This window comes from Mustelus asterias, chromosome 8 (genome assembly GCF_964213995.1).
Source record: "Mustelus asterias chromosome 8, sMusAst1.hap1.1, whole genome shotgun sequence".
Taxonomy (NCBI): Eukaryota; Metazoa; Chordata; class Chondrichthyes; order Carcharhiniformes; family Triakidae; genus Mustelus; species Mustelus asterias.
This window is the reverse complement of record NC_135808.1, coordinates 33463355-33535443: the sequence shown is the minus strand read 5'-3', so window position 1 is coordinate 33535443 and position 72089 is coordinate 33463355. Positions and strand designations below refer to the sequence as shown.

Below are 72089 nucleotides of genomic sequence, written 5' to 3'. Positions count from 1 at the left end.
TACAAGTTAGCAAGGAATGAGCTGAAAAAGGGGCTTAGGAAAGCTAGGAGGGGACACGAGAAGTCCTTGGCGGGTCGGATCAAGGAAAACCCCAAGGGTTTTTACTCTTATGTGAGGAATAAAAGAATGACCAGGGTGAGGTTAGGGCCGGTCAAGGACAGTAGTGGGAACTTGTGTATGGAGTCAGTAGAGAGAGGCGAGGTGATGAATACTTTTCTTCAGTGTTCACCAAGGAGAGGGCCATGTTTTTGAGGAAGAGAAGCTGTTACAGGCTAATAGGCTGGAGGAAATAGATGTTCGGAGGGAGGATGTCCTGGCAGTTTTGAATGAACTGAAGGTCGATAAGTCCACTGGGCCAGATGAAATATATCCTAGATTCTTTGGGAGGCAAGGGATGAGATTGCAGAGCCTTTGGCTTTGATCTTTGGGTCCTCGCTGTCCACGGGGATGGTGCCAGAAGACTGGAAAATGGCGAATGTTGTTCCTCTGTTTAAGAAAGGGAATAGAAATGACCCTGGTAATTATAGACCGGTTAGTCTTACTTCGGTGGTTGGTAAATTGATGCTAAAGGTCCTTAGAGATGGGATTTACGACCATTTAGAAAGATGCGGATTAATCCGGGATAGTCAGCACGGATTCGTGAAGGGCAAGTCGTGCCTCACAAATTTGATAGAATTTTTTGAGGAGGTAACTAAGTGTGTTGATGAAGGTAGGGCAGTTGATGTCATATACATGGATTTTAGTAAGGCGTTTGATAAGGTCCCCCATGGTTGGCTTATGATGAAAGTGAGGAGGTGTGGGATAGAGGGAAAGTTGGCCGATTGGATAGGTAACTGGCTGTCTGATCGAAGACAGAGGGTGGTGGTAGATGGAAAGTTTTCAGACTGGAGGCAGGTTGCTGGCGGAGTGCCACAGGGATCAGTGCTTGGTCCTCTGCTCTTTGTGATTTTTATTAATGACTTAGAGGAGGGGGCTGAAGGGTGGATCAGTAAATTTGCTGATGACACCAAGATTGGTGGAGTAGTGGATGAGGTGGAGGGCTGTTGTAGGCTGCAAAGAGACATAGATAGGATGCAGAGCTGGGCTGAAAAATGGCAAATGGAGTTTAACCCTGATAAATGTGAGGTGATTCATTTTGGTAGGACTAATTTAAATGTGGATTACAGGGTCAAAGGTAGGGTTCTGAAGACTGTGGAGGAACAGAGAGATCTTGGGGTCCATATCCACAGATCTCTAAAGGTTGCCACTCAAGTGGATAGAGCTGTGAAGAAGGCCTATAGTGTGTTAGCTTTTATTAACAGGGGGTTGGAGTTTAAGACCCGTGGGGTTATGCTGCAACTATACAGGACCTTGGAATATTGTGTGCAGTTCTGGTCACCTCACTATTAGAAGGATGTGGAAGCGCTGGAAAGAGTTCAGAGGAGATGTACCAGGATGCTGCCTGGTTTGGAGGGTAGGTCTTATGAGGAAAGGTTGAGGGAGCTAGGGCTGTTCTCTCTGGAGCGGAGGAGGCTGAGGGGAGACTTAATAGAGGTTTATAAAATGATGAAGGGGATAGAGTGAACGTTCAAAGATTATTTCCTCGGGTGGATGGAGCTATTACAAGGGGGCATAACTATAGGGTTCGTGGTGGGAGATACAGGAAGGATATCAGAGGTAGGTTCTTTATGCAGAGAGTGGTTGGGGTGTGGAATGGACTGCCTGCAGTGATAGTGGAGTCAGACACTTTAGGAACATTTAAGTGGTTATTGGATAGGCACATGGAGCACACCAGGATGATGGGGAGTGGGATAGCTTGATCTTGGTTTCAGATAAAGCTCGGCACAACATCGTGGGCCGAAGGGCCTGTTCTGTGCTGTACTGTTCTATGTTCTAGATTTAACCTTTTGCACCAGCCTGCCATGAGGGACCTTGTCAAACGCTTTACTAAAATCCATATAGACGACATCCACGGCCCTTCCCTCGTCAATCGTTTTTGTCACCTCCTCAAAAAACTCAACCAAATTTGTGAGGCATGACCTCCCTCGTACAAAACCATGCTGTCTATCGCTAATGAGATTATTCAGTTCTAAATGCGCATATATCCTAAGAATCTTCTCCAACAACTTCCCTACCACGGACGTCAAGCTCACTGGCCTCTTACCCGGGTTATCCTTGCTACCCTTCTTAAATAACGGGACCACATTTGTGATCCTCCAATCCTCTGGGACCTCACCTGTGTCCAGTGAAGAGACGAAGATTTCTGTTAGAGGCCCAGCAATTGCATCCCTCGCCTCCCTGAGGAGTCTAGGATAGATGCCATCCGGCCCTGGGGATTTGTCTGTCTTAATGTTTCCTAAAAAACCTTACACTTCCTCCCTTGTAATTGAGATTTTTTCTAACGGGTCAACACATCTCTCTAAGACACTACCAGTCAACATGTCCCTCTCCTTTGTGAATACTGATGCAAAGTATTCGTTTAGGATCTCACCTACTTCCTTTGGTTCTAAGCATAATTTCCCTCCTTTGTCCCTGAGAGGTCTGATTTTTTTCCCTAACAACCCTCTTGTTCCTAACGTATGTATAAAATGCCTTAGGAGTCTCCTTAATCCTGTCTGCCAAGGACATTTCGTGACCCCTTTTTGCCCTTCGAAGTCCCTGTTTGAGTTCTTTTCTACTTTCTCTGTATTCCTCCAGTGCTCCATCTGTTTTTAACTGCCTGGACCTCATGTATGGTACACTACCAGCCACAGCTATCTCTCCCGCTCTCTCGCACCTGCAGGCTGGTAGTGTACCAGTGATGGTGCCAGGAAGGATCGGCCGCAGACAGGCAGCGGAACCCCCCCCCCGACCAGAGGATGAGACGTCACACCCCCTCTCCTCCCTCCCCCCGCCCAGGGGATGATCGGTCACACCCACTACCCTCCCAACCACCCCCGCCCCCCCCAGGGGATGAGACATCATGCCCCCTCTCCTCCCCCCCCGGCCCCCCACCCCAGGGGATGAGACGTCACACCCCTCCTCCTCCCACCCCGACCAGAGGATGACCTGGGTCAGAGAGCCGTTGCAGTCTCTGACCCTGCTCTTCGGAGGCTGCAGCGGTGACTTCAGACTTTTATTTTGCAGGTCGGGTACAACGCGGACGTGGATCGGGCCAGAAGACGGTAAAATGGGATTTGACGGTAGAGTTGGGCGCGCGGTTCATTAAGTCAGCCGCCCAATTCGGGCACGCGCCAGACCTGCGCCCGAATCGGGTGTCGATAACGCCGCGATCTGTTCGGAATTGGGTGCAGATCGCGGTATAGGCCCGATGCCCAACTTTACCGCGATTTCGCGCCCTTTGAAGTTTTGGTAAAATCAGGCCCGACTGTGCGGCTTATTCTCACAGATGGTTTCACATGACTCCTTACACCATTTCAGAGCAAAAATATACACCCACCATGAACTAGTGTCTCACATTGAGACGTTCTTGCAGATATCAGCGTGGTTCGTGACACTGTCTCAGATGATTGTCTAGCTTCTCCTTAAATACTATTCACTTCAATCACTCTCTGTAATAGCAAGTTCCACATTCTCTCCACTCTGTGGGCAAAGCAGTTTCTTTGGATTTCCATATTGGATTCCTGGATGACTACCTTACACGGAAGGTCTCCAGTTACACTTGGCCCCACACATCAAAACATTCTCTCCGCCTTCACTCTGTCATAACCTTTCATAATTTAAGAACTCTAAGGCCACTCCTTGGCCTCCTTTTGTTAACCAAAAAGAGACCCAGCCTGTTCTTTCCTGATATTACCCTTGCATTTCTGATATAATCACAGTAAACCTTCTTTGCTCTTCAACAGTGCCTCAATCTCCTTTTTATCACATGGCAACAAGAACTGCACAGTATGGTTTATCCAACATTCAATGCAGGTTTGGCATAACTTCCCTACTTTTCAACTGTATCCTTCTAGACATAGCTTTTGCCTTTTATATGGCCATGCAAACCTGTGGCACAATTGTTACTGATTGATGTGTCGTATTTTGTGATCCATTTGTTTCATTGTCCCACCCTGATTTTCAACAAGTAGTAATGAGCCTCCCTGTACTTCCTATGCAACATACTATCTCACATTGATCTGCACTGAACCTCATTTGCTAATTATTTGCCAATCCTGCAAGTTTATTAATATTTGCTTGTGATTTGTTGTGGTCCTCCTCAGTACTGACATTCCCCTGCAATTTGGGCCATCCACAGATTTAGAAATTGTATTTTTCATTCCAACATCCAAATGATGAATATGAATTCCTTGGCATTTTTGCTTTGATCATTGGTTATTTTCAGAGAGCCTGGCAATATCAGTTGAATAGTCGTGGTCCCAGCCCTGATCCTTGAACATCACTTTCCACATCTGCCACTTCAAAGAACTTACTCTTTACCCTCATAATTTGCTTTCTATCTGCAAGCCAGCTAATACTGCCACTTAGACCCTGACTCTGCATTTTCTGACCTTATTCCGTTATATGTTATGGGGAACCATTAATACGTTGTGCGACTTAGAGACCCTGCACACAAACCTTGATGCAAGACCTGAGCATATCACAGAGCTTCACATTATTGCATCCAACTCCACCTTGTACTGAGTGGGAATGGATTATTGAAAGAAAGCAAGTTTCTTGTGTGGATTGCTGGAGGTGAGTGGATCAGTGAAATATCTCAATAGCACAAAGCAACAGGCTCAAGTGACCCTTCAGGACCGAACAACAACCAGGTTTGAGGAGCTGACAATGAGCTACTTAGGGAGGCAGAATGTAATCCACCCGGGGTTCGGGAGATCGCAGAGTACAGGGCTCAGGCTTTCTTTGTGTTTAATCTAGAAGTTTCTTCAACAGAGACTCTGCAGAATATTCAGGGTAACCTGGAGGGAACGATTTTTAAAAATCCTGATTGCAGTGAGGGTCAGTCCTCCCTAAAAATGATGGGAAAAAAATCCAATGCTCGGCAATTGAGCTGCAACTTTTACAGGGATTTCTCCCTGGAAAACAATCCCACAACATTCCAAGATGCCATCAAAATATACAGAACCACCCGAAGGTTAAAAGCAAAGGGTCATCTGGACTCGAACGTCAGCTCTTTTCTCTCCTTACAGATGCTGCCAGACCTGCTGAGATTTTCCAGCATTTTCTCTTTTACCCTCCGAAGGTTACTAGGACCGGATGGAGAGCACGCTGTGCCTGTGAGAGTCTGGCGCTACCCACTCAACAAACTGGACTGCAAAGCTGCTCAGCTGGTACGAGGCATAAGTATCGGACTGGTCAATCGCTCCCAGTCTGGGCTGGAGCAGCTCAATGAGGCAGTGATGAAATATAATGATATGATGAGAGACAGTGTCGCTGTTCAATTTCCAGAGATCGGGAATAGGGTAATGAAATTTCGAGGTGTGTCTGGAATACAGACTTGTTTTCCAGACTTTATCAAGGGTTTTACCATCTATCTGTGGAGGTGGGGAGGAAGGGTTACTGGTGGATATTCTAAAGAACAAGGACCAGTCACCATTCAAACACCAGTCACTGATCAAATGGCTGGATGACAAGGAGCAGGAAATGAATGTGGTGAGATCTTAACTCTTGATATCGAAAGACATACATGTTGTGAAACCAAGGAGTGAGTTGGATAGAGAAATGTTGGACCCAGAGACAGAGTATGCGGTCTGTTTCACATTCACATCACTGAAACAACTGGAGAGATCTGTGATTAGTGAAACAAGACAGTGTGACACTCCAATTACTCCCACCGAGACACGGTGCTGGTGAGATTATTGGGTAAGGGTGGAGTACCGAGCTACACAACAAGAGAAATGAACAACTGTGAATACATTTGATAACATTGATTTCTTCACAACATCCAGGTTACAACCACACCAAGAGTATCAATTCCAATACAGAGCAGTGACCAAGTTTCAGCATGGTCAGTGAGAGTTACATTGTCACCACAAGTCCTTCTGGTAAAACTTTACCGTCACAGATAAACTCTTTTCTTCATAAAGTACCTGGTACAGACTGACTGAGATTGGAGCTGGTGTGGATATAGTTCAATACATAAGAACATAAGAAATAGGAGCAGGAGTAGGCCATCTGGCCCTTCGAGCCTGCCCCGCCATTCAACAAGATCATGGCTGATCTGAAGCGAATCAGTTCCACTTACCCGCCTGCTCCCCATATCCCCTAATTCCCTTATCGATCAGAAAATTATCTACCCGTGATTTAAACATATTCAACGAGGAAGCCTCCACCACTTCAATGGGCAGAGAATTCCAGAGATTCACTACCCTCTGAGAGAAGAAGTTCCCCCTCAACTCTGTTCTGAACCGGCCCCCCCTTATTTTGAGGCTGTGCCCTCTAGTTCTGGTTTCCCTTCTAAGTGGAAAGAATCTCTCCACCTCTACCCTATCCAGCCCCTTCATTATCTTATATGTCTCTATAAGATCACCCCTCATCCTTCTAAACTCCAACGAGTACAGACCCAATCTGTTTAATCTCTCCTCATAAGCTACACCCCTCATCTCCGGTATCAACCTGGTGAACCTTCTCTGCACTCCCTCCAAGGCCAATATATCCTTCCGCAAATAAGGGGACCAACACTGCACACAGTACTCCAGTTGCGGCCTCACCAGTGCCTTGTACAGTTGCAGCAAGACCTCCCTGCTTTTATATTCTATCCCCTTCGCGATAAAGGCCAACATTCCATTCGCCTTCTTGATCACCTGCTGCACCTGCAGACTGAGTTTTTGCGATTCGTGCACAAGGACCCCCAGGTCCCTCTGCACAGTCGCACGATGTAATTTTTCTCCATTTAAATAATATTCCAATTTACTATTATTTCTTCCAAAGTGGATAACCTCACATTTGCTAACGTTATATTCCATCTGCCAGATCCTCGCCCACTCGCTCAGCCTATCCAAATCTCTCTGCAGACTTTCCGCGTCCTCCACGCAATTCGCTTTCCCACTCACCTTCGTGTCATCAGCAAACTTGAATACCCTAGATTCAGTCCCCTCCTCCAGATCATCTATGTAAATGGTAAACAATTGAGGCCCCAGCACCGATCCCTGCGGCACGCCACTGGTCACCAACTGCCAACCAGAAAAGCACCCATTTATCCCAACTCTCTGCTTCATGTTAGATAGCCAATCCCCAATCCACGCCAACACCTTACCCCTAACTCCGTGTACCCCAATCTTCTGCAGCAACCTTTTGTGAGGCACCTTATCGAACGCCTTTTGGAAATCTAAAAACACCACATCCACCGGTTCCCCTCTGTCAACCGCACTAGTGACATCTTCATAAAAGTCCAGTAGATTCGTCAAACACGACTTTTCCTTCATGAATCCATGCTGCGTCTGCTTGATCGAACCATTCTTATTCAGGTGCTCTGTTATTTCCTCTTTAATAATGGACTCTAGCATCTTCCCAACTACGGACGTTAAGCTAACCGGCCTGTAGTTACCCGCCTTTTGTCTACTTCCTTTTTTAAACAGCGGCGTAACAGTAGCTGTTTTCCAGTCAGCCGGCACTACCCCAGAGTCCAGCGAATTTTGATAAATTACTACTAACGTATCTGCTATTACCTCAGCCATTTCTTTCAGTACCCTGGGATGCATTCCATCCGGGCCCGGGGACTTGTCTACCTTCAGTCCTATTAGTCTACCAAGCACCACCTCCTTAGTAACAGTAATTGTATTAAGGACTTCCCCTCCTACCAACTCTCGATCTCTAATATTCGGCAAACTATTTGTGTCTTCCACCGTGAAGACCGACACAAAGAACTTATTTAAAGTCTCAGCCATTTCCTCGTTTTCCACTATTAAATCCCCCCTCTCATCTTCCAAGAGTCCACCATTCACTCTAGCCACTCTATTCCTTTTTATATACTTGTAAAAACTTTTACTATCATTTTTTATATTTTGAGCTAGTTTAGTTTCATAATCTATCTTTCCTTTCTTAATCGCTTTCTTAGTCGTTCTTTGTTTTTCTTTAAAGCTTTCCCAATCCACTAATTCTCCACTATTTTTGGCCACTCTATAGGCATCTGATTTTATTTTAATATTCTCCTTTATTTCCTTCGTTATCCACGTCCGGTTATCCTTTTTCTTACAGTCCTTCTTTATCACCGGAATATATTTTTGCTGAGTACTTAAAAAAATCTCCTTAAAAATCCTCCACTGTTCCTCAGCTGTCCAACCTACCAGTCTGCTCGCCCAGTCTACATTAGCCAATTCCACCCTCATCCTATCGTACTCCCCTCTGTTCAAGCAGAGGACACTGGTTTGGGACCCTACTTTCTCACCCTCCATCTGTATCAGAAATTCCACCATATTATGATCACTCATCCCAAGAGGATCCTTCACAAGAAGATCCTTAATCCTACCTGTCTCATTGCACAGAACCAGATCCAAGATAGCTCGCTCTCTCGTAGGTTCTGTAACATACTGTTCAATGAAACAATCCCGACAGCATTCCAAGAACTCTTCCTCAAGCCCTCCACGTCCAATTTGAGTCGACCAATCAATATGTAGGTTAAAATCCCCCATGATTATTGCCGTTCCACTTTTGCACGCATCCATTATTTGCTTGTTTATAGCCCTCCCCACCTCTAAGTTATTATTTGGGGGCCTATAGACCACGCCTACCAGTGTCTTTCTCCCCCCACTATTCCTTATCTCCACCCACAACAATTCCACGTTTTGCTCCTTAGAGCCTATGTCGTCTCTCACTACCGTCCTGATATTATCCTTTATTAACAAAGCTACCCCACCTCCTTTTTCTACCTGTCTATCCTTCCTAAATGCCTGATAACCCTGTATATTCAGTTCCCAGTCCCGGTCACCCTGCAACCACGTTTCTGTGACGGACACTAGATCATATTCATTTGTATGGATTTGTGCCATCAACTCATTTACTTTGTTTCGAATGCTTCGTGCATTCAGGCAAAGTGTCTTTATGCCAGCCTTTATCTGGACCCGGTTTGTTGAAGCGCTACTAACATCTCCCAAGCCCTCTCCTCCTTTAGCTAGTTGTTTATTCGCTATACTTCTGGCATTAGAGTAGACACCTCTCAATCCTATAGTCTGACCTCTCCCCTTCTCTGTTCCCAGTCCACCTGCCCTCTTGCACTGCCTATAACCCTTCTCTGTTTGCGAGCTACCTTCCTCACTCTCAGTCACGTCGCTTTGATCCCCTCCCCCCAACCTATCTAGTTCAAACTCTCCCCAGTAGCCTTAGCCAACCTTCCTGCCAGGATATTGGTCCCCCTGGGATTCAAGTGCCACCCGTTTTTAGTATACAGGTCACACCTGCCCCTAAAGAGCTCCCAATGGTCCAGGAACCTGAATCCCTGCCCCCTGCACCATTCCCTCAGCCACACATTCATCCTCCACCTCACTCCATTCCTTTCCTCACCTTCCCGTGGCACAGGCAGCAATCCCGAGATTACTACCTTTGCTTTCCTCCTTCTCAGCTGTCTCCCTAATTCCCTATACTCTTTTTTCATGTTCCCTTCCCCCTTCTTACCCACATCAGCGGTACCAATATGTACCACTACCTCCGGCTCCTCTCCCTCCCACCTCAGGATTTCTGGGACTCGCCCAGCGACATCCTGGATCCCAGCCCCAGGGAGGCAGACCACCATGCGAGACTCCCGCCTGCCTCCGCAAAATCGCCTGTCCGTCCCCCTGTCGAGTCCCCGATTAATACCGCCTTCCTCCTCCTTTCCTTAGCCCTCTGAGTTACAGGGCCGGACTCCACCCCGGAGACACGACCACTGCTGCTTCCCTCAGATGGGCTGTCCCCCCCAACAGTACTCAGACAGGAGTACTTGTTATGTAGGGGCACTTCCACCGGGGTGCTCTCAATCACCCGTGTTTTATCCTTCCTGGCTGTCACCCACTTGGCCTCCTCCCGTGGCCCTGGTGTGACCACCTGATGATAGCTCTTGTCGATCACCTCCTCATTCTCCCTCACCTGCCTAAGATCGTCAAGCTGCAGTTCCAGCTCCCTAACACGGGCCCTCAGGAACCGCAGCTCGACACATCCCTCACAGATGTGGATGTCCGGGAGGCCAGGTGCCTCCAGGACCTCCCACATACTGCACTGCGAGCACCACACTGGCTTTACACTCATATTTCACCCTTTCTTCCAAAGTACACAGAGAAAAGTAAATTATAAATTAAAAAAAAAGAAACTCACCCCTGCTCGCCCTTTCTGCCTAAGCCCGATGAGCCAAAGCCCCTCAGTTCTCACTCAGCTCCCTCTCACTCCGCTGCCCGCTCCCAACGCTGCCCGTTAGATAGTGGGGCCTGCCTTTTAAACCTCCCGTGCACTAAAAAAAACTCAAAAGACCCTTCCCAGTAAACCCCGCGGCCACTGCCGGTTTCGCGCCAAAATTTAAAAATAATTAAATAAATAAATAACACCCGCGAAAAAGTACTTTAAATTAAATCTTACCCCAAAACTCCTGTCACCAGACACACCTCTGCCTTTCTCCAAAGCAACAATATAGGATAGAATATAGAGAAGGAAAGGCCTTCAGCACAACGAATGGATTATTGGAGGAAATAAAGACAACAGAAAGTGAATGTCGTTATACTTTAGAGAGATTGAAACCCCAGACATTCTACAGAGAGCGAGTGTCTGCTGACTGTGGAGAAGGAGGTTCTAGTGAACCAAGTGATGAGGTTTTAATAAAAACAAAATAAACGAAGAGACTGGCTGAGAAACTTCATAGAGAAAGTACATTAACAGCCAATGGGAACCCTTCCATTTACACACTCCCCTTAGAGAAGAAGATACTTGACAGGGATGGACACCGTGTAAAATTCTCCTTCGGAAAACCCACCACAAAACAGTCACCAAATTCTTGCTGCCGTTTACACCGGCGGGCTCTAATGGTCCCGCAGATGGCACACGCCCACCGTAGGTTTTCCGGTGGCAATGGGTGTGTTCATTTGGAAACCCCATTAACAATGGCGTAACCATAAGATCCCACCGCCACTAAGTGGTGCATTGCCTCTTGCTGCTGCGAAATGGGAGGAAAATCCCGCCCAGAGTCAGGACAATTCTCGGAGCAAGAAAAACAACTCTCATCAATGGAATGATCAACTACATTCGGAGTGTGGAATGGGAAGACAATTTCAGATATAAATTAATTGATGAAGGAACAGGAAGATCTCAGGCAGAAAGTCATCTTCAATCACTGCCTATGAACTCCACCATTGAGGATTCCAGATTGATTACTCTCTCTCTATCATTGACACTCCAGAATTTGGAGATATCAGGGGATAATCTGAGATAAAACTGATCACTGATCAGATCATCGAGTGTTGATCCGATCGATGCTATGTGTTTTGTTGTTCCTTTTCACCAGCCAGTGAAAACAACTTCCCTGCTTCTATCTTATCTATTTCCTTCATAATCTTATGTTTCCATAAGATCTCCCCTCATTCTTCTTAATTCCAATGAGTTATAGCCCCAGTCTACTCAGTCTCTTCTCATAAGTCAACCCTCTCAACTCCAGAATCAACCAAGTGAATCTCCTCTGTACCCTCTCCAGTGCCAGCATATCCTTTCTCAAGTAAGGAGACAAAAACTGTACACAGTACTCCAGGTGTGAATTTATCATCTGAGTAGTCGCCTCACAGGTTCTTACCAGGTTGCACACCTGCCGCCATTTACACTTCTGCTGGTAATTCTGTACTATCATCCGTAAGACAGACAGACCTCTGCATCTCTGAAGTCAATACCACCAGAGAAGTGAATTATACAGTACTGATTTTCAGCACACCAACCTCCATGAAGGAGTACCTCATGGAATGCGCTGCCAGAGGAGGTGGCAGAAGCAGATACAACAGCAACGTTCAAGAGGCATCTTGACAGATAAATGAATAGGCAGGGAATAGAGGCATACAGACCACATGGAGGTGAAAGGTCTTTAGGTGTTATGTGTCAGCACAGGCTTGGTGGGCTGAAGAGCCTGTTCCCGTGCTGTACTTTTCTTTGTTCTTTGATTCTGGACTCTCGAACCCACTTGAACCAATGTTTATTTCTCTCTGGTTTTTGAACAGTAAATTTTTCTTTTCTCTATCCCTCTCTTTACTGCATTGATATGGACGGGTAGGCAACCCTTCTCATGCATTGAGTGTGTTCAAATAAACTAACCCTTTGTGTTCATGCTTTCTCGAGTTTGCTGTATGATTAATTATTTGGATCGCACCAAAACTGAGGGGCTGGGCAACATGGCACTGCTTTTAAAGAGGGAAACATATAAAAAACCTTTCCATTTATGGATGGCTGGTGAGAAGAAAATGTAATGCCCTTTAAATTAAGGTCCCTCCTGTCTGTAACGTTGCTAATAAAGATTTTGACTATGAAGCTGAAGTCACATTTTCAGAAAAGGAAGATAGCAGTGGAAGTGGTTATTACATAGCATGTTGTGATGAGGATATTGTGATTCTGCAACAGGATACAGATATTGTCATTTTTGACAAGAACCTGGGACCGATTGGCTTCATCCTAGTGTCTTAAAACAAGTGGCCAGTGAGATATTAATGCATTGGTTTTCATTTTCCAGAACTCCCTAGATTTGGGGATGGTCCCATTAGATTGGAAAATAGCTAGGATGAAGCCAATCAGGTCCCAGGTTCTTGTTAGTCTGCAGCTTCAACAATTTACTCAGCAGCACTTCTCTGCTGTAATTTTCCTGAGCTCCTCCTTTCCATTTCCTGGTTTATAGCCGATTCTGGATGTTACTTCTATCCTCTGTAGAACACAAGAACTAGAAGGTGTAGACCACCAGGCCCTTCAAGCCTGCCCTGCCATTCAATACGATCATGGCTGATCTATGCTGGCCTCAATTTCCTTTCTGTGCCATTTCCCCATAGCCCTCTTTTCCTCAATCAAGTATTTACCCACCTCCACCTTAAACACTTCTAATGATCCAGCCTCCACTGTCCTTTGGGGAAGAGAATTCTAGAGATTCACCACCCTCTGCGAAAAGAAATTTCTACCCACCTCACTTTTAAATGACCGGCCCTTTATCTTGTAACTATGTCCTCTTGTTCAAAACTCTCCCACTAATGAAAGCATCTTACCATCCACCCTGTCAAGCCCCCTCAGGATCTTATATGTTTCAATAAGGTCACCCCTCACTCTTCTAAACTCCATGGAACATAGAACCAGACTATTTAGTCTTTCTTGATAGAACAACTCTCTCACCTCAGGAATTAGCCTGGTGAGTTTCCTTTGGACTGTCTCCAACGTTACTTTTTTAGATAAGGGAACCAAAACTGCAGTATTCAAAATGAGGCCTCACCAACACATTGTACAATTGCAACAAAACCTCCCCATTTTTGAACTCCATCCCCTTTGAAATAAAGGCCAAAATGCCATTTGCCTTCTTAACTACTTGTTGAACTTTGCTAGCTTTTTGTGAATCATGCACTAGAACACCTAATCCGTTTTCTTCACTCACCTGCAGTCTCTATTTAGATAATAATCTGCCTTTTGATTCCTGCTGTCAAAGTGCATGACCTCACACTTCCCAACATTAAACTCCATTATCAGGTTTTTGCCCAGTCACCCAATCTATCTGTATCCTGTTGCAGAATCACAATATCCTCATCACAACATACCCTTCCACTAGTTACATCTTTCCACTCTGAAAAGGACCCATTTATTCCAATTCTCTGTTTTCTATGTGACAGCCAGTTTCCATGCTAACACACTTCCTCCAATTCCATGGACATTTACTTTATGCACCAGCCACTTCTGCGGCATTTTGTCAAATGCCTTTTGGAAATCTAAATCACAACATCTACTGTGTTACATCCTCAAAGAATTCGAACAATTTGTCAAACATGATCTACCTTTCATGAAACCATGTTGACAAGGTTTGATTATATTCAGCTTCCCTAAATGATTAGCTATTTCCTCTTTAATTATTGACTCCAGTGTCTTGCCAATAATAGATGTTAAACTGGCCTATAGTTCCCTGTCTTCTGCCTTTCTTCCTTTTTGAACAAGGACATTACATTGACTGTTTTCTAATTTTTTGGTACCCTCATGGAATTTAGCAAATTATGAAGGTGTTCGTTATCTCTGTTAAGACCGATGTAAACTGTGTAACTGTTAAGGGTGGCACGGTAGCACAGTGGTTAGCACTGCTGCCTCACAGCGCCAGGGACCCAGGTTCGATTCCCGGCATGGGTCACTGATTGTATGGAGCTTGCACATTTTTCCCGTGTCTGCATGGGTTTGCTCCGGTTTCCTCCCACAGTCCAGAGATGTGCAGGTTAGGTTTATTGGCCGTGCTAAATTGAGCCTAGAGTAAGGAGATTAGCAGGGTAAATATGTGGGGTTATGGGGATAGGACCTGGGTGGGATTGTTGTCAGTGCAGACTCAATGGACCGAATGGCCTCCTTCTGTACTGTAGGGATTCTATTCTATTCTAACTCATCTGCCATCTCCTTATTTGCCATTATCAATTCTCCAGGCTCATTTTCTATAGGAGTAACGCTTACTTTAACTCATTACTTTGTTAAACTTTCACTGTTTTTATATTTCTGGTTAGTTTTCTCTCATGCTCTATTTTTTCTTATTAATCATCATCCTTTGCTGTTCCTTATATTCCATCCAATTTTCTGACCTTCCACCTATCTTTGCACAACTCTATGCTTTGTCTTTAAGTTTTATACTATCCTCAACCTTTCTAGTTAACCATGGATGATCTGTTTGCCCATTGGAACTTTTCTTACTGATTAGAATTTATCAATTCCGTTCATTTTGAAATATCCCCTCAAATGTTTGGCAATACACCTCTATTGACCTATCCCTGACCATGCTGAATCTTCTCAATTACGTTAAGTTGTTCGAAGTGTCCAGCTCTAACTTCCTTAATGATCAATTCTAACACCTTCCTCAAGACAGACGTCAAGCTAACTGACCTATAATCCACTGTTTTCTGCCTCCCTCCCTTTTTAATAGAGCGTTCTTTTTTGTTACTTTCCAGTCTGAGAGAATCTTTTCAGAATCTAGTGAAGTCAGAAAATTAAGACAAACACTACATCTATTAGTCACTTCTTTTAAGGCCCTTGGATGAAGTCCATCATGTGCTGGAGACTTTTCAGCCCGCAGTTTCAACCGTTTGTTCAGTACAGCTTCCTTAGTGATTGCAATTTCACCAAGTCCCTCTCTTCCTTGCACCTCCTGACTTATAGTTATTACTGCAATGTTTTTTTGAATTGTCCAAAGTGAAGGTAAAAAGGAAAATATTTGTTCATTTCATCTGCCCTTTCCTTATTATCTGCTATTAAAAGCCCACTGTCACCCTCAAGAGAACCAATACTCACTTTACTTATTCTCTTCTTTTCTAAATACTTGTAGAAATTATTGCTATCTGTTCGTAGCCATCTTCCTCTCATACTCTAATTTCTTTCTCCTGATTAACCTTTTAATCATTCTCTACCATGTTTTTGTATTCTGACCAAGCATTTGACTTGAAACTCATCTTTGCATGTTTTTCCTTAAGATTGATGCTTACTCTACATTCATTTGTTAACCATGGATGGTGGGTCCTTCTCTTCAGAATTTTTCGTTATAATAGGAATATACTTATTCTGAGTATCCTGAAATACCCATTAAATATCTATCACTCATCCTCAATTAATTTACCCTCTGGCCTGGTATCCCAGTTCACTTGAGATAGCTCAGTTTTCAGAGTGTGATGTTTCGCTTCTTAATCATGACAATATTAAGAGAAACTCCGCAACCCAAATTTTTGATTTGATTTATTATTGTCACATGTATTAACATACAGTGAAAAGTATTGTTTCTTGCGCGCTATACAGACAAAACATACTGTTCATAGAGAAGGAAATGAGACAGTGCAGAATGTAGTGTTACAGTCAAAGCTAGGGTGTAGAGAGAAAATCAACTTAATTGAAGTAGGTCCTTTCAAAAGTCTGACAGCAGCAGGGAAGAAGCTGCTCGAGTCGGTTGGTACGTGACCTCAGACTTTTGTATCTTTTTCCCGACAGAAGAAGATAGAAGAGAGGATGTCCGGGGTGCATGGGGTCCTTAACTATGCTGGATGCTTTGCCGAGACAGCGGGAAGTGTAGATAGAGTCAATGGATGGGAGGCTGGATGGATTGGGCTATATACGCGACCTTTTGTAGTTCCTTGCGGTCTAGGGCAGAACAGGAGCCAGACCAAGCTGTGATATTACCAGAAAGAATGCTTTCTATGGTGCTTTTGTAAAAGTTGGTGACATGCCAAATTTCCTTAGTTTTCTGAGGAAACAGAGGAGTTGGTGGGCTTTCTTAACTATAGTGTCAGCATGCGGGCATACCAGGACCAAGGTTGTTGGTGATCTGGACACCTAAAAACTTGAAGCTCTCGACCTTTTCTACTTCATCCCCGTTGATATAGACAGGGGCATGTTCTCCTTTATGCTTCCTGAAGTCGATGACAATCTCCTTCATTTTGTTGACATTGAGGGAGAGATTATTGTTGCTGCATCAGTTCACCAGATTCTCTATCTCATTCCTGTACTCTGTCTCGTCATTGTTTGAGATCCGACCCAGGGTTACCTAGGTGTTCCAGGGTTGAGTGCAGGGCCAGGGAGATGGTGTCTGCTGTGGACCTGTTGCGGCAGTAGGCAAACTAGTAGATCCAGGTAGTCCTGGAGGCTGGAATTGATTCGTGGCATGACTAGCCTTTCGGAGCACTTCATAATGATGGATGTCAGAGCCACCGGCTGATAGTCATTAAGGCACGCTGCTTGGTTTTTCTTAGGTACCGGGATGATGGTCATCTTCTTGAAGCAGATAGGGACCTCACATTGTTGTAAAGAGAGGTTGAAGATGTCTGTGAACACCCCCGCCAGCTGATCCGTGCGGGATCTGAGTGCTTGTCCGGGTACCCCGTCCGGGCCTGTCGCTTTCTGTGGGTTGACCTCCAAGAAAGCCGCTCTAACATTTGCAATGGTGACCCCAGATACAGGTTCATCCAGGGTGGAGGGCATGCTCTCACTGACCTCTTACTCAAAAATGGGCGTAGAATGCATTGAGCTCATCAGGGAGGGGTGTGTTGGAGCCAGCAATTTTACATGCCTTCATCTTGTAGCCTGTTATGTCTTGCAGACCTTGCCATAGTGAGCGGGGTTTGGTGTGGCTAGCCTGGGATTCTAGCTTGGTCTGGTACTGTCTTTTGGCATCTTTGATAGATCTCCTTAGATCGTATCTGGCTTTCTTGTATAGGTCAGTGTTGCCTGACTCGAACGCCTCAGACCTGGACTTCAGCAAGCAGTGGATATCCCTGTTCATCCATGGTTTCCGGTTGGGAAATACACAGATTTGCTTCTTTGGCACACAGTCTTCTACACACTTACTAATAAAGTCAGTAACAGTCAGTCAATGAAGTCAATCTTCTACACACTTACTAATGAATCCTCAGTAACAGCTCTACTCTATCCCCCAGTTCCTGTGGTAGAATCAATGGGTGAGTCACCAATGAGGGGAGAGTAATAAACAATCAAACAGATGAAAAACAACAAAGCGCGTGGCCTCGATGGTATTCCAGCTGAGGATTTCAAAGCTGCTGAACTTCCACTCACATCAAGACCGCTTGAAAAAGAACTCTTCCTGACTTCAGGAATGTGACAAGTCTACAAGAAGGGAGATAAATCATGCTGTAGAAACTGAGGTACTTCCCTCTTGTCCAGAGCAGGGAAAACCTTGAAACACATTCTCCTGAATCACCTACTTCCTGTGGCTGAGGAAATCTGTCCAGAGACATACCCTCCTAATATCTTCTTCTATACCTTGAGTGTCATTTTTTTCTGTGATTTTCTCTGATTATATTTGTACAAAACACCTTGAGACATTTTACTGTATTAAAGGCAATGTATAAATGCTAGTTGTTGTGGTTGAAGGGTTGATGCCTCATTCCCACCTCAGTCCCTGCAATGCACAAGGTACTGACCTGGAGTACAGATGTGGACATTAATTGGCCTCTAGTGTTCTGTTCCAGTGTAGACCCAGACAGTGAATGTTGTGAGACAATGGAGACTGTCAAAGCCAAGATAAATTCTGGGTAGCATGGTGGCACAGTGGTTAGGACTGCTGCCTCACAGCGCCAGGGACCCAGATTCGATTCCTGGCTTGGGTGACTGTCTGCACATTTTCTGTGCCTGCGTGGGTTTCCTCAGGGTGCTCCAGTTTCCTCCCAAAAGATATGCTTGTTAGGTGCATTGGACATGCTAAATTCTCCCTCACTGTACCCAAACAGGCGCCAGAGTGTGGCGACTAAGGGATTTTCACAGTAACTTCATTGCAGTGTTAATGTAAGCCTACTTGTGACATGAATAAATTAACTTTAAAATCCTGCTGTGGCCCAATGGCCCACCTAAGATGGCGATTTGCAAGAGCATGCTAGGATAATTGGACAAGTACAGAAACAGACAGGTTGCAGCCTCAAAAGAAATTGGACGGAGATGAACAGGCTGCAGCTGTAGATGTTGGAATACACAGGATATTGACCACTTCAAGGACAAAGGACGTATTCTGGTCAAACGGGGTTGTTTACCAGTCGCAGGGGCCTTAACCCCTCATTTGGGAGGGAGGTATGTGACCTACGTGCCTCCAGCACCTACAGGCATGGTTGTTGGGTACACATGATGTGGAGATGCCGGCGTTGGACTGGGGTAAACACAGTAAGAGTTTTAACAACACTCTGCATCTTTAAGACCTGGTTGGTTGTAGAGATTCACATTCTAATCAGTATTCTGTAACTTGATTTTGTGTCTCTGTATGCCCTGTTTGAGAGCAGATATCCACTCATCTGACGAAGGAGCAGCGAGCGCTCCGAAAGCTAATGGCATTTGCTACCAAATAAACCTGTTGGACTTTAACCTGGTGTTGTTAAAACTCTTACTGTGTTGGGTACACACCCAGAGATCAGTGTGGCAGCACCCGATTGGACTTCATCGATCAGGGTGATCAAGTCCTGATTAGTTATTGCCAATCAAAAAGGGCGCAAAACCAATGAGGTATAAAAAGGTGCCGCATAACAGAAGAATCTCTCTCTCCCCCTAACGAACAAACAACAACAACGGTGACCATCGCCAGCAATGGCCAACACGAGGAGAGCCACCACACCAAAGGAAGGAAGGAAGACCACAGCCAGAGTATCAGACCAGACTACACAGAGAGCAACACGCAGATAAAGGCCAATATCTGCCTGGGTACTTGCCAGTCATGTGAACTTTAGTATTCTGTAAGATAACTTAGTATTGATTGGGTGGATGACTAATAATTGTGTGTGAATAAATATTACTGTACTAACAAGAAGTCTACTTGCAATTCTTTGTCCACCATATAAGGGTGGACTGTGCAGGCTGTGCGGCAGGCACACACTGCCCTCCCCCTGACTTCCCATCTGGGCTCACTGATGAGGAACGGGATTTCTGGCTGTACGTTAACAGTTAATGCTATTGAAGTCCCTCCATTACTACCTCAGGAATGGTCTCCTCCCTGGGTGCTTGTGCTGGTAGATCAGAAGCTAAAAACCATTCTGTCCACTGAGTATCTGATTGCCTTCTTGGTCAGAGTGACAGTCAGTGACTTGTACCTGATGCTGCACTGAAAGAATGCTGAGATTTTTTAGGAGCATGTTTGGTGATCTGGTCAAAGATTAAATTGGCCTTGAAGTGATTGGACTGATGGTGGGAAAGGTTGGAGACAGACACTGCTTTGGAAGGACAGCTCCCCTGTGTGAGCACTGGAGGGTAAACAACACAGACAACTCTCAGTGTAAGGGAAACAGGTGAACCAGCTCCAAGTCCATGTGGAGATGTCGGTGTTTGGCGAGAGGAGGAGCAGGATGATAAGGTGAAACAATCCTGACATGTAACACTGGAAGGGTTTGTCTCCTGTGTGGGCTCACTGATGTTCCAGGAGGTCCAACAACTGTGCGAAGGCTTTTTCTCCCCTATGTGAGGTGTGTTGATGGACCAGGAGATACATTGACTGTGTGAAAGCCTTGTCACATAATTCACACCTGAATGGTTTCTCAGCATTGTGGATCTACTAGTACTTCAGGAGATCTGAGAAGTGCATGGAAACCTTGTTACCAACATCAAACCTGAAGAGTTTCTCCCTGCATGAATCTTCTGGAATTCAAAGAAGGTCAAAGGTATTACAAAAGCTTCAGTGCAAATCTCACACTTGAGGCGTTACTCCTGGGTGGATACTTTGATGGAACAAACGTTTTGATGACCTTGAGAAGGATTTATTGCATTCCTCACACGTGAACGGTTTCTCGTCTGTGTGAATGCGTTGATGTTTACGGAGGTTTGATGAGTCCGAGAATGATTTGTCACACACCTCACATGTGAATGGTTTCTCCCCTGTGTGAATGCGTCGGTGTACAGCAAGGGTCGATGACCGTGAGAACAATTTATCACACACATCACACATGAATGGGTTCTCCCCAGTATGAATGCGTTGGTGTTCAAGGAGGGTTGATGATCGCAAGAATGATTTGTCGCACACCCCACACATGAATGGCTTCTCCCCAGTGTGAATGCGTTGGTGTTGGAGGAGTGCCGAAGACCGTGTGAATGATTTGTTGCACACTTCACACATGAATGGCTTCTCCCCAGTGTGAATGCGCTGGTGTACAAGGAGAGTCCATGACTGTGAAAATGATTTTTTGCACACCTCACATTTGAATGGCTTCTCCCCGGTATGAATGTGTTGGTGAGTCACGAGTGTTGCTAACATCGCGAAGGCTTGGTCACACACTTCACACTTGAATGGTTTCTTCCCAGTGTGAAGGTGTTGGTGTTTGCGGAGATTTGATGGGTATGCGAATGATGCATTACAGACCTCACATATGTATGGTTTCTTCCCAGTATGAATGCGTTGGTGTGCATGGAGATTTGATGACTGAGAGAATGATTTGCTGCACACATTGCAAATGAATGGTTTCTCCCCTGTATGAATGCGTTGGTGTACACGGAGGGTCGATAACTGTGCAAATGATTTCTTACACACCTGGCACAGGAAGGATTTCTCCCCTGTGTGAATCTTCTGATGTGACAGGAGATGGGCGGATTGGGTGAAAAAAATTTCACAAATTTCACACCTGAAGGGTTTTTCTCCTGTGTGAATCCGCTGATGTATCAGGAGCCTTGTGGATGTCATAAAGGTTTTATTGCAAACCTCACAGTTGAATGGTTTCACTTCCATTTGGTTGCCCGTGTGAAAGGTTCTCCAACAGACGCATTGCGCATGTTAGGGATGTCACATACCTCACATGCAAACAACCTTCCACCTGCAGCATAGGTTCATGCCTTCATGAGACTCGATGAATGATTAAGCCTTTCACTACACTTGGTAGTCCACATTTTTCACAACCTCACTTGACCAATCGCCACAGCCGAACCTCCAGAAAGGTTGGTTCTGTTGGAAGGTTCCACACCACTGACCAGTTTCAGATCTGATGATGTGTCAAAGCTCCCCTGACCTGGCCAATTTCCAGGTGGTTTCACTGCCCAACCTTCTCTGTGTTGAGCAATGCTGAGAAGGGACTGGATGTTTTTCCACAGTTGTGCAGTTGTTCTCTGGGTGATGGTCAGGATCTATCTGCAGTGTCTATCCTCTGTATTCTCTGGTGTAGTTCGGTGCAATCCTTCTGTAAAACAGGAAAAGGAAACATAATTTCCTCCAATTCCCTCCCTCCTTTGTTGAAAGGTTTGACTCCAGAGTTAGAGACTGTTCCAGTGAGTGCCTAATTGCTATTCCCCTGTGTGGGAAATCAGATGCCAGTCCTTTATTTTTCCTCACTTGACTGTCACCCTGTTTCCACTGGAACACTGGATAGTGATTAGGAGCAGACAACATGGCTACTTTATTTACTCCACCCAGATTCTATCTTCCCAGGCACCGTGAGGGCAAAGGGAAAAACAGTGGGGCGGAGTGTAAAATGGGCTATCAATTCAGGAGAAAAGTTAATTCAATAGAGAAAATGGAATTCCTTCCCCTGTTTTCCAAAATTATTTGAAGAAAACACACTGGGCTAGAAGCGAAGGAAAAATATTGCTTCACTGTAGCTGAAGGGTTCTGGTTTATCCTGGGAAATTAGATACACTGCACTCACTCAGACTGCACATCCTAAATTCAGTTATCAGACACAGCACTGGGCAAACTATCAAATCCAAGCCCAGGCCTGGAAAGGCCAAGATAATTTTTTAAAGAAAGCATTATAAGACATTTAATGATGGGTATTAGGGCCAAATTGTTATGGTGCTATATTAACCAGACTGGGATATTTTAAATCCAACCACAGAAAGTTACAAACATAGAATTACATAGAAACAGGCCACTCAGCCCAATTGGTCCATGCTGGTGTTAATGCTTTCCACAAGCTTCCTCTCACCCATCTTCATCACACCCTATTAGTATATCGTTCTGTTCCTTACTCCTCATGTACTTACCTAGATTCACCTTAAAGACATCTATGTTATTCACCTCAACCACTCCTTGTTGTGAAACTGAATTTAATACATGTAGGAATTTGTGGCATTGAATCAAATTAAAAACATAAAACTTTCAGCTTGTCCTGAAAATATAATTGTCGTCCTTCAGGAGAGGGAGCCTGCTACAACTGCCTGGTCTGGTTGTCATGTGATTCCAGTCCCAAACAATATGGCTGACTCTGAACTGCCCTCTGAAGTGACACAGTAAGCAATGATAAACAATCAGTACAAAGTCCAACAATAAGAGGAAAATCAGACAGATCTGAACACTCCTGACACTGTCAGAATAAGATTAAGGTGATCTCAGCCCAGTTGAAATCTCTCTTACCAAGGTCACAGGACAAATTCCCCAAGTCAGAAATTCAGGAACCCTTCCAGTGTCCCTGGCTACTTCACATGCAAGAAGCAGCTCCTGTTAGACTGCTTGATGGCTCTGGAGCTGCGGATGGATTCACTTTGCAGCGATGCCGAGGAAGGTCGTGGATAGCACTTTCAGTGAGTTGGTCACACCGCAGATAAAAATTACTGAGGGAGATAGGGAATGAGTGACCACCAGACAGGGGAAGAGTAGGCTGTGTAGGGGTCCCCTGCGGTCATCTCCCTCCAAAATAGATATGCTATTTTGGATACTGTTGGGGGAGATGGCTCACCAAGAGAAGGTGGCAGCAGCCAGGTTCATGGCACTGTGGCTGGCTCTGCTGCGCAGGAGGGCAGGAAAAAGAGCAGCAGAGCTATAGTGATTGGGGACTCAATTGTAAGGGGAATAGAAATGTGTTTCTGCGGATGCAAATGAGACTCCAGGATGGTATGTTACCTCCCTGGGGCAAGGGTCAGGGATGTCTTAGAGGGGGAGGGTGAACAGCCAGCTGTCGTGGTGCATATATGCACCAACGATATAAGTAAAAAAAAAAGGGATGATGTCCTACAAGCTGAATTTAGGGAGTTAGGAGTTTAACTAAAAAGTAGGACCTCAAAGATTGGAATCTCAGGATTGCTACCAGTGCCACATGCTAGTCAGTGTAGGAGTGTCAGGATAGCCAAGATGAATATGTGGTTTGAGAGATGGCGCAAGAGGGAGGGATTCAAATTCCTGGGACATTGGAACCAATGGGGCGGCATGGTGGCACAGTGGTTAGCACTGCTGCCTCACAGCGCCAGGGACCTGGGGGGGTTCGATTCCCGGTTTGGGTCACTGTGTAGAGTTTGCACTTTTCCCCCCCGTATCTGTGTGGGTTTACTCCGGGTGTTCCGGTTTCCTCCCACAATCCAAAAGGTGTGCTAGGAAGGCGAATTGGCCATGCTAAATTGTCCCTTAGTGTCAGAGGGACTAAAGAACAAAGAATAAAGAAAATTACAGCACAGAAACAGGCCCTTCGGTCCTCCAAGCCTGCACCGACCATCCTGCCCGACTTAACTAAAACCCCCTACCCTTCCGAGGACCATATCCCTCTATTCCCATCCTATTCTTGTACTTGTCAAGACGCCCCTTTGTATCGTCCACAGACTTACTAATCAATCCAGTTACATTTTCCTATAAATCATTTATATATATTACAAACAGCAAAGGTCCCAGCACTGATCCCTGAGGAACACCACTTGTCACAGCCCTCCATTCAGAAATGCACCCTTCCACTGCTATCCTCCATCTTCTTTGACCGAGCCAGTTTTGTATCCACCTTGCCAGCTCACCTCTAATCCCAAGCAACTTCACCTTCTGCACCAGTCTGCCACGAGGGACCTTGTCAAAGGCCTTACTGAAGTCCATGTAGGCAACATCCACTGCCCTACCTTCATCAATCATCTTCATCACTTCCTCGAAAAACTCGATCAAGTTAGTGAGATACAACCTCCCCTTCACAAAACCATGTTGCCTCTCACTAATACGTCCACTTATTTCCAAGTGGGAATAAATCCTGTCTCGAAGAATCCTCTCCAATAATTTCCCTACCACTGATGTAAGGCTCACCGGCCTGTAATTACCTGGATTATTCTTGCTACCCTTCTTAAACAAAGGAATAACATTGGCTATCCTCCAATCCTCTGGGACCTCCCCTGTCGCCAGTGAGGATACAAAGATTTCTCTCAAGGCCCCAGCAATTTCCTCCCTTGCCTCTCTCAGTATTCTGGGGTATATCCCATCAGGCCCTGGGGACTTGTCTACCTTAATGTTTCTCAAAAACCCCAATACCTTCTCCTTTTTGATCTCAACATGACTCAAACTATCTACACATCCTTTCCCAGACTCCTCATCCACCAAGTCCTTCTCTTTGGTGAATACTGACGCAAAGTACTCATTTAATAACTTGCCCATTTCATCTGGCTCCATGCATAGATTCCCTCCCTTGCCCTTGAGTGGGCCAACCCTCTTGCTCTTTATATATGTGTAAAAAGCCTTGGGATTTTCCTTAATCCTGCTGGCCAATGCTTTTTCTTGACCCCTTTTAGCCCTCCTTACTCCTTGCTTAAGTTTCTTTCTACTTTCCTTGTATTCCACACTTACTTCATGTGTTCCCTGCCTCCTAGCTTTGACAAATGCTTCCTTTTTCTCTTTGACTAGGCTCACAATATCTCTCTTTATCCAAGGTTCCCAAAACTTGCCATACTTATCCTTCATCCTTACAGGAATGTGCCGGTCCCAAATCCCTATCAACTTACACTCGAAAGCTCCCACATGCCAGATGTTGATTTGCCCTCAAACATCTGCTCCCAATCTACATTCTTCAGTTCCTGCTTAATATTGTTGTAATTAGCCTTCCCCCAATTTAGCATCTTAACTTGAGGACTACACTTATCTTTATAAGTACCTTAAAACTTACTGAATTGTGGTCACTGTTCCCGAACTGCTCCCCTACTGAAACATCGACCACCTGGCCGGGCTCATTCCCCAATACCAGGTCCAGTATGGCCCCTTCCCGAGTTGAACTATCTACATACTGTTTCAAGAAGCCCTCCTGGATGCTCCTTACAAACTCTGCCCCATCCACGCCCCAGTACTAAGTGTGTTCCAGTCAATATAGGGGAAATTAAAATCTCCCACCACAATAACCCTGTTACTTTTACGCCTTGCCAAAATCTGCCTACATATCTGTTCCTCAATCTCCCATTGACAGTTGGGTGGCCTATAGTAAACCCCCAACATTGTGACTACACCGTTCCTATTCCTGAGCTCTACCCATATTGCTTCACTGTATGAGCCCTCCGAGGTGTCCTCCTGGAGTACAGCTGATTAGCTAGGGTAAATGCATGAGGTTGTGGGGATAGGGCCTGGGTGGGATTGTGGTCTGTGCAGACTCAATGGGCCGAATGGCCTCCTTCTGCACTATAGGGATTCTATAACCAGTTCTGGGGAGGTGGGGTTAGAACAATTTGGACAGTCTGCACCTGGGCAGGACTGGAACAAATGTCCTAGGGGGACATTGTTGGGAGGGTTTAAAGTAATGCGGCAGGGGAATGGGAACTGATGCAGGAAGCCAGAGGGAAGTAAAGACTTAAACAAAAGGCAGTAAGGGGAAAAGTGAAAGGCCGAGAAACCAAAAATCTAAAGGGGCCACAGTGCAGAGTACAGAGACTGTGGAGAACTCAGTGAATGGGTTCAGAGAAATAAAACACTCGGAGGGTGTACAAAACATGACCGGACAGATGACCTGAGAAAGCAGGGCAGAGGGCAAGGGAAGTCTCGATTAAACTGCATTTATTTCAATGCAAGAGGTCTGACAGGCAAGGCAGATGAATTCAGGGCATGGATGGGTACATGAGACTGGGATATAATAGCTATTATTGAAACATAGCCAAGGGAGAAGCAGGACTGGCAGCTCAATGTTTCAGGGTACAGATGCTATAGGAAAGATAGAACAGGAGGTAAAAGAGGAGGGGGAGTTGCACTTTTGATTAGGGAGAACTTCACGGCAGAACTGAGAAGGGACATATCCAAGGGTTCGCCCCTTGAGTCTATATGGGTAAAACTGAAAAATAAGAAGGGAGAGATCACTTTGATAGGATTGTACTACAGGCTCCCAAATAGACGGCAGGAAATTGAGGAACAAATATGTAAGAAGATTACAGATAACGGCAAGCAAAATAGGATGTAATAGTCAGGGACTTTAACTTTCCCAACATTGACTGGGACAGCCATTGCATTCGGGGCTTGGATGGAGAGAAATTTGTTGAGTGTATTCAGGAGGAATTTCTCATTATGTGGATGGCCTGACTAGAGAGGAGGCAAAACTTGACCTCCTCTTGGAAAATAAGGAAGGGCAGGTGATAGAAGTGTTAGTGAGGGATCACTTTGGGACCAATGACCATAATTCCATTAGTTTTCAGATACTATGGAGAATAGGAGGTTTGGCCCAAAAGTTAAAATTGTAAATTGGGGCAAGGCCAATTTTGATGGTATTAGACAGGAACTTTCAAAAGTTGAATAGGGGAATCTGTTGGCATACAAAGGAATAGCTGGTAAGTAAGTGTGTTAACCAGGATTCAGGGAAAGCACATTCTTTTTACAGTGAAGGGCAAGGCTGGTTGAAATTCAGGATATTGAGGCCCTGTTCAAAAAGGAGGAAGCATATCACATGCATAGGCAGCTGAGATCAAGTGGATCCCCCCCGCCCTCCTTGAAGTGTACAGAACTTGTCAGAGTAAAGAGAGAAATCGGGAGGGCAAAAAGAGGGACAAGAGATTGTTTTGGCACATAAGGGGAAGGAGAATCCAAAGAGCTTCTACAAATACATAAAGGGCAAAAGAGTAACTAGGGAGAGAGGGGGCCTCTTAAGGATCAATGAGGTCATCTATGTGTGGATCCACAAAAGATGGGCGAGATCCTAAATTAATATTTCTCATCAGTATTTACTGTTGAGAAAGACATGGATGTTAATTTGGGGAAATAAAGAGCGATGTCTTGAGGAGTGTACATATTACAGAGGAGGAGGTGCTGGAAGTCTTAAAGCGCATCAAGGTAGATAAATCCCCGGGACCTGATGAAATGTATCCCAGCACATTGTAGGAGGCTAGGGAGGAAATTGCAGGCCCCCTAGCAGAGATATTTGAATCATCAACAGCCACAGGTGAGGTGCCTGAAGATTGGAAGGTGGCAAATGTTTTGCCTTTGTTTAAATAGGGCTGCAGGGAAAAGCCTGGGAACCACAGACTGGGTGAACCTAACATCTGTAGTGGGTAAATTGTTAGAAGGCATTCTGAGAGACAGGATCTATAGGCATTTAGAGAAGGAAGGACTGATTAGGGAGAGTCAGCATGGCTTTGTGAGTGGAAAACCATGTCTTACAACTTTGATTGAGTTTTTTGAACAGGTAAGCAATAAGGTAGATGAGGGCAGTGCAGTCAACGTTGTCTACATGGATTTTAGCAAGGCCTTTGACAAGGTACCGCATGGTAGGTTGTTGCACAAGGTTAAATCTCATGGGATCCTTTGAGGTAACCAATTGGATACAAAATTGGCTTGGTTGTAGAGGGTTGTTTTTCAAACTGGAGGCCTGTGACCAGCGGTGTGCCTCAGGGATCGGTGCTGGGTCCACTGTTATTTGTTATTTATATTAATGATTTGGATGAGAATTTCGGAGGCATGGTTAGTAAGTTTGCAGATGACACCAAGATTAGTGGCATAGTGGACAGTGAAGAAGGTTATCTAGGATTGCAATGGGATCTTGCCAGTGGGCTGATGAATGGCAGATGGAGTGTAATTTAGATAAATGTGAGATGATGCATTTTGGTAGATCAAATTGGGGCAGGACATACTGAGTTAGTGGTAGGGCGTTGGGGAGAGTTATAGAACAATGAAATCTAGGGGTACAGGTTCATAGCTCCTTGAAAGTGGAGTCACAGATGGACTGGGTGATCAAGGCATTCAGCATGCTTGGTTTCATTGGTCAGAACATTGAATACAGGAGTTGGGAAATTTTGAAGTTCTACAATGATGTGGAGATGCCGGCGTTGGACTAGGGTAAGCACAGTAAGAAGTCTCACAACACCAGGTTAAAGTCCAACAGGTTTATTTGGTAGTACAAGCTTTCGGAGCACTGCTCCTTCATCAGGTGAGTGGGAGTTGTGTTCACAAATAGGACATATATTGATACAAACTCAATTTACAAGACAATGGCTGGAATGCGAGTCTTTACAGGTAATCAAGTCTTAAAGGTACAGGCAGACAATGTGAGTGGAGAGAGGGTTAAGCACAGGTTAAAGAGATGTGTATTGTCTCCAGCCAGGACAGTTAGTGTGATATTGCAAGTCCAGGCAAGTCGTGGGGGTTACAGATAGTGTGACATGAACCCAAGATCCCGGTTGAGGCCATCTTTATGTGTACGGAACTTGGCTATCAGTTTCTGCTCAACGATTCTGCGTTGTCGTGTGTCATATAGGCCGCCTTGGAGAATGTTTACCCGAAGATCAGAGGCTGAATGCCTGTGACTGCTGAAGTGTTCCCCAACAGGAAGAGAACACTCCTGCCTGGTGATTGTCGAGCGGCGCTCGTTCATCCGTTGCCGTAGCGTCTGCATGGTCTCCCCAATGTACCATGCCTCAGGACATCCTTTCCTGCAGCGCATCAGGTAGACAACGTTGGCTAAATCGCAAGACCTGGTGGATGGCATTCTCACGTGAGATGATGGCATCTGTGTCGATGATCTGCACGTCTTGCAGAGGTTGCTGTGGCAGTGTTGTGTGGTGTCGTGGCCACTGTTCTCCTGAAGCCTGAGTAGTTTGCTGCGGACAATGGTCTGTTTGAGGTTGTGCGGTTGTTTGAAGGCAAGAAGTGGGGGTGTGGGGATGGCCTTGGTGAGATGTTTGTCTTTATTGATGACATGTTGAAGGCTCCAGAGACGATGTTGTAGCTTCTCTGCTTTGTACTGGACGATGAAAAGCATTCTACGTTGAACCAGGAGCACTCCTCGTCACAATGGATGTCTCGGCATTCTACACCAGCATCCCCCATGACGACGGCATTGCTGCAACTGCCTCAGAACTCAACGCCAACAACTGCCAATCTCCAGATGCAATTCTACAACTCATCCGCTTCATCCTGGTCCACAACGTCTTCATCTTCAACAACCAGTTCTTCATCTAGACACATGGAACAGCCATGTGCATCAAATTCGCACCTGAATATGCCAACATCATGGACAAGACCTCTTCACCGCACAGGACCTTCAACCGATGCTATACACTAGATACATCGATGACATTTTCTGCCTTTGGACTCATGGCGAACAATCACTGAAATAACTATATGACGACATCAACAAGTTCCATCCCACCATCAGACTCACCATGGACGACTCTCCGGAATCGGTTGCACTCTTGGACACACTCACCACCATCAAGGACGGTCACCACAGCACTTCACTATACTGCAAGCCCATGGATAACCTCACGATGCTCCACTTCTCCAGCTTCCACCCTAAACACGTTAAAGAAGCTATCCCCTATGGACAAGCCCTCCGTATACACAGGATCTGCTCAGATGAGGAGGATTGCAACAGACACCTACAGACGCTGAAAGACGCCCTCACAAGAACAGGACACGGCGCTCGACTCATCGATCAACAGTTCCGACGTGCCACAGTGAAAAACCGCACCGACCTCCTCAGAAGACAAACACGGGACAAGGTGAACAGAGTACCCTTTGTCGTCCAGTACTTCCCCGGAGCAAAGAAGCTACGACATCTTCTCGGAGCCTTCAACATGTCATCGATGAAGACGAACATCCCCACACCCCCACTTCTTGCCTTCAAACAACCGCACAACCTCAAACAGACCATTGTCCGCAGCAAACTACCCAGCCTTCAGGAGAACAGTGACCATGACACCACACAACCCTGCCACAGCAACCTCTGCAAGACGTGCCGGATCATCGACACGGATGCCATCATCTCATGTGAGAACACCATCAACCAGGTACACGGTACATACTCTTGCAACTCGGCCAACGTTGTCTACCTGATACGCTGCAGGAAAGGATGTCCCGAGGCATGGTACATTGGGGAGACCATGCAGACGCTACGACAGCGGATGAATGAACACTGCTTGACAATCACCAGGCAAGAATGTTCTCTTCCTGTTGGGAAACACTTCAGCGGTCACGGGCATTCGGCCCCTGATCTTCGGGTAAGCGTCCTCCAAGGCAGCCTTCACGACACACGACAGCGCAGGGTCGCTGAGCAGAGACTGATTGCCAAGTTCCGCACACATGAGGACGGCCTCAACCGGGATCTTGGGTTCATGTCACACTATCTGTAACCCCCGCGACTTGCCTGGGCTTGCAAAATCTCACTAACTGTCCTATCTGGAGACAATACATATCTCTTTAACTTGTGCTTAACCCTCTCTCCACTCACATTGTCTGTACCTTTAAGACTTGATTACCCGCAAAGACTCGCATTCCAACCATTATTTTGTGAGTTGAGTTTGTGTCTTTATGTGCCCTGTTTGTGAATAGAACTCCCACTCACCTGATGAAGGGGCAGCGCTGCAAAAGCTAGTGGATTTTGCTACCAAATAAACCTGTTGGACTTTAACCTGGTGCTGTGAGACTTCTTACTGAAGTTGTACAAGACATTAGTAAGGCCACATTTGGAATACTGTGTGCAGTTCTGGTCACTTTATTACAGAAAGGATATTAAACCAGAAGGAGTGCAGAAAAGATAAACTAGGATGCTAGCGGGACATGATGAATTGACTTATAAGGAGAGGCTGGACTCTTTTCCCTGAAGCATAAGAGGCTTACGGGTGAATTAAAAGAGGTCTATAAAATAACGAGGGATATAGGTAACGTAGATAGTCAACATATTTTGCCAAAAGAGAGTCTGAAACTAGGGGTTTAAGGGGAGAGACACAAAAGGTCCAGAGGGGCAATTTTTTCCACTCAGAGTGGTGAGTGTCTGGAATGAGCTGCCAGAGGTAGTAGGAGAGGCGGGTACAATTTTGTCTTTTAAAAAGCATTGAGACAATTAAATGGGTAAGATGGATATAGAGGAATTTGGGCCAAATGCAGGCAATTGGGACTAGTTTGGTGGTAAAAACTGGGCGGCATGGACAAGTTGGACCTAAGGTCCTGTTTCCATGCTGTAAACCTCAATGATTTGAAACATATCTTAAACTACTGTCAATCGGACTGAATATAGGATATATCTTATCTGATATAAATCTTATCTGATTTAAATCTTGCAATGAAATATAGGATATTCAGTCCGATTGCTTCTCGTCAACAATATGAGTAGCAGGACTAGGAATAAGACTTGTGTATAATAGTTTTCCAGTTAACTCTGCCCATACATAATCTTATCTCCAAATATTAAAACACATTATTGTTTCACCAACCCTTGATTACTACATTTACATTGGCGGGGGGAGGTGGTGTTGGGGAGCTCAAATGACAAGTCCCCAAGTGAGGAGAGCTGCCCCAGAGGCTGGTCAAGTAGCAATGATACTTAATTGAATTGTATCAATCTGGAAACATCCCAGACTCCTTCCTCCCCATCCTTGGGAATATCCCGTCCCACTCCATGGAGTCTCTCATGGTTTCAGGTCAAACAATTTCAAGGAAAATTACAACTCCTCTCCCAACTGATTAATGAATATTAATCACCATTAGGGAAGTAGATTAAGGACACGTCCCCAATGACTAATGATCCCATATCTAGTCAAGAATTGTAGATGGATATTATGAAATACAATCTGCATAAATTCTGCTCCTTCACTCACCATCATTTGGTTTTCAGTCCCTTTTGGAAGTGAAGTAGCTGCATCTTGGATAATAATGTGCAGAACGGATGGACTCTCTGATTGACTTCTCCCAGACAGGGAACAGCCGCCCACAACTAACATGTCAATCAATCTGGACAGCCAATCGCGGAGGGTGGGGGCGGTGAAGGTTTCCCACGTGGCCTGGTGCCTGCTCAGTCAGTGGCTGAGGAGACCCAGCCCGTGATGCCTTATGGTACTTATAGTTCCGCCGCGCGCACAACGTCCGGGATTTCAAACCATACAGCACGAGCCGCAGCGGCTGTCACGTGAGTGGAATTAGAGGCGCGCACCTGTAAGTCACAGCCCTGAGCATGGGAACCAGGATCGCAGCCGGTTAAGCCCTTCCCAGCCCCCCTCCCGCGTCCCCCTCTTCGCTCAGATTGTTCATGATAGGGCGCTTACAGTGTTTACCCCAGTCCAACGCCGGCATCTCCACATCAGGGCGCTTGTAGGGCAGTGGTAGCGTTCAGTAAGCAGCAGCCCTCCTTAAAACATCAGCATTTAACAGAATAAAATGTCGCAGTATTTCACAGAAGTGTTACGAAGCAACATTTGACACCACAAATGGAGAAATTAGGGAAGATAACCAAAAGCTTGGTGATAGATGTAGGTTTTAAATACAGTTTTTTAGTTTGTTGTGTAAAATTGAATCCCTGGCTTTCTAGCCCGCTCAAGCTCGGCATAATGATGGAGTAGAGGTGTGAGAAGAGGCTCGTCTGGAGCATAAACATCAGCATAGACTAATTGGGCCGAGTGGCCTGGTTCTGTAATTTTATATATATAACTTTCAGGATTTGAACTCAATCTCTGGATTATTAATATGGCGAATAGCAATTTGGCTGCCATACCTGGACACATTTCTTCAGTATCTTTCAATGCCTATTCACACTTCTTACTCCTGGTTCTGCTGGGATTTAAAAGAATGAATGGCAAGCAGTCTTAGGCTAGCCAGCCCTCCTGGAATGGCTGCGAGTCTCTAGGATTCTGCGTCTCCTGTTGGCTTTTAAAACCAAACGAACAGATTGTAAAAAGACTATGCATCTGTTGCTGGGAAAGGAAAAAACAAATAGATGACATAAACAATTTGGGTCGATAGGGATTATTTCTCTACATTATGTTGGGAAAGACACACATTACTTAATCAATAGAATTCATCTCTCGGCATTCCCAGATGCTGCACCACCACCTCATCCCACCCTGACACACAACTCCTCCCACAAATACATTCCACTACACACATACACAACCACCTTACAATCATGCACATCACACATACTCAGATTCACACTCACCTCATCCTCCCACACACCATTCTCGAACTACATACACTATCTCCCTCCACCTTCGCACACACCCATTTCCCCACACACTCTTTTCTAAGATTTCAACAATGGGATTTGTTAGTCAACCTGAAACCATCTTGTTACATGACCAAGACTTGAGCTATCTGAATTCCTTTAATTAATACACTGTTGGTTCTGTCACTATTTGACCTCCAAAGAGAAACATTATTACAGGCAAATAGCCTGTTGCTGTCGAACATCTCACCATCGAGCAAGTGGCAGCAGAAAGAAGGCTGTCCCTCCTGTTGTGCCTGCCACACAGTCTGTTTTAACCCTTATGCGGTGGACAAAGAATTGCGAGTAGACTTTTTGTTAGCACAACCAATATTTATTTAAAACACACAATCAATAATCACCCACCCAACCAACAATAAATTATCTTACAAAAAATACTAAAGTTCAAGTCCAATACGAGACCTTGACTTAACTTTGACTGGCAAGTACCCAAGCAGATATTGACCTTTATCTGTGCACTGGTCTCAGTAGTACTCTGCGTAGTCTGGTCCTTTGGTCTGGTCTGGCACTCTGGCTCTGGTCTTCCTTCCTTCTCGGGTGTGGTGGTTCTCCTCGTGCTGGTCATTGCTGGCGACGGTCACCATTGTTATAGCTCGTTCGTGGGGTCAGAGAGAGATTCTTGGTTGCGCAGCACCCTTTCTACCCCGTTGGGTTTCGCGCCCCTTTTGGCCATTGCTAATCAATCGATCAGGACTTGATCACCCCGATCGATAAAGTCCAATCGGGTGCTGCCACACCAATCTCTAGGTGTGTCCCCAACGGCCATGTCTGCAGGTGCTGGGGGCACGTACCTCCCTCCCAAATAAGGGGTTACGGCGTTCCTATGTCTGGTAAACAACCCAGTTTGACCAGAAGTCTCTTTTGTCCTGGAGATGGCCGATATCCTGTGTTTTCAGTCGTCTGAGTTGCAGCCTGTTTATCTCTGTCTTTTAGGCAGCAGCCCTGCTGTTTTAGTTCTTGCCCGATTAGTAAAATGGCTTTACAAATCGCCATTTTAGGTGGCCCATTTGGCCACAGTCCCCCCTTTGATCCTGAACACGAAGCGTGATGGATCACAAACTCCGGACCAGTATCTGTCAGGAATTCCCCAGTCAATCAACAGTCAAGCAAGGCCCAGGTATTGGCATGCCACAGTAATAATACATCCCTACAACATATTGACATTCCAGAAGCTACAGACAGCAACACTCTACAAATACAAACAACCACATATTCTAAACACCATTATTACAATAAGCTAATTATAAACCAACATTCAAACAAACGTTACAATAAAGTATTCGCAGATCTGAGGCACATTTTGGTAGTAGGATTTCCAACGGTTCATTAGTACAAATGGCAAAATGGCAGGCTTCCTGTAAACATTGCTCTACTGAATTAGAGGGGACCATGGTTCAAGGGTGGACCCTGCGTCCTGCCTCCGGGTGATCCTCTTTTTCCATCGGCTGAATTGGACTGTTAGGATGATTAGGTATACCAGGGTGAACAAAATCAGTATGACATTATGACATTGTGCACTGTGATAGCAGTATGACATTATGCGAATAAATGGGTGGATTTGGATGTTTGAGCCCCAGTTCCAAAGGTCATCCCACCAAGAGGTGACTTTAATTTCTTTAATTCCCCATTTCACCTCTTGGGTCTGCTGTATTACTTTGGTGAAGGTTCTGTGGACTGTAGCCAATTTTATCCGAATCTGGTTCAACTTCTCCGGCAGGGGTTTTAGGCTTGTGTCATATTTCTCATGGTATTCCCCTGAAGTCTGTCGGAGCTCGTCAGTGGCGTTCAGATCAAACCTCTCCCTCTTATGGATGTCTATTAGTTGAATGAGGCCCACCCTGGCTGGTATGTCTGGTTTGATGCAGAATGTAGTGTTAGTAATGTCGCAATGTGTCGCGCCATACTGATATTGTTTCAGGGAGGTGGTGAGACAGTATCCCCCTGCTCCCTTATAAGCCATGATGTGGAGATGCCGGCGTTGGACTGGAGTAAACACGGTAAGAAGTCTCACAACACCAGGTTAAAGTCCAACAGGTTTATTTGGTAGCACTTTACAAAATAATGGTTGGATTGCGAGTCTTTACATTGGGTTCCCCAACTCTTCCTGTTGGGGAACACTTCAGCGGTCACGGGCATTCGGCCCCTGATCTTCGGGTAAGCGTTCTCCAAGGCAGCCTTCACGACACACGACAGCGCAGGGTCGCTGAGCAGAGACTGATTGCCAAGTTCCGCACACATGAGGATGGACTCAACCGGGATCTTGGGTTCATGTCACACTATCTGTAACCCCCACGACTTGCCTGGGCTTGCAAAATCTCACTAACTGTCCTGGCTGGAGACAATACACATCTCTTTAACCTGTGCTTAACCCTCTTTCCACTCACATTGTCTATACCTTTAAGACTTGATTACCTGTAAAGACTCGCATTCCAACTATTATTTTGTAAATTGAGTTTGTGTCTTTGACGAAGGAGCAGCGCTCCGAAAGCTAGTGGCTTTTGGATAAACCTGTTGGATTTTAACCTGGTGTTGTGACACTTCTTACCCTTATAAACCACCCGAGTTATGTCTGTGTCCGGGCAAATACATTTCCTGGGTGAGGCCGTTCCGGTTGCCTAGTGTCATCCTCCCCGATCTATTGAGAGATGGTGGAAGTGATTATTCTGAGTCCCGTAAGCTTTCAGTTGATTGATGTGGAACCAATCAGTTTTCCCGTTGGCGATTAGGACTTTATACACTGAGGGGCTTATTTTGTCGGTGATGGTGTGCGGACCTGAATATCTCAGGGACAAGAAAGAACTGGGGTTGTAGAGGGAAATCATTACCTGCTGGCCAACCGTGGGCGGCACGGTAGCACAGTGGTTAGCACTGCTGCTTCACAGCTCCAGGGTCCCGGGTTCGATTCCCGGCTCGGGTCACTGTCTGTGTGGAGTTTGCACATTCTCCTCGTGTCTGCGTGGGTTTCCTCCGGGTGCTCCGGTTTCCTCCCACAGTCCAAAGATGTGCGGGTTAGGTTGATTGGCCAGGTTAACAATTGTCCCTTAGAGTCCTGGGATGCGTAGGTTGGAGGGATTAGTGGGTAAAATATGTGGGGGTAGGGCCTGGGTGGGATTGTGGTCGGTGCGGACTCGATGGGCCGAATGGCCTCCTTCTGCACTGTAGGGTTTCTATGTTTCTATATTCTACCCGGTGTACCCTTTTATCGAAATATGCCTCGCTCTGTTTCCTTTTAACTCCTAATCGGACAGCTGTGGCTAACTGAGCTGCTTTAATGTTTTCAGTTATCTGCTGGACGGCTTTCTCGTGGGTGAGCGCTGTGATAGCAGGCTCAGTTAAGTCAAACCCCAATAAATATTCAGCTCCCCTCATATGTCGGCCAGTCATTAATGTGTGGGGGGTGAATCCAGTAGAACTGGAAACGGTGTTGCATACAATCATGAGGGCAAAGGGAAGTACTGTATCCCATGTTGTGTTGTTTTGCTGCACTGTCTTTCTGATGATCCCTTTTAGCGTTCGGTTCATGCGCTCTACGATTCCACTGGATTATGGATGGTCGGCGAGATGGAATTTCTGCTTGATGCCAAACACAGCCATAATGTTCTGCATCACCTACCCGGTGAAATGTGTCCCTTGGTCGAACTCTATGCCGCGGGGAAGACCCCATCGTGTAAACACCTGCTGGGCTAATATCTTTGCGGTGGCCTTAGCTGTGTTGGATCTAGTGGGGAATGCCTCAACCCATTTGGTGAAAGTGTCTATTATTAGCAAGACATATTTAAATCCATTCCTATATGGCAGTAGTGGGCCGATATGATCAATTTGGAGATTTGTCCAGGGGCCTTCTACTGGGCGCGTGTGCCTTAGCTCCACTTTTCTGGCATACCTATCGGGGTTGTTCTGAGCACAAATTAAACAATTGTCGATATAATGGGCAACGTCATCGTGCAGTTTGGGCCACCAACATAATTCTCTTAATCGCTTGGTTGTTGTCTCTATGCCCTGATGTCCATATCCGTCATGGTACTGGTAGGGACTACTGTTGGAGGTAAATAATATCTCTGAGACTAGTCATGAGTCAAAGTATAGTAGTTTATTTTCACAAGCTTGTGGGAGAAGTCCGATTCCTAACACGGTCTCCAGAACTTCTCATTGAATAAGAGTTAAGATCAAACATTTATACATATATTTTCCCCCCGGTCACATCCTATATCTTCCCACGATTATTGCTGTCTCAGCGATTCCATCCTTCGCATAGTCCGCGTAATCGTGGCCATCTCAAGGCCGCCTGTTTTGTCGCCTCTATGTGGACTCCTGTGGGTTGTTAAGATTATAAGTTTGCACAAACAAGTTAACTGATGTACAGGGGCCTATATAACACTTTATATTGGTGAGGATGCATAGTATAGAAGGAATATATATGAATCTATGATTATACGATCACAGAAGGCATACATGTCAGCTCCCGTGTTAAACAAAGGTACATAATATAAAAGAACATAAAATGGAGTCCAGCTTAGCTTATACCAGCTGGGTTAGACACATTCCTGAACACGATTAGCTGGGAAACAGCAGGGACAGCTGTTTCTCTTATCTGGTTGGATACATGAAAACAAGCACTACAGACACGAAAACAATGAGCTCTACAATGCCTCTCACAAATCTCTAAGTATTAGAATGTTTAGCACAAATCTTAAGTGTTACAAAGTTCATCAACCCATTCCCATCTTCAACTACGTACGTGCCTGCCTCTAATATCAAACCATCCTGAATCTGTATTTTGTCTTTCCATTTCTCATATGGGGCTGGGTAGACTCCTTCTGAAATTTGTTTTAGGGAACTGTCAGTGCACTGCTCCTAGACCAGGTCGGTTATATTAGTTTGGCAGATGGCTACAGCGTTTACTTGCTCTCCCACAGGTGGCTGCCAAAACTGTCCCGTACGAGCACCGGCCTTGGCTAGTGCATCAGCCTTACAGTTACCAGGTGGGGAGATCCTGTGGTGGCTTCTAACCTTAATAATTCCATATGTGCGCCCTTCGGTGGCCTGCAGAACATATTTTAATAAGGGGGCTTTCCGTCTGCAGGGACGAAGCCTCTGGCTTCTCATAATGGTAGGAACTCAGTCAGGCTGTTGCACACGTACATGCTATCGGAGTGTATGCTGGCGGGGGTTGGAAATAGGTGTGGGTGACTCACGACGTATGCGACTGCTGCTAGTTTGGCAGCTTGAGCACTCAAATGGCTGGGTAGTTTGAGGGTGAGTTCTATTAGAGGCTGTCCATGTTGATTTTCCACATAAATGCCACATCCTGTGATTCTGGTCCCATCCTCTATGGTGGATGAACCGTCTACATAAATTCTCATGGCTGAGTCTGTCCATTGGGTGGCTGCGTTTTGTTCCTGATCGTCTCTCCTGTTGTTTCGGGATAAACGGACCTGTGGGGTCCTTGGTGGCGATAACCTGACACTCATGCGGATCTCCCCTATAATTTAAATTATCTGCCAGGAACGTGGGCATTTTGGTTAACTTTACAGTGATGTCCCTACCCTGCAGTAGTCGTGTCCAACGGGCAGCGTGGACCTGGCTTACTGAGCCGTCTTTAAGGTGGCCATCCAGCAGAAGCTGGATTGTGGTGTGTTCAGTGAGAATGGTTATTGGGTTCAGTCCGGTGCTCTAGGCGAAATGCTGCACAGCCCAAAATACTGCGAGCAGGTGTCGTTCACACCCGGAGAAGCCCCGTTTGACTGGGTCCAATACTCGTGAGATGTAGGCTACTGGGCCTGGTCTACCATGTCTTTCTTGTAATAATACTGCTGAAAGTGTGTGGTCGGTGGCTGCAACTTCTAAGCGTATGGTAGATCTGGGTCAGGGACTAGTAAGGCTGGCGCTGTGGCGAGGGCGCACTTTAAATCGGTTACGGTAGCACAGTGGTTAGCACTGCTGCTTCACAGCTCCATGGACCTGGGTTCGATTCCCGGCTTGGGTCACTGTCTGTGTGGAGTTTGCACATTCTCCTCGTGTCTGCGTGGGTTTCCTCCGGGTGCTCCGGTTTCCTCCCACAGTCCAAAGATGTGCGGGTTAGGTTGATTGGCCATGCTAAAATTGCCCATTAGTGTCCTGAGATGAGTAGGTTAGAGGGATTAGTGGGTAAAATATGTAGGGATATGGGGGTAGGGCCTGGGTGGGATTGTGGTCGGTGCAGACTCGATGGGCCGAATGGCCTCTTTCTGTACTGTAGGAGTTCTATGATTTCTATGATACTGCAGCGGTGTGCTACGCAGTCCACTTCCTGGTCGTGTTTTTCTTTTGCAATTCAGAAAGTGGGACTGCCTTTGTGGCGAAGCCGTTTATATGGTTCCGACAGTACCCTACTAGACCTAGGAAAGATCGAAGGCACTCACATCCCGGGGCAGTGGGAGGTACACAATGGAGTCTATCCTTTTCTGTTCGATCTCCCTCTCCCCATGGGTAATCACTGTACCTAGGTATATAACCTTGGGTTGCAAAATTTGGGTCTTTTTCGGGTTGACTTTGCAGCCTAATGAGTGGAGCAGTGCGAGTAATTCATCCAGCAATGTTATATGTTCCTCTTTGGTGTTAGTCTGTAACAATAAATCATCTACATATTGGACCAAGCACTTGGATCGGGAAAACTTTTCTAGCCCGGTAGCTTGTCGCCTGTGGACGATGGACGGGGAATTATAGAAACCCTGTGGTAGGCATGTCCAAGTGTATTGCTGTCCCTGGAAGGTAAAGGCAAGACCAATTTAAAGGGATGGACCAGAAGCCGTTACTGATATCTAGTACCGTGAAAAGCTTTGCCTGGGCTCCCTGTCTCATCATGGCGACGGGGCTTGTGGCTACTGTGGGGGCCTTGAGTGGGGTAATCTTATTTAATTCCCGATAATCGACCGTTAACCTCCATGATCCATCTACCTTTTTCACAGGCCATATCGGCGCGTTATTTGTGGATGTCACTCGTCTCAACACCCACTGCTGTAATAGAATATCAGTTACTTTGGCCACCTCCACCTCTGCCTGTCTGGGGAAACCGTATTGTCTCTGTGGTTTTGGGTCCGGCCCTTCTATTAACACCTCCCCAGGTATCTGGCCACAATCATGTTTATGCTGCGCAAACACCCCATTGTTTCTTTGAAGCACCTCCCTGATGGTTGGATCACTGCTAATCATTAAGGGATCAAACCAGAACTCCCCGATTGTGCTAATCCTATTAGCATATGTCCCGACTGGAATGATTGATGGCGCTCTGCTAATTGTAGCCATCTGCCAAATGCATCGATTAGCTGGATCAAGTGAAAGATTATATTTATTTATGTAATCGGGCCCAAGGATGTGTTCAGCATTTGTGGGAAAGTCAACTAACACCACCGGATGGTCACACGCCATGCTACCTAGGCGGACCTGTACAGGGGCTGTAATGCGTCCCTCCTGCATGTGTCCTGTGAATCCACTGAGTGTAATTGTGCCCATAGTTGGCCAAGGGATGTCTGTTTTTAATTTTGATACATTCAGGATAGTTCGGGAGCCTCCGGTATCCCAAAGAAATTCCAAAAGGTGGCCTCTTATCTCGCCGTTAACTACGCTATCCCACCTGGTGCTACAGACCCAGGTTGGGGAGGCCGGGCGCTGTCAATCTAGGGTTCCATAAGTGGGGACAGTTGGATACAGTGATGGGCTCGTGCTTACGTTATACATGGGGTGACCGGGACCTTCTATCGGTGGTGGGCGGTGCTCTCTCTCGTATCTAGGTGCTGGCCGAACTGGTGGAGCCGGTAGTCTTGGTAGTCTCGGGGACCGTGTATATGGCGGCGGGGGTCTCCCACAATCTCAGGCGAAGTGTCCTGGCTGCCTGCAGTTAAAACATGTCCCTCTATCTCTCCCTGGGGCTGCTGTGTAAGGTGGAGCTGTACCTCTCTGGTGTTGGTGATCCCCTCTACCCTCATTTCTTCATAATGGACCCTGGCTAGCCGTCATCGGAAGCATTCTCACCTCCTTTTCTGACCGTGACACTGGGGCTCCCTGAACTTCCTGTTCCCAAACTCGAGCTAACCGTCGGAGAACCCATGCTTCATTGTGTGGTCTCTGCAGGGTCAAAATTAGCACAGGCTTTCTTGCCTGCCTCTGTGGTGTGCGAGACTAATGTCCCAATCCATTTGGATGAATCAGCCTCATTTAATCTAGCCTGATCTAATTCCCCATATACTCCCGTGAAGTGGATCCATAAACGACCGACAAAGGCAGTCGGATGATCCCCTTTCCTCTGTCTACACTTATTTAGCCCATCTACAGGATCCCCTTTATTAAACCCTACCGCGGTCAATATCACTTCCTTAATTTCGTTTAAGGTTCCTTGCTTAAGCACATGACTATCAGCTTCACTTCTTCCCTTTCATCTAGCCCATGCATTATCTTCTGCTGCCTAACATCCTCAAAGAAACTGTGTGGATCATCCGATGGCTCAAAGGTTGTGATTTTATTTGCGATCTCAGCCAATTGTGCCACCGTAAACGGGGTTGTGTATGTAACAGCTGGGCCCGGAGACACTCGTACTCGACATTCAGTCGTCACTGGGTGCATCGCTACTGGAGGTGAATCTGGGGTTATGACTTCCCCAGGGAAAGATGGTGGTGGATCCCACCCCTCGGTTCGCATAACGTACAGCTTAGCATTCTCTTTTAACTCTCCCCAGTCTACATTCTCTATCTTCTCTTCCTCTACTGTCCCGAAGGTTCACATAAATTCGTTTTGAACCGATAATAGGGATTCCAGCCGTGAAATTTCTTGCTGGCATTTGGAGTGGTCAGCGGTTTCCTGTCTTTGTTCTTTGCTGGCTTGATGTAGCGCTTTTATTGCCGTCTGCAGATCGGTGCACTTAGCTTCCAATCGTGCTACCGCTCGCTCGGCTTCACCTTTCACCAAGACAGGGTGCTGGGCGTCTTGGTAGGCTCTCTCATACTGGGTTGAAAATTGCCCAGATGTAATAAATTTGCCTGGTTGGTTCTCTTTAATTCATCTACTTCTCTGTCCTTTTTGGCTCTTATTTGTTCTATCCTCTCCTGCTGCTGTTCCTTTAATTTCTTAGTCTTCTCCTTTTTCTCCCGTGCTTGCTTCGATTCCTCCAGTTCCTTACGAACTGCGTTTAATTCCTTTTCTGTTCCTAGCAGCTGTCCTAAGCAGCTCACAATGGCAGTCACTTTCTCACATTTGTCTGCCCGTTTTCCCTGAACTTTCCTCAGATCGTCCTAATACTTCTGCCGTAGGGATCCCGGTCCCGTCTCAGTATTGGCACAAGATTCTGCCCATAGGGGCCACCCTTTCTTCTCAATATATTCTTTGATTTTTGTTTCCCAGATGGGACACTTTGCCTCTGTGCTGTTTCCTGCCATTCTATATTCAACGATAAGGGATAAGGAGTTGATCGGACTGCGGGTACGGCTTTGGGCTATGTTCCGGTCCTAATCCCTCCAGATTCTAATGTAAACGTACGGAGTTTACCCTATCCTCCTTGTTAGTAACAATGCATGCACAACAAACAATTTCCCGAAAGCAGTTATTTGTCCAATAAGGAGTTTACACCTGTTGGCTCTGAGTTTTAAATAATCGTTCAATATAGATTCTGTGGGATTCGATATCGGAGCAACAAAGTTACTTCTTGTTGATGTCCCGGCGGAGTCGCCAATTGTTGTGCCTGCCGCACAGTCTGTTTTAACCCTTATGTGATGGACAAAGAATTGCGAGTAGACTTCTTGTTAGTACAACCAATATTTATTTTGAACACACAATCAATAATCACCCACCCAACCAACAATAAGTTATCTTATAGAAAATACTAAAGTTCAAGTCCAATATGAGATCTTGACTTACCTTTGAGTGACTGGCAAGTACCCAAGCAGATATTGGCCTTTATCTGTGCGCTAGTCTCGGTAGTCCTCTGCGTAGTCTGGTCTGGCACTCTGGCTCTGGTCTTCCTTCCTTCTCGGGAGTGATGGCTCTCCTCGTGCTGGTCGTTGCTGGCGACGGTCACCGTTGTTATAGTTCGTTCGTGGGGTCAGAGAGAGAGAGGGGGATTCTTGGTTTCGCAGCACCCTTTATACCCCGTTGGGTTTCGCGTCCCTTTTGGCCATTGCTAATCAATCGATCAGGACTTGATCACCCTGACCGACAGAGTCCAACCGGATGCTGCCACACCAATCTCTGGGTGTGTCCCCAACGGCCATGTCTGTAAGTGCTGGGGGCACGTAGGACACACACCTCCCTCCCAAAAAACGGGTTACGGTGTCCCTTTGTCTGGTAAACAACCCAGTTTGACCAGAAAGTCCCTTTTGTCCTGGAGATGGCCCATATCCTGTGTATTCAGTTGTTGAGTTGCAGCCTGTTTATCTCTGTCTTTTAGGCGGCAGCCTGCTGTTTTAGTTCTTGCCCGATTGTCCCAGAGTGCTTTACAAATCGCCATTTTAGGTGGCCCGTTTGGCCACACTCATTTACACTGTGAACAACTGGAATGTTAGCACTTATTTCTCCAAGACTAACTAAATGCTTCCTTTTGTGGATGTCTCACTTCTGGAAGACTAATAACATTGCAACAGTCAGCCAACTACCATCTGAATGAATATGCTGTTCAACTTCTGATTCTGGACTCAGGTAAAGCTTGTACTTTTATCATGGTCTTGTCCTGAACCCATTTCTTTCACTTTTCCCTCTTCTGTTGTTTGAATGTAAAAGGGACAAATGTTGTGAAACCCCATTCCCCTGTTTGGTGTGTGTTTGAAATAAACAAACCCTTTCATTTTATCTTATCTTTAGTTTGCTATGCAAGTTATTCAGAGGATTGGAACACTCCAAATTTAAATGTTTTTGGAAAATACACCATCATTGATAAAGAGGGAAATCAGAAATCAAAAACACCTTTTTACAGATGAGTTGTAAGAGGAGAAATTGGGGCTGTTTAAATGAATCCCCTCCTGTCCATAACAATATAACAAACCTCAAAAATCTCAAAGGAAACTTATCAATTAAATTAAAATATGGCCCTGAAGGTTTGCTATGCATCCCACATTGCCTACCAACCAAGGGAGGCCTCCAACACCAGTAGACACCACATGCTCCCTTTCCAGGGTCACCTGGCAGCAAACACAATTATAAAAGAAGGGCAGATGATGCCCTCAAACAGCTGCTGCCTAGACCTATTAATGGCTAGCTTGGTCTCTACAAGGAGGTCCACCTCTCTTCCTGTCCACCTCCGCACCAATTAATCAGGAACATGGGGCTGAATTACAACAAAAAAACTAACAAATTTTTCAGAAAACTAAGTGTGCGCAGCCTAGTGTAACTTATCTCTGCAAAGTCCTTGGACTCCACAAGGCCGCAAAAGATGCAGGCATCTTGGGGGTCTGTGAATGAACACAGCCTACGGTTGTATGGGACCACTGCATGAAACATCTTCCACCTATGATCCAGGGTGTTATATATTTTGGCATAGCCCCTTTAAGGAAACGGGTTAGGTCACTCAGGGTGTGGGGTGATCTGCCTGAGGACTGCCCTGAGACGGCAGTTGTCAGTTGGAGTGTGGAGTGAGTAAGATTGCAATAGATGCCTGTGTTCCCTGATGCTTGTCTGTGGAGTTAGTTCTTGAGGATACTCCTCAGTAATAAAGAATTTAACACTACCGACCAAGGTTGGAGTGTTTCGATAGCTCATAAGATGAAGAACTGGGACCTTCAACATAGACCGTCTGTAGATCCACAGTGCAGAGTGCAAAAAAAACCTTGGGAGAACAGGTAGGACCACGGCGGTAAGAGGGCATTGTGGGAAACAGCGAGTTAGATGGACCGGGGTGTCACTAATGGTTTCACGTCTGTCTCCATGCCATCGCTGGCATCGGTTGTTGTGGGAGATTGGAGGAAGACTTAGTTGTCGGGTGACTGGCAATACCGAGCACTCAGAGAGAAGTGAGCGCAGGAGCCAGTGAGGGAAAAACAGGCTTTGGACCTAGGTTCACGGATGGGAAAACCTCGGCAAAGAGAAATGGCACGAAAATTTGGTATGATAAGGACATTCGATCAGGAAGCTGGGTCGCGCACTGCCTGGAACAGTTCAGTACTTTTGTGACTGCGAATCAGGTGGTGGACGACCTCATTGTGCTGGCCTTTCTGAGCATGGTTGGAAGTAAAAATTTGACCTTCTGAGGAGTTTACTACAGCCAGAGAAACCAACTGAGAAGCTGTTCCAGGAATTGTGTACAGTACTGGAAGGGCACTTTGCGAAAAACAACTGCTGATTGTGGAACGTTTCCGGTTTTACAAGCGGGACCAGATGGAGGGTGCGACCATCATGAAATTCGTGGCTACCCTAAAAAGCCTCACGGGGCATTGTGACTTCCGGGACTGACTTGTACGTGTCCTCCAACAGGAAGCAATCCAGTGAAGACTACTGGCAGAGCCACAGTTGGAGGTTAAGAAAGCTTTTGAGATTTTAAGGTCTTGGAATGGGCTGGCAGGGAGGCAGCGCACTTAAGTACTAGTGTGAGGGTGCACAAGGTCGCAGCAAAGCCAAAGAGTCAGTCACAGCCCAAGGAACTGTGGCTGAGTAGGTCACATGGAGTCCAGTTGCTGGACGAGGAGAGCTCAGTGCAGGAACTGTCGAAAGATGGGTCACATTGCCCAAAACAGCAGAGCACTGGTGTCCCAGGAGAATGCAAAGCTAAAGTGATCAGGGTCCAAACCTAGGAGTAAGTGACAAGTGGCCAGTGGAGATGAGGACAAGGAGTCCATGGTGTCTGCAGATGGTGCTCACGATGCTCCACTTCTCCAGCTTCCATCCTAAACACGTTAAAGAAGCCATCCCCTATGGACATGCCCTCCGTAGATACAGAATCTGCTCAGATGAGGAGGATCGCAACAGACACCTCCAGACGCTGAAAGATGCCCTCATAAGAACAGGATAAGGCGTTCGACTCATCGATCAACAGTTCTGACACGCCACAGCGAAAAACTGCACCGACCTCCTCAGAAGACAGACACGGCGGACAGAGTACCCTTCGTCGTCCAGTACTTCCACGGAGCGGAGAAGCTATGACATCTTCTCCGGAGCCTTCAACATGTGATCGATGAAGACGAACATCTCGCCAAGGCCATCCCCACACCCCTACTTCTTGCCTTCAAACAACTGCACAACATCAAACAGACCATTGTCTGCAGCAAACTACCCAGCCTTCAGGAGAACAGTGACCTCGACACCACACAACACTGCCACAGCAACCTCTGCAAGACGTGCCGGATTATCGACACGGATGCCATCATCTCACCTGAGAACACCATCCACCAGGTACACGGTACATACTCTTGCAACTTAGCCAACGCTGTCTACCTGATACGCTGCAGGAAAGGATGTCCCGATGCATGGTACATTGGGGAGACCATGCAGACGCTACGACAACGGGTGAATGAACACCGCTCGACAATCACCAGGCAGGAGTGTTCTCTTCCTGTTGGGGAGCACTTCAGCGGTCACGGGCATTCAGCCTCTGATCTTCGGGTAAGCGTTCTCCAAGGCGGCCTTCACGACACAATGCAGAGTCACTGAGCAGAAACTGATAGCCAAGTTCCGCACACATGAGGACAGCCGCAACCGGGATCTTGGGTTCATGTCAGACTAGCTGTAACCCCCATGACTTGCCTGGGCTTGCAAAATCTCACTAAATGTCCTGGCTGGAGACAATACACATCTCTTTAACCTGTGTTTAACCCTCTCTCCACTAACATTGTCTGTACCTTTAAGACTTGATTACCTGTAAAGACTCGCATTCCAACCATTATTTTGTAAATTGAGTTTGTGTCTTTATATGCCCTGTTTGTGAACAGAGCTCCCACTCACCTGATGGAGCATTTCTCCGAAAGCTTGTAACTTGTGCTACCAAATAAACCTGTTGGACTTTAACCTGGTGTTGTGAGACTTCTTACTGTGCTTACCCCAGTCCAACACCGGCATCTCCACATCATGTCTGCAGATGAAACAGAGCAGATTGAGAAGACACAGTTTAAACTAAACATTTTGTCTGTGTGAGGTGAAACAGACCGATTCTGGGCGATGCCCAAAGTCGAAGGGAAACTAGTAACGATGGAGGTGGACAGAGTCAATACATAAGGAAAAGTTGAATCATCTTCCCCGAAGCCTGCAAACATCATTCTGAGGACATATACGAAACAGCTGGTTCCTCTTGAGAGCTATGTCTCGGCCAAGGTAAAGCTGAGGGACCAGTGTGCGCATCTACCTTTGTATGTCATTAAAGATGATTATCCCATGTTGTTCAGATAATCCTGGCTGAAACAATTGAAATTGAACTGGGAAGTGGTGAATGGGTTAATGGAATCTTGTTTGAGTCTGAACAATATTTGAGAAATATAAGGTGTTTAATGAAACCCTTGTTGAGATGAAAGGAGTGAAAGTGAGCATACGGCTGAAGCCGGATGCATGCCCAAAGAATATGAAGGCATGTCCAATGTCATATGTGATTGCACCCAAGATGGAGGCCGAATCAGAGATTAGTAGTTTTGGATGTATTAGAACCAGTGGCCATGAGTAAGTGGGCCACACCCATTGTTCCTCTCATGAAGACTGATGGCTCAGTGAGGCTATGTGGGGATTTTAAAGTCACAGTGAACCCTGATGTGTGGATCAGTATCCGTTGCCCCTTATCAAAGACCTGTTTAGTGGCCTTGCTGGTGGTCAGAAATTTACCAAAATGGATCTCTCCCAAGTTCATCTGCAGGTGGGGATGGCTGAAAACTCACCGCCACCATTAACCATCAGCAAAAAGGGTTATTCCGTTACAAATGACTGCTTTTTGGGACTATGTCAGCCCCGACTATTTTTCAAAGAGAATGGACTCGATTTTGAATGGTCACCCAGAGGTCCAGTATTACCCAGACAACATCCTGGTAACGGGTTTCACAGACGAGAAACATTTGTGAAACTTAAAAGGGACATTGAAGAGACTGCAGGAACGTTAGCTGCAGATTAGAAAACAAATGTGAGTTTTTCAAACTCTGTCGAGTATTTTATCAACGGTGAAGCTGCAAAAATTGCTGAAGTTGCTGGGGGCCATAATGAAGGTGCCGAGACCAGAAAATATGTTCCAGTTCAGGTCTTTCCTGGGACTCAAACTATTATTGCAAATTTGTGCCTGACTTAGTGATAGTATTGAAACCACTGCATTGGTTACTAATGAAGGGACAAGCGTGGAAGTAGGTGCCGGAGTGTGAAAAGGCTTACCAGGCAACGAAGAAGACATTGAAGGAGTCCTGGGTCCAAGTCCATTTTAATCCTGGCCTGTGTTGCTTTGCTGCAAGATATAGGAGTGGTATTATTGTATGAAATCTGATATCGCCAGTCGGATCTACATGCAAATGCTGATGCATTCTTCAGGCTGCCATTGCCTTATCACAAAGAGGTCCTGGACGAGGTTTTCCAGATCATGCAATTTTCTCGATGGAACCAATTACAGCTCCTAAGATGAAAGGATCACATACTGAGTCAAGTAGTAGACTTCGTCCACAAGCTGACAGAAGAATCTGGAACTGAGACCAAATCTAAGTCAGCAGTGGGGTGGCTGTTCATTTGTGGGACATGCGGGTTGCCATTCTCCCTTCCTTAAGGAGGAAAGTGTCGGAGGAACTATAGATTCCATGCCTCCCTCTCCGCTGGCACCATCCAGAATGCCTCTGAAATTGTAAATGGGGTCCCTACCCCTTGATATGAGGCCACCAGCAGTTGGTCCACATGTCGATGCCAAACTAACTTGTCCACTACGTAGGACAATGGCCGTCTTGGCTACAATGGGTGGCTGGAACCCACTTTTCCCCAAAGCAGTTTCTGGCAAGTACCAACTCGCCCTTCTGAAATACCCTCAGCTTGGTATGTTCAGCTCGATGGTCCATTTGCGTCTCCTGGCTCATCACCACTCACCTTGTCTCATCAGGCCTCTGTAGGTCAAACATTGTGCACAACTGTCTCCCAAACAACGCCGCTGGAGCTGGCATTGGCAACTGACAATGCGCGGGAAGAAGGGTCACTGATGATGGCTACACCAAGACCACAATCGCTGGAGAGGAACCTAAAGCTGGTTCCAGTTCCCAGGAAATGGGACCGTCGTCCTCCTGACAGATTGATCATGTCAATGTAGGCGGGTGGGGAATTAAAGAATGGACTACATCATATTGTAAATATACTATAGGTTCTTCACAAAGTATTTTGAAATTATGCAAAAAAAGGTGCAACTGTTTGTAAATAGTTTTAAAATGCTGTTGCTGTTACGGGGGATTGTTGTTTAGAGGGGAGGAGTGTTATATATGTTGGGGCATAGCCCCTTTAAGGGATTGGGTGCTGTGACCCTGAGGATTGCCCTGAGAGGGCAGTTGTCGTTTGGACTGAGTAAGACTGCAATAGATACCTGTATTCCCTAACACTTGTCTGTGGAGTAAGTTCGTGAGGATACTCCTCAGTAGTAATGAATTTAATATGAGGAGGACTTGCACGTAAAGAGCCCTCCACCTGGACCTCTGCCACTGTTCAGCAACAGGGCACATCAGAGCATTTCTGGACATCAGACAAGGGCAAGGAGGTAAAGGCTGTATAACAGCAGCCCATAAAGGAAACCCTTCTGCACTATGGTCAATGGTGCAAAGGGCACTTTTGCGAGATGGCTTAGATTGTGGGGTGTGGTGCCTGAGGGAGAATTTGGGGCTGATGTGAAATTTTGCCTGAACAACTTACAATGGGATATGAGAACACTTTTGTTCTTGTACTTTCTATTGTTAGCACCCAGAACAGATGGCCAATCTTTAGTCATGTGACCGTGTAGCCATTTTGTGGATCAGCATAAGTCCAATTTAAAATAGCAAAAAAAAATGTTTGAATATACAGTTTTGATTTCTTTTCATGTCTTACTGACATCAGAAGGCACAACTGAAGTTTATCCGTGCATCTGTAGTTTGCTGAAATAATTGCTGGCCACGTTATGTAGAGTGGAGTCATGAACATTGACTGTTGGTGCCTGAATACCAAAAAGCCCTCAATGTAAAGAGCCGCCTTGAACAGGCACAATCATCAGAATAAAAGCAAAATACTGCGGATACTGTAATCTAAAACAAAAACATTTTAAAAATCTGTTTTTTGTTTCACAACCCTAAGAAACTTGTCACTCCCATTATTCGCATCTGGGGCTGTGGTCATTTCTGTGGTTGGTACCAGCTTCCTGGGTGATGTTTATTAAACCAGTGTTAAAAATCACAAAAGTTCATTTTTTGTTTGACTTAATTCACATTTAAACTTCCTGAAATGGTCACTTTTAACTGGATAATGCTGGAAAATGACAAACTTTACGTAAACTCTTGCCCACAGCTGATGTCCTTGTTGTTGCATATATCACTGAGTTTTAATCAAGCAACCATTTAAAAGAAAAATGTCTGTGACCAATTGAAGCAGTTTTGAGGGTGGAACATTGAGATCTGATTGTCTTCAGAGTTGTACAACCCATTGAGTCTGCTCCGAAAATAACTACCATTAAAGTCGCACAAATCCCATTTTCCAGCACTTGTCCCATATCCCTGAACGTTATGATACTTTAAGTGCTCATCTAAATACTTTTTAAGACTTGTAAGGTTTCCAGCCTCCACTACCTTCCCAGTCAGTGTATTCTAGATTCCACCACCCTCTGAGTGAAAAAATGTATTCTCATATCCTCCTGAATCTCCTGCCCATTACCCTAAAATGATGCCCCCTCATGATTGACCCTTCAACCAAGGAGAACAGCTGCTCCCCACTCATCCTGTCCACACCTCTCATAATCTTGTATACCACAATCATGTCCCCTCTCAGCCTTCTCTGCTCTATAGAAAACAATCCAACCCTATCCACTCTCTCCTTATAGCTCACATGCTCCATCCCAGGCAACATTACATTCAAGCCTCCCACTGAAACTGACATTCCAATGCAGTACTGAGGGAGTGTCACTGTCAGGGGCACCCTCTCTTAGATGAGTTAAGCCAAGGCCGCATCTGCCCTGTCAAGTGAAAGGAAAATATCCCATGCTATCCCTGATGTCCTGGTCGATATGGATCCTGCAATCAACATCACAAAAATTGATTTTTTGGTCACTATCACATTGCTTTTTGTGGGTGTTTGCTGTGCGCAAATTGGCTGCAACATTTGTGACATCATAACAGTGACCATTCTTCATGAAGTTTCTAATTGGCTGTAAAAGTGCTTTTAGGCATACTGAGTTTGAGAGAGGTGATTCTAAAAATGCAAGTCTTTGTTTTTTTCTTCCAAGTGAAACCTGCGAACTGGAAATTATACCCATTGATGGAGAAAGTATACCAGCCCACAATAACATTGTCCAATATATTGTGTACAGGACTCACTATAGGCTCCTGAGTGTTTCAGTGAATAAGAACACAACATGCACACAGATTAGGTAGTTTGGTTAAGATAAATGAACTTGTTATGATCAATAAATGTATATCGGAAATTGATAAAACAGCAGACAAACAACAACACAATATTCATCAAATTTTGAATCAAACAAAATAACAAAGCATTTGAAAATGGCGCAAGATCTTTCCCAGAACATGAAATGAATCTTGGAAGAGTGTAAAGTGAACATATCACACTGTTATTACATCAAGGTATGATGGGCTGAGGGAACTCAGATCTGTAGAGACTCACCCCCACTCCCTCAACATTCTCAGGATGGTAGTCCTCCCAGGCAGGAGAATACAAACATTACCTATGGTATTAGATACCTGAAGAGGATCTGTGTATAATTCAAATCACCAACTAAAGCAGGATCCGATTCTACCCCATACCCACTCCTGAGAGCTGGCTCACTTTACTAACACACACACACACATTCATTAGGGGAAACTCTCAAAATACTACAGACAGAAGTTTCTTTAAAATTCCTGCACTTTAGTCTGGTTCCCAGTTCTGATGGTCAGAAATGACACCGAACTTTAGTGACAGGATGGAGAGATAGAGGTCACATGGGTTAATTGACCAGTTTCCATTCCTGGAAGACATTTTCCCCCCAGTGAGTTGGACAGCACTTTCTAATTCCCAACTCTCTGCTCTTTAACCTTCCATTCACAATGCCTCTGTAGCTGTAAATCTGGTAATCACTCCCTCATATCAACTTTGTTCTCAAAATTATCTTCACTTTCTTCATTCCTGGTTGATCTCCTGTTATTCAAGTCCCGGGGTGAAGATTGGAGCATATCTGGTACACAATTGGTTCAGTCATCCATCAAGCACTGGTGGTCCTGCTTTCCTCTGACAAATTGTTAATTTATTCAGGACCACCCTGAAGAGAAAAAAATAACCCACAACCTCTCCTTCCAAAAATCAACTGTGTACTTGTAGAAATTAATATTCCATCTATGCAGAGCTCTGTTGGGACTTGCTTGTCCAACATATGATCCATGGGCCACAATCCAGTATGCCATGCCTTTCCATCCATGGATTCATTTTTCCAAATAAAGGTAAAAGGTGAAATCACCATAGTCCCAGATGACCATAGGCTGCTCTCCCCTTTGATCCTCAGATTAAATCACCACAAGGGCAAGGTTGAGAAGGCGGGCCTTCACAAATTACCTCAGACAATATGGAAATTGAACAAGTGTTGTTGGCGTTGCTCTGCATCACTAACCAGCTATCCAACCAACTGAGCTAAACTGGAAGGGTGAGCTGGACACTCACTCTAATGGTCACCGTATTCATTTTTAAGTTTATAAATTTATTGCTTTGACTTTTTATTTTACTCAACATGTTGTTTCCTTTTTTCATACCTCAACTTTATTTTGAAATTCATGTTTATTTTGCCAAAACTTATATTTCTGAAACTTATCCATCAGCCCCTGGAGTCAGAAAAAAATTGAATGGGATCCCTCATGCAAAACAATTGGACAACCATAGTTTACACCTTCTCTGGAGAACTGTGTTCAGTTCTAGGCATTGTACATCAGGGAGGATATATTGACCTTAGACCAAGTGCGGTGTAGATTCACCAGAATGCTCCTGGAAATAAAAGGATTTAACTGAGGGCAGGTCGAACAGACTGAGCTTGTATTCCCTCATATGCAGAAAATGAAGAAGGAGTAATCTAATTGAGGTGTTTAAGATGATTAAATGAGTAGGTCAGAGAGAAACTATTCCACTGGTGGGAGATTTCAGAACCAGGGGGTAGAGCATTAAAATTAGAGCTAGGCTGTTCAGGGTTGATATCAGCAAACACTTCTTCATAAAAAGGGGACTGGAACTCTCTCCCCACAAAATCTTGAGGTAGGTGGGTGGGGGGGGGGGGGGTCAATTTAAAATTTCAAACTGAAGGATAGGTTTCTTCTTAGGCAAGGGAATTAAGGGTTATAGAGCCAAGATAAGTAGATAGAGTTAAGATACGGATCAGCCATGATCTAACAATGGTGTCACAGGCTCAAGGGATGATTCTAGTTTCTACATTCCTTAAATTCCTCTCAATTGTCCTTTCCAACAACAATTGGTCAGTGTTGCCCGCTTCAACCTCCAATTGAGTGTCCAACTGTCCAATCCTGATCTTGAGTACAGCCCCATTTCATTTCACCTTTGACAGCTTCATACTCATGAATTCTCTCCTTAAACTTGTCTGCAATTTTATCTCTCTTCCCATTTCAGACCGACCCCCCCCCCCCCCCCCCCCCCCCCCCCCTAAATTCCACCTCTTTTACCAAACTTTTAGTCATTGCTTCTTCCTTGTCAGCTGTCCCTTGATTTGAGGATGACAAAAGTCATAAGTTTCAGCTATAGGTGACATCTGGCCAATTCTTGACACACAGTTCTTTGCGCACATAGGGTGGTGTGATCCTGACAGCAGGATTTGCTCATGCCTTGGAAGTGTTTTCATTGTCCTCCCCTGGAATGTCACTCATTTGAAATTTTTAGAAAACAGGACCTAGCAGGACAGATATTCTTTGGCTATCTGGACAGTTTCCAGTCCACTGTAGTTGTTTTTGCAGGAGTGTTTCCTGAATGCTTGTGGACATGACTTCAAGAAGAACACTAGCATTTGTTTGATGGTCATCCCATTAAATCCAGAATTCTTGGAGGAGCCATTGCTGATGGAATTTCTCCAGCTCTCTTATATGCCACTGATCACACAGTTCTGATCCCACTGCAGCACATGGGAGAAGTGACCATAACTTCTCTGTATATTGGAAGTTTTGCTGACTCAAGGAGATTTTTAAAAACTTCTTTTGTGGGACATGATTGGACACTGTCAGGTAGATTGTAAATACAATGAGGCTAATACACAGCCTTGCTTGACACCAGTCTGCATTTTGAAGGTTTCAATTTCAGATCTCCTACTCAAGACAGTTACAGTCATATCATCATGAAGCAATTGGAAGATTGTAATGAAGTTTCTTGGAGATCCAAATTATTGGAGCGTAATCCATAGAACCTCATGATTTATTGAGTCAAATGCTTTGGTCATATTGATGAATGTAATGGTGTTGTTGTTCACATTTTTCTTGGATTTGTTTGGCAATAAAGATGTACGGGTTAGGTGCACTGGCCATGCTAAACCGCCCGTTAGTGTCTGGGATGTGTAGGTTAGAGGGATTAGTGGGGTAAATATGTGGGGTTACGGGGATAGGGCCGAGGTGGGATTGTTGTGCGTGCAGACTTGATAGGCCGAATGGCCTCCTTCTGCACTATAGAGTTTCTATGATTCTAACAAAGGTCATATCAGAGGTCCTCTGGAAGGTCTAAAGCCATGTCAAAGTTCTAAGTGATTTCTGTATCACTTGATCCATGTGGGGGATTGATGTCTGCTGGACAGATCATCGATTTTTTCGATCAGTGATGAACATCCACCCAGCACCAAGACATCAGAAGACCCAAAAGTTCAAAAGGAAGAGGATAAATGTCTCAGCCCGACTGGAAAGAGGAATTTCAGGTGCAGCTCACAACCATTCTCAAAAATCCTCATATATCCAGCTCAAATCCCTAACAATGAGATTAAATAAAGGCAGCTTTAAAATCATTGGGTTCAAGCACTGTTGTCGTTGGGACTGGTTCAATGGAAATGACACTCAATCATTTGATCTCCTGGAACAAAAACAATCAGCCTTCCTTGCCTGGTAGAGCAACTCAAGGTTACAAGTCATGAAGGCAGAATTTCAACAGCTTAAGGCTGATTCCAGAAGACAAACCTGTTGAAGAGAAAACCTGAAAAATCAAAGAATATGTTGATTGTCATGACATGGACGTGTTTTTGAAACCATCTATAATGCTGGAAAGAACATTTTAAACTCCTCAACCATGAATCCACAGTGGCAGCGGATACCCTCCAGTCTATCCCTCAGTCCCTGTAGTGGAATCCATGGGTAAGTCACCAATGATGGGAGAATTGCAACAAGCAATCTAACAAATGAAAAACAACAAAGCCTGCGACCATGGTGGTATTCCAGCTGAGGATTTCAACTCGCATCAAACCTCCACGCACGCTATGGATTTGAAAGGAAAAAGAATTCTATTCCGTCATGCGTTCCCGACTTCAGGAATGTGACAACTGTAACTATCTTTAAAAAGGAAGATAAATCATACTGTGGAAACTATTGAGGCATCTCCCTCTTGTCCAGAGCAGGGAAAATCCTGACACACATTCTCCTACTTCCTGTGGCTGAGGAAATGCTCCCAGAGACACAGTGACATCTGAATAAGCAGCAGCTTCTATACATACTGATGTCTTCTTTTGATGATTTCGCCAATGGTTAAATTGGTCTTCTTGAAACGATTGGACTGATGGTGGAAGAGGTTGGAAGCAGACAGTGCTTTGGAAGGGCAGCTCCCCTGTGTGAGCACTGGAGGGTAAACAACACAGACAACTCTCAGTGGAAGGGAAGCAGGTGACCCGGCTCCAAGTCCATGTGGAGATAGATGTCAGTGTTTGGTGGGAGAGGAGTAGGTGAAACAATCCTGGCATATGTGACACTGGAAGGGTTTGTCTCCCCTTTGCGTTCACTGATGTTCCAAGTCTGAAAACTGTGAAGGTTGTTTTTTATTACAGAACTCAGATCAATAGGATGCCTCCCATTTCAATGCTTTGGTGGACTGCGCAATATTCTGACTGTGTGAAAGTCTTGTTACCACATCACAACTGACTGATTTCTCACTTGGGTTGATCTGCTGGTGCTTCAGGAGATCAGAGTGGATGAAAGCCTTGTTATAAACATTACACATGAAGAGTGAACCCTGTGGTGTCCAAGAGGGTAGAAGATGTCACAAAAACTTTATCTCAAACTTCACACTTGAAGGGTTACTCCCCTGTGTGGATCCGCTGATGGCGTAGGAGTTTTGTTGAACGTGAGAATGATATGTCACACACATCACACTTGAATGGCTTCTCCCCTGTATGAATATATTGGTGTACACTGAGGTTTGATGAATTTGAGAATGTTTTGTCGCACACCTTACATTTGAAGGGCTTCTCCCCTGTGTGAGTGCGCTGATGTACGCGGAGGGCCGAGGACACGGAGAATGATTTGTCACACACCTTACATGTGAATGGTTTCTCCCCCGTGTGAGTCCTTTGATGAAGCATGAGGTGTGAGGACCTTGAGAATGATTTCTCACACACCTTACATGTAAATGGTTTTTCACCTGTGTGAGTGCGTTGGTGTACACGGAGGATTGATGACTTCATGAATGCTCTGTTGCATATCTTGCACTTGAACGGTTTCTCCCCGGTGTGAATGCGCTGGTGTGCACGGAGGGTTGATGACTGCATGAATGATTTGTTGCATACTTCACAAGTGAATGGTTTCTCACCTGTGTGAATGAGTTGGTGTTCACGGAGAGCCCGTGATCGCAAGAATGACCTGTTACACACATCACACTTGAACGGTTTCTCCCCTGTGTGAATGCGCTGGTGTGTGCGGAGTGACCATGCATCAGAGAATGATTTGTCACACACCTCACACCTGAATGGTTTCTGCCCTGTGTGAATTTGATGATGTTTGCGGAGGGCTGATGACCACAAGAATGATTTGTTGCACACTTTGCATGCGAACGGTTTCTCCCCTGTATGAATGCGTCGGTGTACATGGAGAGATGATGAGTCAGAGAATGATTTGTCACAGACTTCACATGTGAATGGTTTCTCCCCGGTGTGAAGGCGTTTGTGGTTGCGGAGAGCCGATGACCACAAGAAGGATTTGTGACACACCTCACACTTAAATGGCTTCGCCCCAGCATGAATACTTCGGTGTTTGCGGAGGTCCAATGACACAGAGAATGATTTGTCACACACTTCGCACATGAATGGCTTCTCTCCTGTATGAATGCGTTGGTGTGCACGGAGGGCTGATGACCACAGGAATGATTTATTGCAGACCTCACATGTGAACGGTTTCTCCCCAGTGTGTGCCCGTTGGTGTACACTGAGAGCCGATGGCCACATGAATGATTTGTTGCACACCTCGCACGTGAATGGCTTTTCCCCAGTGTGAACACGCCAATGTTTTAGCAGGGCTGATGATTGTGCAAAGCCCTTGTCACAAAGCTCACACTTGAATGGCTTTTCCCCAGTGTGAATGCGTTGGTGTCGGCGGAGGTCGGATGACCGTGAAAATGACTTGTCACACACTTCGCACGTGAACGGTTTCTCTCCTGTGTGGGTGCGTTGGTGTCTGCGGAGGGTCGTTAACTGGGAGAATGATTTCTCACACACCTCGCACTTGAAGGGTTTCTCTCCTGTGTGAATGCGTTGATGTACAGCAAGTGCTGATGACCACAAGAACGATTTGCTGCACGCCTCACATGTGAACGGTTTCTCTCCTGTGTGAATGCGTTTGTGTTCACGGAGGTATGATGAGTCAGAGAATGATTTGTTGCACACCTCGCACGTGAATGGCTTTTCACCGGTGTGAACGCGCCAGTGTTTCAACAGGGCTGACGATTCTGTAAAGCCCTTGTTACACACTTCACACCTGAACGGTTTCCCCTCAGTGTGGATGCGATGGTGATTCCTGAGCATCGATGACTGTGCAAAGGCTTGATCACACACCTCACATTTCAATAGTTTCCCTTCCATGCAGCTGCTCTTGTGTTAGAGGTGGGACACCAAACACACTTTGCGTGTTTGGAGATCTTATGAGACTGTGGACCCTTCCTCACACACCGCAGGCTTGAATAGTCTCTTACCTGTAGGAATGGGTTCACGAGGCTCGATGAATGATTGAAGCTGTCACCATATTTGAAGTCCATTTACACTTCTTTCTAGTCTCACCCCAACCGATCACCCACAGCTGAACCTTTGAAAAGGTTGGTTCTGATGGAAGGTTCTACACCACTGACCAGTTTCAAGTCTGATGATTTGAAAGCTCTCTGACCGGACTGGACTGATTTCCAGATGATGGTTTCACTGCCCAACCTTCTCTGTGTTGAGCAATGCTGCAAAGGGACTGGATGTCTTCCCAGAGTTGTGCAGTTGTTCCGTAGGTGACGGTCAGGATCTATCTACAGCGTCTATCCTCTCTCTCTGTATTCTCTGGTGTAGTACGGTGTAATCCTTCTGTAAAACAGGAAAATGAAACATGATTTCCTCCAACTCCCTCTCTTTTGCTGAAGGGGCTGACTCCTCAGTTAGAGACTGTATCAGTGTGGAAAATCAGGTGTATTTTTTCACCCCTCACCCTCTTGTTTCCAGCAGGGATACTGGATAGTGACCAAGAGTAGACAACTTGACTTTGCTCCACCCAGACCCCATCTTCCCAGGCACTAAGGGCAATGAAAGGACAGTTGGCGGAGTGTAAATGGACTAATAATTCGCTATGAGCTCAAATTGTGCTGGGGATATTAGTTTTGCATATATTAATATAAAAATACTCAAGAGAAATGCTAATTTTAATACAAATTTTGAATTTCTCCCCTTGTTATCCAAAATTATTTGATTCAAACACTCTGAGCATGAAGTGCAAGAAGCTAATGAATATCTTGCTTCGGTGTAACTGATTAAAGGGTTCTGATTTATTCTGGGAAATTAGATACACTGCACTCACTCAGACTGCACATCCCAAATTCAGCTCTCAAACACAGCACTGGGCAATATCATCAAATTCAAGCCCAGGCTTTTGGGAAAGGCCAACGCCTTTAAAGGTGGCATTAAAACGCATCTAATTAAATGTGCCTCGAGGTAAGGCAGCTGAATTGCTATGGTACCGTATTAACAAAGCAGAGATTGAGAGTTTAAATCCAACTACAGAAAGTTACATACAGGGAATTCCAGTGCAGAAACAGGCCATCTGGCCCAAATGGTCCATGCTGGTGTTCATGCTTCACACGAGCCTCCTCTCACCCTATCAGCATATCCTTATGTTCCTTTCTCCTTTGAGTGCTTACCTAGTTGCCCCTTAAAGGCATCTTTTGTTATTCACCTCAGCCACTCATGTTGTGAAACTGAATTTAATACACATATAATTCGTAGAATATAATTAACATACAAACATGAAAACTTTCAGGTTGTCCTGGAATTCTAAATATTGTCCTTCAGGAAAGAGAATCTGCTCCAACTGCCTGGTTTGGTCGACATGTTACTCCAGTCCCACACAATATGATTGACTCTGAACTGTCCTCTGATGTGACCCAGCAAACAATGATAAACAATCAGTACAAAGTCCAATAATAAAAGGAAAATCAGATAAATCTGGACAATCCTGACATTGTATCAGAATAAGATTAAGGTGATCTCAGCCCAGTGAAACCAGTAAAGTCCCTCATACCAAGGTCGGAGAACAAATCCCCGAGTGAGGAAAGCTGCCCCACAGACTGGTCAAGTAGCAGTGATACTCACTGAACCGTATCAATCTGGAAACATCCCAGATTCCTCCCTCACCATCCCTGGGTATGTCCCATCCCACTGGCAGATTGAACATCCCCAATGTTGACTCCATGGAGTCTTATGGATTCAATTCACATGAGTTTAAGGAAAACTACCACTTCCCTTCTGACAGATGAATGTTAGTCTACTTCAGTGGTTTTCAACCAATATGCTGAGGCACACTGGTGTACTACGAGAAGTGTGCCAATGCTGGGGGGCAAGTCCGAGCCCCAACTTTATTATTTTTTTCTCTCTGTCGGTTCCCAAAGGCTCAGCTCCAATGGCACTATAATTGTGATAAACCAAGTAATACAAGTAATAACTCTTAACAAGGTGGAAGGAAAGAAAACATCTGAAGAATGTTGTATTGCTCCAGAGCGTTAGACTGTAAGGTCTACATTGGTGACTTGGGAACAGGGGCTGCCAAAGGAGAGCTGAAGCAAACTTCCTGAGTCATTCAAGAGTTTCAGTCTTATGTGGTAAAACAGGAGCTGTGTACCTCATAGATGTTTCTGAAAGTCATCTTAAAGGTATCAGAATCACAAAAAATCATTGAGGGGGTGTTGTTACACCAGATCTCGAAGGCGCAATCACCGATCCCAGTCCCATTCTCCTTCGTATTCTAAAAAGAGAAGTCCCTCACTCCAATGAGCTCCAATTCAAAGAAGCCCTTCAAGATCAAGGTCTCGATCAAGGTCTTTTTCCATTAAATGAGAAAGTTGTTCCTCTTTATAAAGTTCTTGGAAGAGCCCAAGTCCTTGAGGAGAATGATTGAAATGGAAAGACTATGTGAATGGCAGAGCAACAGGGTCCTCGTCATCTTTTAACTAACCTAGATTTTTTAGTGCCTTTTTATATGCATGCATTCCACAGAAAAATGTTTACTGTTCATTGAGCATAAATAAATGTTATTAATTGAATGTTGTGAAACAAACTGTACAGGTTGTTCTATGGAGCTCCCTCATTAACTGGCATGGTTCTGTAAAAATACTTGTATTTCTTTGTATTAAATTTGACATGATCTGCTTCAGTGAATTTGTTGCAGAGTGTGCCAGGTAATGTCATAAAGATTATACATTTGCAAATTTCTAATGCTTCCAAACTGGTTAACTATTTTGTCTCTACAGTTTTTCCTCCTAGTTCCTAATAATTAAAATGTGAAAAGGTGTAAACAGAATCAAAACTGCACATAGAAACATAGAAAAACTACAGCACAAAACAGGCCCTTCGGCCCCACAAGTTGTGCCGAACATATCCCTACCTTTTAGGCCTACCTATAACCCTCCATCCTATTAAGTCCCATGTACTCATCCAGGAGTCTCTTAAAAGACCCTATTGAGTTTGCCTCCACCACCACTGACGGCAGCCGATTCCACTCGCCCACCACCCTCTGTGTGAAAAACTTCCCCCTAACATTTCCCCTGTACCTACCCCCCAGCACCTTGAATCCGTGTCCTCTCGTAGCAGCCATTTCCACCCTGGGAAAAAGCCTCTGAGAGTCCACCCGATCTATGCCTCTCAACATCTTATATACCTCTATTAGGTCTCCTCTCATCCTACGTCTCTCCAAAGAGAAAAGACCGAGCCCCCTCAGCCTATCCTCATAAGGCATGCCACTCAATCCAGGCAACATCCTTGTAAATCTCCTCTGCACCCTTTCAATCTTTTCCACATCCTGTAATGAGGCGACCAGAACTGAGCACAGTACTCCAAGTGGGGTCTGACGAGGGTCTTATATAGCTGCATCATTATCCCCAGACTCCTAAACTCAATCCCTCGATTGATAAAGGCCAGCACACCATACGCCTTCTTAACCACCTCCTCCACCTGCGGAGCCGATTTTAGAGTCCTATGGACCCAGACCCCAAGGTCCTTCTGATCCTCTGCAGTACTAAGAATCTTTCCCTTTATATTGTACTCCTTCATCCCATTTGACCTGCCAAAATGGACCACTACGCATTTCTCTGGGTTGAAGTCCATCTGCCACTTCTCCGCCCAGTCTTGCATCCTATCTATGTCCCTCTGTAACTTCTGACCTCCCTCCAGACTATTCACAACCCCACCAACCTTTGTGTCGTCGGCAAACTTACCAACCCATCTCTCCACTTCCTCATCCAGGTCATTTATGAAAATGACAAACAGCAAGGGTCCCAGAACAGATCCCTGGGGCACACCACTGGTGACCGACATCCATTCAGAAAAAGACCCATCTATACCCACTCTCCGCCTCCTTTGGGCAAGCCAGTTCTGGATCCACAGGGCAGCAGCCCCTTGGATCCCATGCCCTCTCACTTTTTCTAGAAGCCTTGCATGGGGGACTTTATCGAACACCTTGCTAAAATCCATATAAACCACATCTACCGCTTTCCCTTCGTCAATGTGTTTAGTCACATTTTCGAAGAACTCCACCAGGCTCGTAAGGCACGATCTGCCTTTGACAAAGCTATGCTGAGTATTCTTGAGCATACTAAACTTCTCTAAATGCTTATAAATCTTGTCCCTCAGGCTCTTCTCCATCAGCTTACCAACCACTGAGGTTAGACTCACCGGTCGGTAATTTCCTGGGCTATCCCTATTCCCCTTCTTGAAAATAGGAAGCACATCCGCAATCCTCCAACACCTCTCCCATCTCCATCGACGACGCAGAGATCATTGCCAGAGGCTCTGCAATCTCTTTCCTCGCCTCCCACAGTAACCTGGGGTACATCCCATCCGGGCCCGGCGACTTATCTATCTTGATGCCATTCAAAGATTCCAGCACAACCTCTTTGTTAAAGTCCACATACTCAATCTTTTCAGTCCACCGCAAGCCCGCAGTACATCCACCCAGGTCCTTCTCCTCTGTGAAAACCGAGGCAAAATACTCATTACGCACCTCTGCCATTTCTACTGGTTCCGTACAGATTTTCCCGCCTTCACCTTTTATAGGCCCTATTCCTTCACGTCTCATCCTTTTACTCTTCACATATTTATAGAACGCCTTAGGGTTTTCCTTAATCCTACCTGCCAAGGCCTTCTCGTGACCCCTTCTGGCTCTCCTAATTTCCTTCTTTAGTCCCTTCCTACAAGCCGTATACTCATCTAGATCCCTATCTTCGCCAAGCTCTCTGAACCTTTTGTACGCTTTCCTTTTCTTCTCGACTAGGTCCTGCACAGCTTTCGTGCACCACGGTTCCTTTAACCGACCAACTCCTCCCTGTCTGCTCGGAACGTTGTCCTGTAGAACTCTAGACAGACATTCCTTGAAAAACTGCCACCTCTCTTCAGTAGATTTCCCCGAGAATACCTCCTTCCAATTTACTCCTCTAATTTGCTGCCTTATGTCTTCATATTTCCCCTTACTCCATATAAACGCTTTCCCAGCTTGCCTGATCCTCTCTTTTTCCAATGCAAGCATAAAGGAGATAGAGGTATGATCGCTATCCTCAAGATGCTCTCCCACTGAGAGATCTGACACCTGTCCAGGTTCATTGGTCAGTATCAGATCAAGTACAGCCTCTCCTCTTGTAGGCTTGTCCACATGCTGTGTCAAGAAACCCTCCTGAACACACCTAACGAACTCCTCCCTATCCAATCCCCTTACCCTAGGGATTTTCCAATCTATGTTTGGGAAATTAAAGTCTCCCAGCACAACAACTCGGATGTTATTGCAACTCTCCAGGATCTGTTTCCCTATCTGCTCCTCCACCTCCCTGTTACGATTGGGCGGCCTATAGAAAACTCCCAGCAAAGTGATCGACCCCTTCCCACTCTGAACTTCCACCCACAGAGACTCTGTGGACAATCCCTCCACATGCTGAAACAAATTCCATAAACTGCTCAAAACCATGAATAGATCAGCTCTAATCATGGAAATCGTGGGTGAAAAAAAGTGGTGCTGCAGAAGTGTCTGTCTCATTGAAGTGTGCTGTTTTATTGAATGGGTTGGGAACCACTGGTCTAAACCCCATGATCTTCAACATCTCTTAACAAATCTCGTCTTTGCCTTCTCTGCTCTAACAATCTATGCTTCTCTTGTCTACACACAACTGTAATAGCTCAACCCTGGAACCGTTCTAGTAACTCTCTTCTGTAACCTCTTCAAACTTCTTCACTGATCATACCCCAGGCTACCTCTGCCTCTCTTTAACAGGCAAACTGAATATAGAATCTTAATGATCAAGACTCAGTCTACAACCAACTAGTTGTTTCCAGTTACACAAGACAGCTGTATGCTCAAGGAACAGTACAAAGACGTGCATTATGTATTTTTCCACATCAAGTCAGATTCCATTCACCTCCCCCCCCGCCCCCCCCCCCCCCCCTTAAATCTTAAAGAGATGTAGAGAGTGACAAAGAGGTTTAGAGTGTTTCCAATCTTCGAACCCAGACAGCTGCTGAAAGCATAGCCACCAATGATGGAGCAATTAAAATTGCAGAAACTCAAGCCATCAAAACTGGAGGAATCCAGAGGTCCTGGAGGGTTGTACAGTTTAATTGATTGTCAACCTTGGCCCAAGAGGTATTACTCTCAAATCTTAATCAGAAGGTTATAGTTTTATACCCACACTGGGTTCAGCATTGAGGCTGACACTCCAGTGCAGTAGTGAGGGAGTATTGTGCTGTCAGAGGTGCAGTCTTTCAGATGAGACCTCAAACAAGGCCTTTTCAGCTCTCTTTAAGATGGGTTTAAAAGAGCCCATAGCACTATTTTGAAGTGATGTGGAGATGCCGGTGTTGGACTGGGGTAAACACAGTAAGAAGTTTAACAACACCAGGTTAAAGTCCAACAGGTTTATTTGGTAGCAAAAGCCACACAAGCTTTCGGAGTTCTTAGCCCCTTCTTCATTTGAGTGGGAATTCTGTTCACAAACAGAGCTTATAAAGACACAGACTCAATTTACATGAATAATGGTTGGAATGCGAATACTTACAACTAATCAAGTCTTTAAGAAACGAAACAATGTGAGTGGAGAGAGCATCAAGACGGGCTAAAAAGATGTGTATTGTCTCCAGACAAGACAGCCAGTGAAACTCTGGATATTGGGTTCATGTCACACTATTTGTAACTCCCACAGTTGTGTGGACCTGCAGAGTTTCACTGGCTGTCTTGTCTGGAGACAATACACATCTTTTTAGCCTGTCTTGATGCTCTCTCCACTCACATTGTTTCGTTTCTTAAAGACTTGATTAGTTGTAAGTATTCGCATTCCAACCATTATTCATGTAAATTGAGTCTGTGTCTTTATAAGCTCTGTTTGTGAACAGAATTCCCACTCACCTGAAGAAGGGGCTAAGAGCTCCGAAAGCTTGTGTGGCTTTTGCTACCAAATAAACCTGTTGGACTTTAACCTGGTGTTGTTAAACTTCTTACTATTTTGAAGAACAGGGGATTAATCCCTTGTGTCATTAATCCCTCAATCACTACTAAAAAAAAATTAGCTGGTCATTATCACATTGCTGTTTGTGGGAGCTTGCTGTGCACACATTGGCTGTCAGCCATGTTTCCTGCACTACAACAGCGACCACACCTAATTGACTGTAAAGCACTTTGGCATATCTGGCGATCATCTTTCTTTTCTGAGGAGGTCACAGAGATAAAGTGTGTGAAGTCTTGGAGGGATTTGAAAAGACAAGAAACATCCATATCCTAACAAATAAACAGAACTGACCATTCACAGTCCACAGGATAATAACCAGCTCCCAACACACACAATGGGAGAATCAAACCATTGCCCTTGGCATTCAATGGCATTACCATTGCTGAATCCCTCACTACCAACACCCTGAGGGTTACCATTGATGAGAGACCAAACAGGGCTAGCTATATAAATACCATAGCTACAAGAGAAGGTCAGAGGCTGGGAATCTTGTAGCGAGTAACTCACTTCCTAACTCCCCAAAGCCTATACACCACCTACAAGGCACAAGTTAGGAGTGCGATGGAATGCTCTCCACTTGCTTGGATGAGTGCAACTCCAACAACACCCAAGATACTCAACACCATCCAGGACAAAGCAGCCTGCCTGATTGCTACCCCTTCACAAACATTTAATCCCTCCACCATTGATGTATAGCAGCAGCTGTGTGTACCATCTATAACATACACTGCAGTAGCTCTGCAGGCTCCTTAGGCAACACCTTCCAAACGCACAACTGCTACCATCCAGAAGAACAAGTGTAGCAGACACATGGGGACACAGGCATCTGGAAGCTTCCTTCTCAGTTACTCATCATCCTGTCATGGAAATATATTGCTGTTCCTTCTCTGTCACTGGGTCAAAATCCTGGAACCACCACCCTAATAGCACTGTAGGTATAGCTACACCATAGGGACTGCAACAGTTTAAGAAGGCCAATACCTTCTCAAGGAAATTAATGCTGACATCTATATCCCATAAATGAATTTTTAAAATCCTCACCTCCTAAATAATTATACCTCACCTTCTCATATTTAGCAATGACCTATCAACAAAACTCAGCCCGTAAATCAGAAGGGAAATGCTTCCAATAAACACACTCAATACCCAACACACAGCTCCAATCAAACAGCTCAGCACAAAGCACCGAGTAAACAGGTCTCTCAGCTGGATCTTCTCACACAGCATAAGGGGCATTCCCACACCTGATTCCCCACAGGATAGTCAGACTGCCTGAACTTTATTGCGGATATTATACAATGTAATTATTATAAATTCTGCTCCTTCACTCACCATCTCCACACTTTGGTTTCAGTCCCTACAGGAAGTGAAGCAGCTGTGAAAGAGGAAGAGGAGAGAATGGGCAGAGTGGGTGGGCTCTCTGATTGACGTCTCTCACAGCCAATCCTAATATTTCTGGAGTAACATGAGTTTCCTGAAGCTTGGTAAACTGACCGGTGAAACGGAGGCGACTTTGAGCAGCAGATCAGGTGGGGATTTAAACTCGTCATTGTCTCATCTGAAAAAAACCTCACTCAGCTGTTGTGTCAGTTTCCCTGGCAAACTTTTGACAGAGATGTCTGGTGTGGGAATCACAATAAGAAGTCTCACAACACCAGGTTAAAGTCTAACAGGTTTGTTTGGCTGCACTAGCTTTCTGAGTCTCAGGCTCCCTCATCAGGTGAGTGAAGAGCTGTGTTCACAAACAGGGCATATACAGACACAAACTCAATTTACAAGATAATGGTTGGAATGCGAGTCTTTACAGGTAATCATGTCTTAAAGGTACAGATAATGTGAGTGGAGAGAGGGCCAAGCACAGATTAAAGAGGTGTGTATTGTCTCCAGCCAGGACAGACAGTGAGATTTTGCAAGCCCAGGCAAGTTGTGGGGGTTACAGATAGTGTGACATGAACCCAAGATCCTGGTTGAGTCCTCATGTGTGCGGAACTTGGCTGTCAGTTTCTGCTCAGCGATTCTGCGTTGTCGTGTCTCGTGAAGGCCGCCTTGGAGAACGCTTACCCGAAGATCAGAGGCTGAATGCCCGTGACTGCTGAAGTGTTCCCCGACTGGAAGAGAACACTCCTGCCTGGCGATTGTCGAGCGGTGTTCATTCATCCGTTGTCATAGCATCTGCGTGGTCACCCCAATGTACCATGCCTCGAGACATCATTTCCTGCAGCGTATCAGGTATACAACGTTGGCCAAGTTGCAAGAGTATGTACCGTGTACCTGGTGGATGGTGTTCTCACATGAGGTGATGGCATCCATGTTGATGATCCAGCATGTCTTGCAGAGTTGCTGCAGCAGGGTTGTGTGGTATCGTGTTCACTGTTCTCCTGAAGACTGGATAGGTTGCTGTGGACAATGGTCTGTTTGAGGTTGTGCGGTTGTTTGAAGGCAAGAAGAGGGGGTGTGGGGATGGCCTTGGCGAGATGTTCATCTTCATCAATGACATGTCAAAGGCTCCGGAGAAGATGTTGTCGCTTCTCCGCTCCGGGGAAGACGACAAATGGTACTCTGTTCACCATGTCCTGTGTTTGTCTTCTGAGGAAGTCAGTGCAGTTTTTCGCTGTGGCACGTCGGGACCGTCGATCGATGATTCAAGATGCTCCTGGTCCAACTGCTCCATGTGTGCTGAGTTTCTGTAGGAAGTCCGTAGTATCACAGACTTCCTACAGAAACTCAGCACACATGGAGCAGTTGAACCAGGAGCACTCCTCGTCACAATGGATGTCTCGGCACTCTACACCAGCATCCCCCATGACGATGGCATTGCTGCAACTGCCTCAGTACTCAATGCCGACAACTGCCAATTTCCAGATGCAATTCTACAACTCATCCGCTTCATCCTGGACCACAACATCTTCACCTTCAACAACCAGTTTTTCATCCAGACACACGGAACAGCCATGCGGACCAAATGCGCACCTCAATATGTCGCCAACATCTTTATGCACAGGTTCGAACAAGACCTCTTCACCGCACAGGACCTTCAACTGATGCTATACACTAGATACATCGACGACATTTTCTTCCTTTGGACTCACAGCAAACAATCATTGAAACAACTATATGATGACACCAACAAGTTCCATCCCACCATCAGACTCACCATGGACTTCTCTCTGGAATCGGTTGCATTCTTGGACACACGCATCTCCATTCAGGAAGTTCACCTCAGCACTTCACAGTACCGCAAGCCGACTGATAACCTCATGATGCTCCACTTCTCCAGCTTCCACCCTAAACACGTTAAAGAAGCTATCCCCTACGGACAAGCCCTCCGTATACACAGGATCTGCTCAGATGAGGAGGATCGCAACAGACACCGACAGATGCTGAAAGACGCCCTCATAAGAACAGGATATGACACTTGACACATCGATCGACAGTTCTGATGTGCCACAGCGGAAAACCGCACTAACCTCCTCCAGAAGACAAACACGGGACACGGCAGACAGAGTACCGTTCGTCGTCCAGAACAGTGACCACGACACCACACAACACTGTCACAGCAACCTCTGCAAGACGTGCTGGATCATCAACATGAATGCCATCATTTCACACGAGAACACCATCCACCAGGTACACGGTACATACACTTGCGACTCGGCCAACGTTGTCTACCTGATACACTGTGGGAAAGGATGTCCTGAAGCATGGTAGATTGGGGAGACCATACAGACTCTACGACAACGAATGAATAAACACCACTCGACAATCACCAGGCAGGAGTGTTCCCTTCCAGTCGGGGAACACTTCAGTCACGCATTCAGCCTCTGATCTTCGGGTAAGCGTTTTCCAAGGCGACCTTCACGACACACGACAACGCAGAATTTGATAGCCAAGTTCCACACACATGAGGATGGTCTCAACCAGGATCTTGGGTTCATGTCACACTATCTGTAACTCCCATGACTTGTCAGGGCTTGCAAAATCTCACTAACTGTCCTGGCTGGAAACAATACACACCTCTTTAACCTGTGCTTAACCCTCTCTCCACTCACATTGTCTGTACCTTGAAGACTTGATTGGTGTAAAGACTCGCATTCCAATCATTATTCTGTAAATTGAGTTTGTGTCTTTATATGCCCTGTTTGCTGTTTGTGAACAGGTCTCCCACTCACCTGACGAAGGAGCAGCACTCCGAAAGTTAGTACATTATCTGTACTTTTAAGACTTGATTACCTGTAAATACTCACATTCTAACCATTATCTTGTAAATTGAGTTTGTGTCTATATATGCCCTGTTTGTGAACACAGCTCTTCACTCACCTGATGAAGGAGCCTGAGGCGCCGAAAGCTAGTGCTGCCAAATAAACCTGTTGGACTTTAACCTGGTGTTGTGAGACTTCTTACTGTGCTTACCCCAGTCCAACGCCAGCCTCTCCACATCATGGTGTGGGAATAGCATTCTTCGTTCTCGGAGCCTTTCAGCCTGATCAGTGTGGGTTGTATTGCCTGGAACGTGTTTAACAGATTGGAAAACAAAAAAAAAACATTAATGGCAGTGAAGATGTATCGTAAATGTTCAGGATATACACAGGGGAGAGGGGCACAGAAAGAGAAGGGAAATTGGCCCGGTGTTTGAAGAATAATACGTCAGTAAATTATGTGGGGCTCATTGTGTGACTTGTGCTCTTTGAGTTGATATTTGGCAGGCCTACCCAGCATGTGTCAATCCATTCACCGATAACAATTCCTCTCCAAGTGTTGACTTTGTGAGAGAGAGATTGTTTAGCATACAGTACACGAGGATGATTATGGCCATTTTCTCTCTGGAGAATACTACAGGTGGACCCAGTACTTGCGACAGTTCTTCAACAGCTTCACTCTGTCATCTGTCTCAAAGTGACACGGGTGCCAACTACCACCACCTTCTCCTCAATGTGTTGTTCATGAATGGTGGCATCAGCCACGGACGGAAAGGAGGACGTCGTCTCTAATCAGCTGACCATCACCTTTGGTGTGATGTCCAAGTTCCTGACAATGAAAGCATCGTGGGCTGACCAAGTGTGAATGACATTCACATGGAGTATTCTCAAATGACCATTACACACTACATAAAGTAGGGGAACAGATTTCTGTTGCTCTGTGGGTCTTCTAGGGTGCCTTTCAATGTCATGTGAGTGTTAATCACTCCCAGCACCTTGGGGAAGCAGCTATTCCATAAAACTTCAGTGACCTCTGCTGCTGCTCTCTGAGTGTTGTATTCAGTTCAATTAAGTTATTTACTCGATGGAGTCATTTACTGTCCTCTCTCTTTCATTCTCACCCTCTCTCTCTTATCCCCTTTTTTCCTCATTATACTGCACCTCTTCATTGTCTCTATCACACTCCTCCAGGGGCACAGCGAGAGAGAGAGAGAGAGTGCACACCATTTTAAACTCTATCATAAATTAGAAAACAAAGCAGAAGCTCCATACAATATATTGAGGTAATTCAGGCACATTATCCAAAATTTAGCTGTCTGAAAACCGAATTTTTTTGATGTCCAGTCAGTGATGATTCATCTGTTTTGCAGGTGTCCAACATGGCAGGCAGTGCACAATCACATACACACATATTCTGCAGTATTGGGATAGGTATCATAAGAGGCACCAGGGACTGTGCCCCGAAAAGGCATTAGTGTATTTGCATCTACCAATAAGACACAGGCCTATTTTAAGCTCCCTTTATGCAATTGGTTTGCCCTGATTGCAGCCGTTAAAGACAACAAAACAACTTAAGCAACAGCCTTGAAAAGGGGTCACTGCCAGTCTCTACCAGACAATGTAAAAACATCTGGCTGAACATAAGGCCAGGAAGTGAATGAGTGCATCAAAAACCTAGACTGCTGTTGGGACATTGGTCACCCTTATCCTCCTTCTTGGTCACTGAGCCCCATGTCCAACATCTACCCAAGTGCCAAGTTGCTGAAAATTAGCCTTTGCTGAGCTGCCTGTCCATAAAACCATCTTGTCAATGCCATCTCAAGGACATGATGTGGAAACTTGAGAAATTCGGCATCACCACCAGCAGCAACCAAGCCTCCCCCGGTACCACAGTAGAAAACAGTACCACTGCAGGGAAGTCCATTGTCAACTTGTCCGA

General features: G+C 45.5%; 1 protein-coding gene across 1 annotated transcript; it reads right to left on the bottom strand.

Annotated features, from left to right (window-relative positions):
* Positions 1 to 15850: 15850 nt before the first annotated feature.
* Positions 15851 to 67317, bottom strand: LOC144496998 (uncharacterized). Its single transcript, XM_078217673.1, is given in 3 exon segments — positions 15851 to 21238; positions 57019 to 59289; positions 67287 to 67317. Coding segments are annotated over 2 exon segments (2796 nt in total). The 5' UTR covers positions 58810 to 59289; positions 67287 to 67317; the 3' UTR covers positions 15851 to 20233.
* Positions 67318 to 72089: the final 4772 nt, after the last annotated feature.